General features: G+C 38.3%; 2 non-coding genes across 2 annotated transcripts; both read right to left on the reverse strand.

Moving 5' to 3' along the window:
* Positions 1–34,475: 34,475 nt before the first annotated feature.
* On the reverse strand, positions 34,476–34,579 carry LOC138813091 (U6 spliceosomal RNA). Its single transcript, XR_011367722.1, has one exon. It is a non-coding gene; the product is annotated as a U6 spliceosomal RNA (small nuclear RNA).
* Positions 34,580–43,672: 9,093 nt separating this feature from the next.
* On the reverse strand, positions 43,673–43,778 carry LOC138813090 (U6 spliceosomal RNA). Its single transcript, XR_011367721.1, has one exon. It is a non-coding gene; the product is annotated as a U6 spliceosomal RNA (small nuclear RNA).
* Between the last annotated feature and the right edge of the window lie 28,311 nt (positions 43,779–72,089).

Genomic DNA, 72,089 nt, shown 5'->3' on the forward strand with positions numbered 1-72,089 from the left:
ATAAATCATTTCAAATTAAATTTTCATGCATTCTACTACACAGCACTAATAAAATGTGTTTATTATTAAGGACATTTGTCTTTGCTGAAAAAACGCAGAACTATACAATAAAAACACATTTACATAGATGTATGGACACATTATCTTAGAATATCTACCCATTCTGATATATGATATTTCCCATTGATTTGAGACCATAATTAAAATTCCCTATATAATTTCTGAATAGCTAAATGTAACATTACATTAAAATTATGTTTTTTCTTCCAGCATTTTTTTTCAGGAAGACACTTGCCAAGTCACAATAAATAGTGTCAATTAGCAACATGTATAACAATTTATTTAGAAGCATACTTGCTTCATTTAATAGTTCTATTTTATTGTCTTGAGTTTTGGAACTTGTGTCGATGTCTTAAAACTTTAAATATATTTTAAGCTTCCATACACATTGTGATCATTAATTTTTACAATTAATTTTCCTTTAAATTTAATTTCTTACGTGTTTTTTCTTCCCTTCTCTGTTTTCTGCTTGGACAACTTTGCTCCTGTATCCTTAACTACTTTTACTAACATTTGACTACTGATGATTTCTCTGTTTTTCCTGATATGTCTATGTATTTTAGTTTTAAGGATGGTAATAGAAGGTTACAATTGTAGCCATTGTCTTTCCTCTGTTTTCATCCTGTCTAAAAAGTGCTTTGAGATATTATGGTCTTTATCCTTTGAAATAAATGTGCACCTCAAACTGACCATTTTAGGATGCCCTATTTGTCTTTGCAAATTAGTGATTAGATTATGAAGAACAAACTATAGCTTTAATATATTTTATTTTATGGTATTTGTAGTTAGTTTTTCCAGGTGAGACTTAACATCTCTGACCAAATTTGAAAATTTTTCAGATGTTTTCCCTGTGATTCTCACCTTTAATCACCCTCTCTGTTGTTTTTGTGCACATTCAATTGTTTGTGTTTTATAGCTTATCTTCATAATTCATTCGGCTCTTGTTGCATTGTTTTCCCATAATTTTTGCCTGAGTGTTACAATGTACTATTTTGTTGTGGATATATTGCTTCTGGAATATATAATCTCTTAGAAAATCTACCTGTTAGATTTATATTAAGTACTGGAGTTTTGTTTATTTATTTTTTGTTTATTTTTCTATGTTGAAGTGCTTGGGTTAAGACTGTACTGGAGACTGTTAATCAGCAGGAACACTGGATATAAGTGTAAGGACCCTGTACTACAGCATGGCAGTGTCATATATTAATTATTTCTATTTGTATTGCATGTGGGGGGAGTGTTATTTATATTGATATTTGAGCTCAATTCTTCTTAATGTCTTGGCTTATTTGTACAGTGTACTTTACCACTTAAATCACACTCCAACCTGGCTTTTTTGTTGGTCCTTTTGGTGACAGAGTATCATGGACTTTCCTCTCAAGACTTGTTTGAACTATGATTGTATGGAATTCAGACTCCTGAATAGCTTAAATTAGAAGCAAAGCCAAGAGAACCAGCTGTCAATGGTCAAACTGCAAAGAGCAGGTTTGAATACCAATAATCTTTATACTTTAATCAAATTCTCAATCTTTGTTTCTGAAGTTAATGCAGATCAGTCAATGTATGTGATGTACAAGTAAACATACAATGTGTAGAGCTACACTTTGAGTGAGTTGCTCTATGAAGAATATTCTCCAAACTTTTTTTTCTTTTGGTTGTGGGACTTGAACTCAGGACTGGGCACTGTCCCTGACCAATTTTGCTCAAGGCTACATCTCTATGACTTTAAGCCACAGCTCTGATTGTGGTGGTTAATTGGAATTATGAGTCTCCTGGACTTTTCTTGTGTGGTCTGGCTTTGAATTGAATCCTCATATCTCAGCCTCCTGAAGAGTTAGGATTACAGGAATGGGCCACCAGCACCTGGCTAGCTATATATTTTTTGGCTTTTTCTTGTTTGATACTGGGGATTGAACCAAGGACATTGCCCTTGCTAGGCAAACACTTTGCCACTGAACTACCTCCCAGCTCCATTCTTAACACGTTTCTTAATCATGTCCTAAATGATCTCCTTAATGAGATTGCTGTTAGATTTCTCTTAGATACTAATTTGACAAGCAAACTTAGTTTAGATGTTCTTTGAGCATATTCTATTTTAGATGGTGGAATATCTACAGTGTTAATGTTTAGAATGAAGAGAATAGATGATAACTTTTATTAATTTCTTCAAACCACAATATCCACACTCACCTGCAGAATCATGACAATTATATTACATTTAACTATTCATCTATGCTAGTAAAAGATATCAAAATAAATAAAATTTTAAAATATTAGATGATGTGTTTATTTAAAATATCGACTTTACATACATCCTCATATTCTAAAAAGTTCTCTTTCAATTTTTCCTTTGATTATTGTCTCCTTCATATATTTCAACCAGAAGCTTTGGTTCTCCACTGACAAACAGATTCTTTTAACATAAAGTCACTCAGTTACAGGATTTCTTCTTGCAAAATAAGAGATGAAAACTAGTATGTAAGGCACATCAATAATGTTGACTAGGATAAGTCATTTCTGAATAAACGTTTGCAATGATGTATTATGCTAACGAACAACTTAAGAAGATATAGTGTATTTTCTTGTAAAAATGAAAGAATTAAATAAATTGTTTAAAGTAATATTTCTTCACTTTGTAACTGTTTATTGTTTATAGAACATATGGTTAGCATTTGGTTTATAAAATGTTAAATTACACTGTAGATACTGCTGTTATTTTGAAAATAGATTTTTCTACAGACATATGATTTATGTGTATTTAATAAATATTGAGTACTATGGTGCAAATAAATGGATATTAGTCAGGTGCTGGGGTTGATCCCTATAATTATAGCTATTCAGAAGGCTGAGATCCGAGGAAATAGGTTCAAAGTCAGGCAAAATATGCATGGGTCTCTTAGTTATAATTAACTAAGGTGGAAGAGGAAGTGTGGCTTTGGTGGCTTTGAATGAAAGGTCATGTGAGAGCTTGAAGCCTAATACACTGTTGGGAAGAATGTAAATTAGCAAAACCACTTTGGAAAGCACTTTTGGAGATTCTTCAAAAAAAGAAAAAGAAAAAGAAAGAAACATAGGCTCCCCCTACAATCCAGCTATACTACTCTTGGTCATCTACCCAGAATATTACAAGCCAATACACAGCCAAGGTACATACAACCATATTCATTGCTCATTATTCACTATAGCCAAGTTATGCAAATAGCACAAATGTCTTTAAATGGATGAGTGGAAGCAAAAAACTGTGGTGCATAGTTTCAATGGAATTTTGTCAACTACTGGAAAGAAATGATTGAATCTGAAAAACATCATGTTAAGCAAAGTAAAACCAGCTCAGACAGCCAAGGACCGAATGCTTTTTCTCATGTGTTTATAAATTAAATTATAAACATATTCAAAAACACGTAGGAGTCATGTAACATAAACAAAAAATAAATTGTCTAAAGAAAAGAATCCTTGGGGAGGATTGTAGTGATGTAACTGCTTGGAAGACTAGCAAACAGTTTCACAAAATGAAAACCAGAAAGCCTAGGAACCAGTTTTGTAGGGTGTCAGGAGGAATTAGTCAAAGGCAGTGGCAGATAAATGGAAAGAGGAAGGGTCAATGGATATAGTCATTATATTCAATGCACATTATGAAAATGAAATCATATAATCTGAGGAGTGGGTAGATTTGGGAGAGATGGGAGTGGGAATGGTGGAAGGAGTGACATTAATCAAGATGTATTATACTCATAGACTGACATGTTGAGTTGAACTGCCTTTGTACAACTACTTACAGACAATAAAAAAAGCTTTATCTTTATTAGTTTGCCAGAAATATACAGGGTTCTCTTCACTAACTCAGTACCAATTGTTTATTCTAGCAAGGAGTTATACAGTTCATCCAAAAGTTCATTTCTAGATCTCAGCTTAAGTGAGCATTTGTGTTCCAGTTGAGCTATATAAAGTATTGCTTGCCTTTAGTTACATCATTCAAAAGTTAATTTAATAGGTCTTCTGAAACAAACGTGACTATAAACTGATGCCCACAGACTCACAATAGCATTTCTCTAATAGAATCTTCTAATGGACATTTCTTATAATGTTCCAATACTAAATTCCTCAACTATAAGTTAATAATTTGTACAAAATGCCAGATTCAATATAATTTCATAAAAGTAAAATTTCTGTGTCTTGTTTAAACAATATATCTTCTGCATCTGGTCTCTCATTTCTGGAAAATGAATTCTATCCAGGAAGTCTATCTACACCTACCAGTTGGTTTGTGATCCTCACATGATTCATCAGTTAGCAATTTCAGTGTGTAGCATAGCTTATTAAATCATAGTGCATGCAGTATTTCTGTCTCTTTACAATATGAAATTAGCAAAAGTTTTATGTCCTTAAATAATTTTTTCCTGGCTTTGAATTACTCACATTTTTCAGGTAAATATGTACTACATACTGGTTGAACTGAATTCAAGTAGGATATTGTCACTATGAATCCAATGAATGCAAACAATGAATGCAAAACCTTATTTCTATTTTAATGTTTTAAATTCCAAAGCCAGGTGTCAATGGCTCATGCTCTCTCTAAGCCTGGATACTGAGGAGGCTGAGATTTTGGGATCTTGGTTTGAAGCCAGTCTGAGTAGAAAAATCCAAGAAATATTCTTACCAAAGAGCTGAAAGTTTGTAGCTCGAGGTAGAGCACCTGCATGAGTGACAATATACAACATGAGTCCCTGAATTCAAGTCTCAATACTGGCAAACACCACAAAAAGCAAAACAACTAACTAGTCTCCTAGAAATATTCATTGAATCTAACAGAATTAGTCAACTGTATAACATATAAAAAGTACTAACTTTTTATGCCACTATCCCCTTTTGTTTATTTTTGCAGACAATAAATTCATTGTATATGAATCTGCTATGGTTTCCCAAGACACATCTGTGCTGTAACTTATGTGCTGTTGTTCTGGAATCCACAATATTTTTCTCAATGTCACATTTATCTGAGTATTTTATTATTATAAGACTTTTAAATCTTCATCTACCATTGAACCATTTCATTGTCATCCATACATTTTTGAAGTACATTCACTCAAGCTTTAAAAAATACAAAATCAACATTGTTATTTATAGAGTTATATATTTATTCATTACAGTCAATTACATATATTCCAATAATATGACTACACAGTTAAAATATGTTTAAATTACAAAAGTGACTAAGCAATGAATGGACCTCACAGCACGGAGTGAAATCCTCTGGTTACTCATTGAAAGTGCTGTACAGCCATTTTGATTATTAATGGGAGGAAAAGAGCATCCATGGAATTATTTCAAACTCAGTATCCAACTACATTAATGGAACCATAAAGTCCACTGAATAGTTTTGTGCTTTGAAATGCTAACAATGGGTCTCAAATCTGATGACTTTCTGGTCTGTCATTTATTTATACACTGATTTAATGGGAACTTAATTCTCTTTGGCAAGCATTACTTTTTAATGGGAATACTATTACTTATTAAAACAGTATATAGGATAACATTTGTGATCACATATACAAATATATTCAGCATGTAGTAGATTATATTAGATGATATTTTGTCGCTTTTTGGAGGATTTCTGTTTAGTTGCAATTAAATCACCACCCTGCAGATCTCAACCCCTAAGTAGCTATAATTACCCAGCCCTAATGAGCTTTTCAGAATGTATGTTTTGTATGTCATTATAATTTTGCCACATTATGTCAATTTAGGATAAAACAGTAATCCTTAGCCACACAATTCATAAATGAAATTATCCAATAGGAAACTAGTGCAAAACATTAGAGTATTGACACATGAGAATAAAAAAAATCTTATTCAAAAATCATAAGGCTCATAATTTGGGGTGAAGGATTGCAGTCATCAAATTCTTATTCAAGAGGAAATAAGGCTTATTGCATATTACTAGGGACATGATTGGAAATTTGGATATGCAAATAAAGCACTCCAAGTTCTGGTGAGATTTCTGGGATTTGGTGGGTTTAATTGCCCTGAAAGATTTTAAAAGGTTGAAAACACAGAAAATTTCTTTTCCAATCAATGCACAGACAACAAAATATCTTTAAAATGTTTATCAAAATTAATACACTAGGCTTTGGAGAGGTGGCTCAATTATTAAAGTTCCAGCCAATGACAGTCCTGATCTTGGACATAAAAATTAATAAACTAGTCTATACATTTATGTAAATAATGGTTGTTAGGTATGATAGTCATAAAAATTATTACTGGACTTGAACTCAGGATTCCAGTCTCACTTGTATTTTACCACTCACAACTTATGCTATACCACTTAACTCAGGAATCCACTCCTGAATTTTGTTTATTACTTGTAGACAAGAGTCACTTGGATTCGTCTGCCTGGCTGGCTTAGAACTTCTTTGTGAGCTCTCAATCTCTTGAGTATCCAGTGCCTAGAAGGATAAAAGTAACAAATTTCGAATAGGTTGCAAAGAAATTTTATGTTCTACTAAAGAACAATTGAATAGGAAATATCTATCAGACACATTATCTTTTCTTCTTATAGTATTTGAGTACAAGGTACAATAATTCAAGTCATAATCACATCATTTGTCAGCATACTAACCATTATTTCTAAATGAATTGTAGTTTGAATTATCTAGATTTTGTGATAACATGTTTATGTACTATCTAGGTATTATGAGAATGATCATTCACACATGTACCTATATGTTCATGCATGTGCATGCATAAATATAGCAAAATAAGGTTGTTGGATGACAATGAGCAAATATTTCTTGATTCAAGTATAGTTTCATATGAGCATTTGGGATTTCACAGTAGTTCTCAAAAATTCTAAAAATCATTAGGCATATAATTTGGGGAGATGGATTGCAACCATCAAATTCTTATTCAAGAGGAAGTAAGGCTTATTTGCATATTACTAGGCACATAATTGGAAATCTGGATATGCAAATAAAGTACTTCATATTTTGGTCTTGTTTCTGGGTTTTGGTGGGTTTAATTGCCCAAAATGATTTTAAAAAGTTCAAAACGTGGAAGATTTGTTTTACAATCAGCACACAGACAACAAAACTTGCAAGTACTGACAAGAGTCAATGGTTGTGACATTGATACATTATGCGAAACATTTGTATCCTTAGCCAGGAAAATTTTGTTTTCTCTTTCTTACATTTTTTCCTTTCTTACCCTCTACATTTTTACATTAATCACTGTATTTTTACAAAGTGACATCACACAGATAGCTATCAATTAAATTACAGTGGAATAAATACAAATTCAAGTATGTGAGATCCCATGAAAATTACTGTGAGAGTAAGTTTATGAATGCAAGTGATGGCATCCAAAGAACCTATATCTGTGCCTGGGCTGAAGTGTGCCCCTCCCCCAACTTTACTTTTTCAGCCGTTATCCCTCATACCCAGGAATATAATACTTAAAATATAGATTTTGCACCAAGAAAAAAGTTAAAATGAGGCCATTATTGGATAGCACAGTGAAAATGAACTATGATCCTTTATTGACAAGGAAATGTAATAGAGAAATAAGCCTAAAGAAGAACAGTATCAAGAAAACAAGTGCAAGGGCGGAGACAGTACCCCCATGGAACGGAGGGGAGGATGCTTCCAACACCAGCACCAGCTTGACTTCTAGCCTCTAAGTGTGAGAATAAATAAATAATTCTTTTATAGTTCACCTTGTGTGTGGTATTTCATTTGAAAGCCTTAGCAAAAGAATGTAAAACTTACAATGCTTTTTCTTAATTTTTTTATTGTGAAAATACTGTACAGAGGGGTTACAGTTACATGAGTAAGGTAATGAGTACATTTCTTATCAAGAATTGTTGCCTCCTCCTTTGTTCTCCCGTACCATCCCTTCCCTCCCACCCCATATCTACAGCAACCCACCCCAAGCCTACATTGTAAAGTTCGTTTTTCAACATAGTGTCTTCTATGTCTCATTCTTACAATGGGTCAACCTGTATCCCTATTTAAACATTTTGTTTTTCCCTTTCCTCTCGCCAAATTATACCAACATCAAATACCATGAAAACAGGGTTTATACCATGTGGGAGTTTATTTAGACAAAACATATTAGTTACTGGTAGAGGCAAGACAGAAATTTCATTAAATAGCATTTTATATTATTCCCAGTTTATTTCAACATTTAATGTCTTTATTAGAGCCTAAAATACCCATTACAAAAATCTTGACTATATAAAGACAACACTAAGAGCATGTTTTATATATAGGTTTATCTGTAACTGGGTTTCTAGTAATGTGAAGGCTAGTATTTCAAAAATCACTCCAACTAAAATTAATTTAAAATATAGGGAAAATATTGAAATAAAAATTCACAAAACGTTTAACTGCTAACAATAAATTAAAAATGTTGTAAAAATAACATGTAGGAAGGGAATTGAATGGAATGGATTTGTATAGGTTCAAATATGCAGAAGAAATAAAGAAAGCAAAAATAAAGGAATAATGGATGGTATGGTGTCAGTATTCGTTTATTAAGATAAAACATAACATGCATAATTTCTAACTTCTTGACATTACCTGTAATAAGATGAATACAGAAGTTTAGAATAATTTTCGTTTCTTTCATGCATGTGATTCTAACGCATTTATAAGATTATTTCTTTGTTGCTTTGTATGTCCCTCCCCCACAGTGTAACCCCCGCTTTCACTATATTTGATGTCAGTATAACATGTGGAGGAGATGGGGACAAACAAGTCGTTTAAGGATTCAGGTGGACCTGTTGCAACAATGAGAAGTACAAAATGTCATGTCAAAACCAGCTTTACAATGTCGGTGTGGGGGGGGGAGGGGGTATAATTGGGTGTGGGGAAGGGGGAGGCTGGGAAGGGAGGTGAAGGGTAAACAAAGGAGGAGGCTACAATGCTTGGTAAGAAATTTATGCATTATCCTGCCCATGTAATTGTAGCCCCTCTGTACAGTATGTTCTCAAATAAAATTAAATTAAATTAAAAAAAAAGAATAATAAGCCACCAACTTTTCAACAATAAAGGAACATATATAAGGTGCTAGACACATGCAACACCAGAGGGTATCACCTGTAATCCAAGTGGAGCAAGAGTCTGGAATCTAGAAGATCAGAGTTTGAAGCCAGCAAGGACACAAAAAATGCTGTAAGGAGTCTTCTCCAAGAAACCAACAAACGGCTTGTCTGGAGGCATGATTTAAGTAGGAGAGCAGCAGCCAGAGAAGCCAAGCATGTATAAGACCCTGAGATGAATGCTTGGCACAGGAAGAACTTTTTTCAATGACAATAAAGCAATATGTTTAAAGTACTTATCAACCATCAACCCAAATCTGGGTTTCTTTTTCTTATTAAACTGCCATACAAATACAAAGATTTAAAATATGTAAACAATGATCTATACAACTTCAGGGGGAAGGGTTGAGGTGGGATGTAGGAAAAAAATGAGGGAAGGGGTAACAAGTTGACAAGAAATATACTTATTTTCTTATTTACATAACTAACCTCTCTGTACACCACCTTGACAATGAAAAAGGAAGACAAAAAAGTAAAATATGTAAAGAATTAAAATTGAGAACATTTCACACCAAAATTCTCTCTCTGAAGGAATATGCTAACCCTATTCCTCACAAGAAAATAAAGTGACATGAGGCAAAAGATTGAGATAAGGAAAAAATTAACAAAATAAAAATAAATACGTATGTTCAAAATGTGAAAGTTGCCTTCTAATTACTTGGCATTTAGGGTTTGAGACAAACAAAAGTAAGTAGTAGTTTGCAAACTAAGAAAATGGTCAATAAAATATCTCTAATGCATCCAAATTTATGTATGCTAGAATTAAGTTATGAATGAGATATGTGTGACTAAATATTAGTAAGAATATTGGAAAGTTATGTAGATCTGATTTTAAAAACACTGAGAAAACAAATGTAGTACTAAATCAAAAAAAACTTTAATATTAAAATTTTGGAAGAAATAAATTATCCTAAATTGCCATAATTGTTATTATTAATACAGAAGTAAAAAGATATTAAAAAAATATAAAAGAGGGGCTGGGAAGGTGGCTCAGTGGTAGAGCGCTTACCTTGCATGCATGAGGCCCTGAGTTCGATCCTGCAGCACCATATAAATAGAAAAAAAACAGAAGTGGTGCTGTGGATCAAGTGGTAGAATACTAGCCTTGAGCTGAAAAGCTGCTGAAGGAGAGCGCCCAGGCCCAGAGTTCAGGCCCTACGACTGGGGCCCCCCCTCAAAAAAAAAAGAAAAAAGAAAAGAGAAGACATAAATATTTCAATACATAAAATTAGTGATTATGTATATCTACAAGTAATAACTATAGATTCACAAAAAAATTATTGAGTTTTTTTTTAAATTCACTTATTCTTTCTAAACTTCAAATGGTTGTACAAAGGGGTTACAATTTAAGCACTTAATATCTGATGTTTCTTGATCAGAAACTCCTTTCATCATTTTCCTCCATTCTACTACTATATTGAAATATTTGTGTTTGTGTATTCTTTTTGTTTCTTTTTTAAAATTTTTATTGTGTAGGTGATTTACACAGAGGTTACAGTTACATAAGTTAGGTACTGAGTATCTTTTTTGAACAGTGTCACCTCTTTCCTCATTTTCTGTTTTTCCCTCCCAACTTCCTTCCTCTATTATTTTTTTCTTTTACCAGCTATTGTGTTTACTTTTAAAATTATAGGCATATTCTAGTTACCACAAATGAGGAAAACTATGCAACCTGTATTTCTTTGGGTATGGCTGCTTACGTCAATTAATATAATTTCCCCAAGTGTTTCAATTTCCTTATGAATGGTGCAATATCATTTTTTCTGGTGAAAGCATAGAATTCCATTATATATACATACCACATTTTCTTGATCCATTCATCCACTGAGGGGCAACTTGTTTGATTCTATATATTGGCTATTGTAAAAAACAAAAACTGAAATGAACAAGCTTGTGCTGATAGCTTTAGTGGGGCCTAGTTAATGGTCAATTGGATAAATGTCCAGGAGTGGGATTGCTGGATCATAGGGGAGCTCTGTGTATATTCTTTTGAGAAACCTCCATACTACTTTACAGAGTGGTTGAGTAAGTTTACATTCCCACCAATGGTGTAGTAGCATTGCCTTTTGACCACATCCCAGACAGAGGATACACTAGGGCACTAGGGCATGGATGGAATAGGCACAGAAAAGATGGAATAAAAAGTGAAAAAATATGACAGTGGTACTCACTAGACACTATGTGGAAAATGAAATATACATCTGTGGATGAGAATAGGAAGGAAAAACTGGGAGTGGACAAACGAAAGGAGACATGGTTCAAAAAGAATCGTACTCATTACCTGATTCATGTAATTGTAAACCCCCCATATATCACTTCTGCAAAAATAGCAAATATATAAAAAGAAGCTTCCTAAGATCCAGAACCACAACAAATCAAAGAAAGCCTGGATAAATGGAATTGCATCAAACGATTTTCAGCATGGCAAAGGACATAGCTAACAAGATAAATAGAAAGCCCACAGCAAGGGAGTTGATCTAACTATGCATCCAACAAGGTTCTCTTATCTAAAATATACTTAGAGCTCAAAAAAGTAAACCTCCCAAAAACAAATTCTTACAGAAACAGCAATTAATAAGTGTAGTGAAGACTTAAAGATAGGCTTCTCCAAGAAGAAATAAGAATGGCCAGTAGACACATGAAGAACGGTGCAACATCTCTAGCCATAAAAGAAATGCAAATCAAGACAATATTGAGATTCCAAGTTACCCCAGTAAGAATTGCCATTATCAATATAACCAACAATAATAGATATGTTTGTTTATTCTTATTTCAGTTTTTAAAAACTGGTTGCATATATTTAGGCTGAAGGCATGGCTCAAGTGCCAGAGTACTTGCCTAGAAAGCTCAAGGACCTGAGATTCATTCTGCAGTACTCCCTCTCTCCCAACCTCCAAAAAACTTCTTCCCATAACAATTCTATCTCTTGCTTCTACTTGATAAATTTTTATCATGATATACATAGGTTAGTTTAAAGGTGTAGGTTTATAAATATTTTAAACATAGAATCACATTATTACTAGATCTATGGAGTTGATATGTGGGGTTACAATATATCTTGTTTTTCAAGTTATAGTGCAGCATCTATTAAGTTGGTTTACACTTATATACACACAGATGTGTATCCATATATATTAAATACTTTCCTTTTTAAATTAATTTTTTGTCAAAATACCGTACAGAGGTGTTAAAATTACCTGAGCAAGATAATGAGTACATTTCTTATTAAGCATTATAGCCTCCTTCTTTGTTTGTCCTTACCATCCCTGTCCTCCCATCTCCACAAATACACTCCCACCGAACCCCCCACCCATGCCCCCACCCCCACCAAAGTTGTAAAGTTCGGTTCTCGACATAGCATTTGGACATTACATTTTTACAATGGGTTCACCTGTTTAAACAATTTATTTTGTTTTCCCTTCCCCTCCCCAAATTATACCAACAACAAATACAATTAAAACAGGGATTATACCGTGGGAGAGGAGCATACAAAGCAACAAAAAAAATCACCTTATAAATATGTTAGAAACAATAGCAAGAAAGAAAAAACACTTGGGTCCTTATCTTGGGGTACATTTTGCCTAATATCAAGTTATCTGATAGTGTTTGTTTCAGAAATATACTAGTTATTGCAAATGAGGGAAACCATACGACCTAAGGTTCTTTGGGCCTGGCTTACTTCACTTAGGAAAGTAGTATGGGGCTTCCTCCAAACACTCCACATATAGCTCACCAATCACCCAGCAATCCCACTTTTGGGCATTTACCCAAATGTTCACAAACAAGACCACACTAACGCTACCAGCACGACTATGTTTATTGCAGCATTATTTACCATAACTAAGATATGGCACCAACCCAATTGCCCCTCAGTAGATGAATGGATCAAGAAAATGTGGTATATATACACAATGGAATTCTATGCTTCCATCAGAAAGAATGATATTGCCCCATTTGTTATGAAATGGAAAGACAAATACTAAAATAAGTTTGCAAACAAATTCTGAAAATATGGATTGAACGCTGTGTGTGTGTGTGTGTGTGTGTGTGTGTGTGTGTGTGTGTGTGTGTGTGTGTGTGTGTTTGTGTGTTGATCCTGGAGCTTAATTCAAGACTTGGACACAGTCACTGGGCTTCTTTTGCCCAAGGCTAGTGCTCTACCATTGAACTACATTTCCAGACTTTTTGCTAGTTACTTGAAGATAAGAATTTCAGGAACTTTGCTTCCCATGCTGGCTTTGAACTACTATTCTCAGCTCTCAGCCTCTTGAGTAACAAGGATTACAGGTGTGAGTCACTGGTGTCTGGCAAAACTGGTTATTTTTCAAAGGCATTTTCCTTATCTCCAAAGTTAAATTGACCATTTAACCTGATTTATATCATTAGTACAGTCTTCCATGATCTCTGACTATGTTGCATACATAGCCATATTTGTAGCAATGTGATTATTATATGTTTTGATTGCTCACTAATCCTTGAAGAATCACTAATCAGCTTAAAGTAGAAGCTGTTGTTTCAAATGAAAAGTGCACTAAAAATCAATGTGCTATCTAGTTACTGTTCCATGGTACAAAGTGTAGAAGAGGTAATTGTGGCATGCATTTCTTTCCTCATTTTAAGAAAAGAGAAAAAACCTAATGTAGTTTCCAGGCAGAGCTTACTGCCCTTTTCTAAAAGGAATCCATATAATAGATACATTTTATTCAATATAATATCTTTTTATATCACAGAAATACAATCTGAAATGCTTTACTGTTTTTTAATCTTTTAAAATTTAGTCTCAGATTGACTCTCTTCAACAGTAATGCTCTTCTTCAGTTAAAAGAACAAAAGTCCCCCTGGCACTAATTTGGTTTCCTTCTGATCTGTAAGTGCAAAGCCACTTACTGGTGCTTTTACACCTAAAATTTTATCCAGAAGTTTTTGGAAACTGAGTCATGCTTTTAAATTATATATATATATATATATATATATATATATATATATATATATATATATATATATATATATGTGTGTGTGTGTGTGTGTGTGTGTGTGTGTGTGTGTGTGTGTGTGTGTGTGTGTGTGTATACACACACACACACACATATATATATGCAAAGTATACAGAGGATACCTGTCAATCCTTTAACATGTTTGTTGCAATTAAACTTCTTCATTTTCAGTATAAACAACTCACTGAAATATTATATTAAGAAAGAATGAACTCTATTATATTTCCAGCTTACTGTGAGGTATGTGCTTCTTGTCTTCCATGGCTGAAATTCCCAGATAACTGTTGCAGAATACCTTGAGATACATCTTGGACTATGTAAATTTTCTATCAAGTAATGAAGTCAATCAATGAATGGAGAGTCAAAATATCAAATAGTCATAATACAAACAGCATGTACGTGAAGTATGCAAGAGTTCTCAAGCATAAATAGACTATTTCAACTTTGTTGATTTCCTTTTCACTTTTCCACAGCAAAATGTTTCCTATTATTAACTTGCTTTAAGGAAAAATAAATGTGGAGGATAATATTCCTTTCAATGAGTCATTTTTTCAAAGGTGAAGAGAACAGGGTGAAAACCTTTGATTTTGTATGTACCTCCATGAAATTGCAACCACAAAGTCTATGAAACCCGTAGCATGGTTTAGGTTCAACCAAGTCAGAGCCCAGATGAATGATATCTGTACATGTCACTCTGAAACTCCCTTGTTCAAAACAAGCAATTGATGCAAATAAAAATATGAGGGAAGAAAAGGTTAGTGAAACTTAGAGAAAGTGTCATGGATTTGGGGAGTGCATTTGTTGAAGAAAACTTATGATTTAAACCATAATAAAATAAGAGAAGAAGGAGAAAAAGGAAAGAATAAAGAGGAGGAGGAAGAGAAGAAGGAGGAAGAGGAAGGGAAGGAAAGAAGAGGAAGAGGAGGAGAAGGAGGAGGAGGAAGAGGAGGAGGAGGAGGAAGAGGAGAAGAAAGGTATATACTGGTTTCTAGTTTTGGTCTCATATATTCCTGTATCTTCTTATTGGTCAATAGCCACATGTTCTAAATCAGAAAACACTTAAATGAATCAAAAGTTATTATATATGCTATTCTAGAAAAAAAATTCAAAGAACATTATTATGCTGAGGAGTTAGTTATAAGGAATGCAACATACTTAGCCAGGAAAATGAAAACAATAGAAATAAAATGTGAAGACAGTTCACTTGGCTAAGATGATTTCTATATGTGCCCAGTATTGTTAGATGGAAGCTGGGAGAAAAGGCAAGAACTCAGGGAAAGAAAGGAAATATAAGGGAAGAGCACGTCATGATTTGGTGATACCTTAGGGAGAAGGGTAGGCTAGAGTGAAGACAATTATAATCCCTAATCGTAGACGAAAATAGCTTTCTATCTGAGCTCTGGTTGCTCACACCAGTAATACTAGCTACTCAAGAGATTGAGATCTGAGTTTTGTAGTATAAAGCCAGCAGGAAACTCCACAAAACTCTAATCTCCAATTAACCAGCAAAAAGCTGGAAGTAGATCTGTGGCATAAGTGATAATATTAAAAAAATAAAGCTCAGAGACAGCACCCAGGTCCTGAGTTCATGTCCCCAAGACAGGCCTACGTATGCACGTGCTTGCACAAACACACACACACACACACACACACACACACACGCAAGCACACACACGCACACACACACACACACACAACTAGATAAACAAAGACAAGCTAGTCTTCAGTACGTAACAACTAACTTTTTGATTTAGACCATGAGAATGGTTTTCTCGTAGGTCTTTACAGATGAATAGAGCACAGTTTCCCTGATAATCCAGTATGAGTATAGCCTTTCCAAAAGTTAAAATGCTCTATAATAGGTTCAAATTTTCTCCTAAATGAAAATATATCAAAAATAAAAAAAGAACGCCATATAATTTGAAAGCTAGATATTCGCTTTTTGATCAACAAAAAGAAAATACTTAAAAATAATTATATAAGCCCCATGTAGTCAAATATGACACTACAAAATGTATATAATATATATGGGAACACATAAACATTTGAATATGTATATATATATAATTTTTCTGAATGATTGAGTATTGGTTTTATTTATTTATATATTATTTTCTGAAGCATGCTTTTCATTTTTTTTCAATTCAATATGTCAGTTTATGAGTCCATTGATATTGATCAATGTCACCGTTTCCACTCTTAAATCCTTCTGAAAAATTTATATACATATAAAATATGACATTTATAATATTTTGATCTAATTTTTATGGTACTTATTGCTAAATCTATTATTAATTATTTTGTATTGCTGTACAATTAAGTTGTGGACTTTGTCTAATTTCCTTTATAATAATAATAGTTGTTATTATTATTATTATTATTATTATTATTATTATTATTATTATTGTCATCTGAGGGGCTTAAACTCTGGGCCTGGACGTTGTCCCTAAGCTATTCAGCTCAATGTGAGTGCTCTATTGCTTGAACCACAGCATCACTTCTGGTTTTCTAGTGGTTTATTGAACACAAGAGTCTCACGGACTTTCCCGCACACACTGTCACACACACATCCCACATTCCACACTGTTGCCTGGGGAATTCCCATATCTGTTAATACTCAGTACCCATGATGGCCTGATTCACCTGTATTTCTTTTGTAACATTAATCATTTCTGTCTAGGAAATGGACGACCTATTCATTTATGTTTTGTTTAAGAAAACTGACACACACACTTACAAATATACTAAAAATATATTAGATACATAGATCTCTTCTTTTCCCACGGAGAATTCAAGGTCTATAAAACCTGGAGGAAACAATCTGTTAAGGCACAGGAAGAAATTTGGCTTGGGAAGTTTAAAAGTTTATAGTTTGGAGAACTTTACAGCCAATAATATCAATAGGCATGATATCAATACGATAAAGATTAAATGAATTTTTGACTAATAGTTACCCTGGAAGTGGCTAATAGCACTAAGGAAACAACTCAGAGAATATTTGAAAAGTAAATCATTTAAATGATACAAGAAGTTGTTCTAGCATTTATTAGTTCAAATTGAGATTGTGGTTAAAGATTATAATTGTTCAGGATATTATTATACTCACTGAATACAATCACATATTTATTGAAAAATATTCCCTTGGTGTAGGTGTGCGCATCTGTATATTGCATATACATTTTATCTTCCTTGTTCTCTACCTGTGTTAACAAAATTGTCAGGCTTCAAAAGTGGACACTACTGTTTAATGTTATGACAATTTTCCAAGCTTTATTTTCAACAAATATTTTGGAATTGTTTACTGAAAGACAGAGAGGGAGGAGAAAGAGAGGGGAAGAAATACAGGGGTTCTAAATCTAAGATTGCAACAGCCATATACCAGAACAAGGCTGCAGAACAAGGCATAAATAGATGCAGTGTTGGGCCTTCAGTCCGCTAACTGTAAGAAAGTCCCCATTTGGCCACAGGTGTGGATTGTAGGAAAAAAGATAATTCAGTAAAAACAAATTCAAATAGTCTGAGACACTTAAACAAGTTCTGGACATCACTTTCTCTTGGGCTGCTGCTTTACAGACCCAATATTTGATCTAAAGCGAAACATGGAAATACAAAAGTTAAAACCCAAAGTCTAGTAATCTCTTAAAGGCCTGTTAACTCCTTAGTCCTTATACCTCATACTGTTACTTAGTGAGAAAGGCAGGGGGGAGATTTACAGTTATTGCAGACTTCTTTTTTTAGTGAACAATGAGCTACCATCTTCAGTCATGTGGTTCCAGCACAGACTTGGCTAAGGTCTGTGAACCTGAATATAGAAGTTTGAATCTCCATAGTGTGAATTGGAAATTTGTCGTCCTACTAAGATAGGTTTGGGGTACCTTGGGTAGCTGTGGTCAAGTCTCTTTTTAATAGCCTCTCCTTTGTGCACATTTGGTTTGAATGCAAGGATACACATCTAACTAGTCGCAGTGGTCACCCCAGAGTAGAGGAAGAGAGTCACAGTAGAGGGACAGAGATCAAACTCATGCCATTTTCCATTTTATTTTATTTTTTATTTTTATTTTTTTTGTTCCAGTCGTGGGGCCTGAACTCTGGGCCTGGCTGCTGTCCCTCAGCTCGTCAGCTCAAGGCTAGCACTCTATCACTTGAGCCACAACACCACTTCCAGCTTTTTTCTTTTTGCTTATGTGGTGCTGAGGAATAGAACCCAGGGTCTCATACATGCAAGGCAAGCACTCTACCACTGAGCCACCTTCCCAGCCCCTATCTGCCATTTTATGATTCTTGAATTGATATGTTCTTCGTGTATTTTAGTAATTCAAGGATAAAAACTAGTATTGAATATAGATTTTTAATCGCCTCTTTACTTCTGACAAAAAATGAAAAGTAAAAATGAATTTAAATGGAAAGTCAGTATGGTAAGAGCAGGGAAAAAGAATGAGCAATGATCATGGGTAGCCCCTGAATTCCAATCTGGAGACTTTATTTACCAACACTGGTGAATAAAATGAAACTATGTAACAAGACAGGCCTGCCTGCTTTTTCTCAGCAACAAGGCAGTCCTGACTGCCTTCCTTAGCAACAGGACATCCCTGCCTGTCTTTCCTCATTTATGCCATAGCCATAAGGCTCAGGAGAGTATAACTAAGGGAGGAAGTTAGAAGTGTCTTTGTAAGGTGAAAAAAAATGCTGGATATGTCTGGAAAACTAGAAAGCCTCTGGAGCCTTAAACTCTTAGGTCTTTAGACTTCCACAGAAACTAAACATTCAAAAAGAAAGCTAAGATGTGCTCTGATTCCCTTATTCAAAGAACACAAAGACCTCCCAATTACACAATCCTCCTTGCCAACAACAGCCCTTCCTAGTGAGGCTCAGGCAATAGAAGACACATTAAACTTTTCTACTTGCCAGAAACCAGCCCACACCCTAAAGGCATCAGGACAGCAGGGAGGGAGAACTCAGCCCTGTCACAAACCTAGGATGAAGCTCAGAGGATCACACTTAATCTCAAAATGTACTGAGACCCCTTAAAGGTCCAACACCATCCAGAAGGTATCCATAGTCCTCCAAAAAGATCAAGCTGTGATGCCCAGCTCTAAAGCTCAAACTCCGCACCCAGGGTTAGCCCTATTGAATGACATACAAGCCAAGTAGTGCTCTCTGATAAATTTCCTAAAACCATTGGACTTCATGCCAGCATCCAGTCATTTGTCTTCTGGTGGCAAATCCTTGAGGACATTCAAGGCAAAAGCAGCCATGACCTCAACTACACCAACCATGGGCAGTTCAGCAAGCCTTACTCTTTTGCTTGATCAACAGTTGGTTTAATTTTGAGATAATCTCACCAATACAGTCCCCTAATATCACTGCCTCCAAGGGGAGACCCCCCCAACTCAACCAAACAGTCAAACAAACTGGAGGTGTTCTCTTTGAGCAGGATAGACCAGCCTTTCCATGAGTCCACTTCCAGGGGCATCCCTTTCCCAAGATGCCTTGGAAGGGACATCTGTTTCCCCCAGCAGGAGGCCTGCCGCTCCTCCACACTGGCCCTGACCACATCAGCCTCAAGAAAGCTAGACACTGAATGTCTAAGTTGGAAGAACTGCTGTCTCCAAGTTCTACAGTTGAGGAGATCCTAGGCAGGTTATTGTGCTGGTAGGTGGGCCAGGTTGAGGACTCTGCAAAGCCATCCAGCAAGGTTTCACCTACCAGCCTGCCCAGTGCCCAGCTGGCAAAGCCTGGTGTCTTCTTGGGCTCTGGCTTCCCTGGATCTGCAGTGTTAGGGAACCTTCAGATCCCTCCTGCCAGAGCCAGCATTGAATTGCCTACAGAGAACACCAAGTGCCCCTGGTCCATCTACTGCAGTCTTTAGCAGTTTTCCCCCACCACCATGGGACTCTCTGGTGCAACCATTCTTAGAGGGATATTTCTGTGTAGCAAGCAAGTCTAGCTTTTCATTTGGAAGCCAGCAGACTACTAATATTGGCTCATCATCTGACCCCTGCCAACCTGGACAGCCTTGCCCCTCCCAGCTCCATTGCCCAACCTGTGTTTAGGGGTCCCCTGAACTCATCTGCTCTTGAACCTGCCCATATATTCTGAAAAGAGCCCAAAAAATCCTTGGCATCTGTTGTACCCCAGATGTGAGGCCAAAGTGGGGCTTCTGCAGCCCCCAGCCATGCTCCAAGCATAGCTTCCAACAGGGGAACACCCCCAGGCTCCACCGTAGACCTCTGATGGGTAAAAATAGAGGCTGTGCTTGTGCCTCCTGCAGTCACCAATCTGCAATCCTGGCACACGCACATCTGCTAAGGTCACCCCAGTAGCTGCTGGGGCTCTGACACCAAGACAGAGGCAGGCAGGTACACTCATGCAGGCTGACTTTGGAGCAGCTCCTCCTCCAGGTGCAGACCTGTTGGCCTTTGAAGCAGCACATGACATTGCAAAAGATCACACCACACACTAGAAGAACCCGATACATAATGGTGCTGTGCTCAGAGACCTGACAGAGGCAGGAAATTAGAGAGATATGGAGGCGAGGGGCTAGCTGTGCTTTTTATGTGTTTCAATATCCTTGCCAAGAAATGCATATTTTTATCAAGAAATAAATAGGAAAACTTCTAACTCTTTGATGGAGTAGCTACGATCAATCTAACCTTCCTACCATAAACAACCACAAAAGTGGAAGCTATGTGAAAATAAATATATATATATATATATATAAAGACATATATAATACAAATATGTAGGTATATATATGTATATTCACATATACAATTTGAATATGTATGTATAATATATATATATATATATATATGTATAATGTACCGAGGGAAAAAAAGAAATACATAGTATTTGAAAGAATAATAACCAATAGCTTCCCAGTTTTGATTAAAGCATGAACCCTTCTATGCAGGTGTCTACAAGGTCAAAAAATTAACATAATTACCTAAGTCCACACTAAGACAAATTCGAATTAAACAAAGACAGAAATCCTCCCAAAACGCAGAGATACAATTCATCACAACCAAGTGATCTTCAATGATATTATGAGTAATTTCTCATCATAAACTAAATTATCTATTAGACAGCAAGGGCAAGAAATTTAAAGTGCTAAAAGGACATATTGAAACCTACCTTTCTAACAAATATACTGTCTCCAAATGTAAGAGATGAGCTAAATACCTACCAATGGCTCAGAACTATAATCCTAACTACTCAGGAAGGTGAATTGTGAGGATTGTGGCTCAAAGCCAGCTTGTACCCTCAAGAGGAAGTTGTAGGACTTAACTGTCCTTGAGAAGGTGGGAGGCCTTTGTGCAATGCCATTGTTGGAACCAGACAATAAGTTGACAATCAAGAATGGAGGCTATTAGGTAGAGAAGCAATTTATAAGATGCAGTGGTCCTCTAGAAAAACAGAGGATATTGAGCACTGTCCTAGTGGTTTCAAAAATGCCATGATAATGACCAGAGCAACCTCAAGCCCACCTGGAGTCCTTAGCAGCAGTCGTTGAGGCCTCTGAGTTAGAATGTCAATACTGGCAGGCTGTGATTGGTCCACTTTTTCTTTGACTTCACTGGCCCAGACTCTGATTGGTCCATTTCCTCCATGAGATTACAATGCCTGGTTGTGATTGCTCCATTGTGTGAGTCCATGCAGGATATATAGGAAGACACTGTGCTCCAACCTCTGTCAGTTAACAGAGCTGGGAGCTCTTGCTTGATGACCCGCTGGACTGATTCAAGGCTAAATGAATTTTTGGTTGTGGGGACTGGTTGTCGTTTGGATTTTGGTATTTCTTTTACTATTTCTGGTTTGCCATTATTTTATTAAGTTTATTTTAGGTAGACTTGCTACCTGCCATCATAGTGGGAGGATGGAAGGACACAAAGAATCATCCTCAAACTTCTTGAAGGAGGAGATCATCAAACAATACCAGATGAATGAGCTCATCGACAAAGGTACCTATGGACAAGTGAAGGTGGCCCATCCCCATGTCACAGAAAAGGACGTGGCATTTAAAATAGCCTGGAAGTGAGAGTCATCATCATTAGATAAAGAATGAGGTGGACATTTTTAAGACGGTATGGCACAAACACATCATCAGGTTGTACCAGGTGTTGGAGAAGGAAGAGTATGTACGTATCATCGTGGAACTGGCCACTAGGGGATACCTCCTGGGGTGGATCTGAATATCGTGCCGCCTGTATGAGGATGAAACCAGGAGGCTCATCACACAAATTCTAAGTGCTGCTCACTACCTACACCAAAACAGAATCACACACGAAGACCTTAAGTCCAACAACATCCTGTTGGACACCAAAGGCAATATCAAGGTCAGTGGTTTTGGTCTGAGCATCTGGCTCAACCTGGGGCAGTTGCTAACAAATGTATGTGGTGCTGTGCTATTCCACCCCCTGAAATGTTCCTGGAATTAGGCAATGATGTCCGGGAAGTGGCGCTGTAGCTCAAGTGGTAGAGCGCTCGCCTTGAGCTGAAGAGCTGAGGGACAGCGCCCAGGTCCAGAGTTCAAGCCCCACGACCGACAAAAAAAAAAAAAAAAAAGAAAGAAATGATGTCCCGGTGCAGGTGGCTCACGCCTGTTATCCCAGCTATTCAGGAGACTTAGTTCTGAGGATCATGGTTCAAAGCCATCCCAGGCTGGCTCTACCCTCTGAGCAGACTCATACTGACACCAAAGACTAATTTGAGGAGGAGATGGCAGAGAATATATTTGGCTATCAAAATAGCTACTACTCTTCTTAGAACAAGCTGCTGAATGTGGGCCCTGGAACAAAGCTGTTCTAGACAAAGGTGTGGAGAGCTCTAAGAGATATGAAAGATAACCTCACTTGAAAGCCAGAAGGCTGTTATTGGGATGAGAGAGATTTGTAGGGGGTCTACTAAAAAAAGTTGTAAGTGGGATCCAGGAATGGATTGCTGTTTGCCCAGCAAGGCCCTCAGTCCAGCCCAGAAGACAGGTGCACCAACTGCCTTAGGTTTCCTCAGGAGGGATTCCAGCCAAGGGACACCTAGTACTGCACTGATAAACTGGCATTGTAGTTATTAAAGCATGTAATTTTTGTGCATTGTATCAATTCCTAGCACATGCAAAATGACTTGAGCTCTATGATTTCTCTCACTTGAAATTATTAACATTAGCCTGTTACTCCTGAAAGTGGATCATTATAGCTCAGGAGGTGTGAATGTATATGTGACCATACAAAATGATGCTAACTGAAATGAAGACATAGAAACAACAGGTCTTCTTTTGTTTAGTTGTCAAGCTTGATGTAGCCAATATACTGTAGCTAGTTCTTTCTTCTTACTTTATATCATTTTTCTTTTCCTATTGGTTTTATTCATTGCAATTCCTGTCTTTGATTCTGGTACTCTGCATCCTGTATATGCATTTATCTGATTGGGGGAAGGGAAGGGAAATAACAAAATACTGAAAGAAGTACAAAAGGTGACCCATTGCAACAATGATACTCACAGGACACTATGGCAGAAATTAACTTTACAATGTAATGTGTGTGGGAGAAATGGAGGGAAGAGTTAGGGGGAGAAAAAAAAACTGCAGTACGTAACAATGTTCAATGAGGACTGTAACTTAATCGTGTAAATGTAACCGCTCTGTACAGCATCTTTATAATGAAATAGATATTTAAAAATATAAAAATTGGATGGATGAGCAAGATGGCAAGGGGCAGTAGGGAAATGCCACAGCTCTCCCCAACCAAAAAGAGAGTCGTGTTCCAACGCTTAATCTCCCCAAGAAACCGACAAGAACAAAAAGATGAACACTGAGAGAAAAACAGAAGGCAGGAAAAAAAAAGAGAGAAAAAGAATTTCAGAAGAGAAGCACGAAGACCCCTTCCCCAACCTCTACTGGCCATGCAGCAATGCACCAAACCACACCCAGCCAGCCCGACAAGGGCTGCCAGACTCCCAGAGACACAGGGGTTTGTCTGCAGATCACCTGCTCATAAGCAGCCTGAGGTACCGGTGTCAGACCCGCTGATCGCGACGAACTGAAGAAACCGCCAAGCCCAGAGCTTGCACAAAGATCCCAACCCCACCCCTCACTCTCTATCCGAGCAGAGAGGCTCCATCCTGCCAAAGCGACTCGGCCCCATGGCAAGAATTACAGAGCTACACAGAGCCACAGAACACCAGAGCAGAATCCTGCAAGGAAATGGTGGTGATCCAGAGAACGCAATTGGAGACAAACCGCAGTGCTCAGTACCTGCAGATCACCTGTGCAGAAGTCGTCTGAAATACCGGTGTCAGACCCGCCAACCGCAATGAACAGAGAAACCTCTGAGCCGGGAACTCAGCCTCTCGGCGGGAGTGCCAGACCTACATGGGATGCCCACAGAAAACAAGGCAGAAGACCTGCAAAGAACTGATGCTGATCCAGAGAGTACAAACAGAGACATACCCCAGCGCTCAGAACCTGCATGGAGGCCCTTCCCCCATCCCTCGGGTGGAGGACAGAGGCCCATCCTGCAGCTTGGACCCTAACAGCATCAATTGAGGCAGAGACAAAAGAGAAACTCACAGAGCCACCACCACCCAGCCCAGCCCACAACCACCTTAATTGAATTCTTGATTTCAACGGCAACCAATGATGTACATCACACAAAAAGAACAATTAGCACCTGGGTGAGTATCCCACAGTAGACAGTGTATGCCTTAAGAGAGAACAGAGCTGGTGGGAATCCCGCGACCCTGACTCAGACACCCTATCCCAACACCTGGACCAGAGGACCCACTAAAACTGGGAAATGTTCTAGAGCTCTACCAGACTGTGAAGCACACTCAGCTCGCCAGGCTAGAGCAAGCACACCCCTGGTAGGGAGCTTAAATGCCCAAGCCAGGAACAGCACCTCTGGGTCCAGATACCCAACAGTGGAAGAAATTTGAGTACCCCAGGCTGCATAAACTAGGCAGGATACACAGCAGCATAGGTCCAACCGGCATGTCCCAGGCCAGGCACTGGCACCAGGTCTGGGGATCCGGTAACTGGGCAACACAACCAACTCCTCCCAACTGAAGTAAGAAGCTGCATGTGCCTCAGCAGAGGGGAGAAAAACAGGGAACTGCATCCCCTGGGAAACACATCTGTGACAGCAAAGACCTGGGGGCTCAGGAAAGGAGAAGCCTAAACCCTACCAGAACCCAACCCATATATTCTAGGCTGGAAATTGAACAACACAAGCCACCAGCACCTGATAATAGTCAGGAGCTCTGCTGGTAAGGTTGCTCAGCAGTAGAGTACTTGTCTTGGGTGCATGTGGCCCTGGATCTGATTCCTCAGCACCACATAAGCAGAAAGAGACAGAAGAGCGTTGGCTTAAATGGTAGGGTATCAGTCTTGAGCTGAAGAGCTGAGGGACAGTGCCCAAACCCAGAGTTCAAGCCCACAACCCACCAAAAAATATCAGGAGCCCATAGCAAACTCCAGCATCTGGGACAGTGCATCCAGCACATCCAAACTCGCCAAGAGCACCTGTAGGAGTAATCTGGGCTGCTCAACTCTTCCAAAGACAGGAATTGCCAGTGATCTAAAACAGAGAACTGAGAACCCTATATGTGTCAGACCAGCAGCTGGAGGCCGGCCCTCAACAGAACCGAGATCAGGTACAGATTCTCTCTACCAGCACAGAAACAGCAACCAAGAAAAGACAGACACCTATTGACCAAAACAAATTTTCAGATTAGTCTCCAATAATCCCTGAATCCCCATGCGAAAATCAGAAAAATTACAAGGGTTATCAAGACCCAGGATAGCAAGCTATCCCCAAAAGCCAGCAGCCACCCAGGGGAGAGCCCTAGTGGGAGCAAAGCAGGAATGGAAGACAAAAGCTACATCCAAAATATGCTGGAGGCAATGACTGAGGAAATAAAGTGAGAAATAGACCAGAAAATTAAAGATCACAGGGATGAACTATCAAAAGAGATGCAGGATCTAAAACAGGAGGTACGCGCAAAAATAGAGGCAGCACACACCTCACTGAGAAGTGATATCAGTGCAAAAATAGAGGCAGTATACACTTCATTAAAAGGTGAGATCAGTACTTTGAGAGCGAACATCAAATCCATAAATGAGTCCATTTCTTCCATGCAAACCACAATGGAAGCCACAGTTAACAGAGTGAACGAAATGGAACGTAGAGTGTCAGATACAGAAGACAGGATACACCAACTGGACCAAAACATTACAGATGTGGAAAAATCACTTAAATTATGCCAAAGGGAAATTCAAGAGCAAGCAGATAGGGTCAAGAAATTTAACCTTGGTATAATTGGAATGGACGAAGGTGAGGAATATCAAAGCAAGGAAATGTTACAAATATTCAACAAAATAATCAGTGAAAATTTTCCCCATCTCAAAAAATAACATCTTACCTACATAACAGTAGCCTATAGAACACCTAGCAAGCAGGATCCCAGGAGAAACACTTCTAGACAAATTATAGTAAAAATGGTAGATCTGAATAATAAGGAAACAAACTTGCATGCAACAAAAATGAAAAAGGGGCTATACTACAATGGGAAAAAAATTAGGATCACTGCAGATTTCTCCACAGAAACACTGAATGCAAGAAAGGCCTGGGAAAGTAACATACGATCCCTGACAGCCAATAACTGTCAACCCAGACTGATATACACAGCAAAGCTAGAATTCACATTTGATGGAGAACTGAAAAATTTTAATAGCAAAGAAAAACTAAATGAATACATAAACATTAAGCCAGCATTACAAAGAATTCTAAGAGGGGGGACACAACCTGAAGAAAGCAACCAGAAACAGGGACCTAGACCCAGACAGACATCAATAAAAGTGTAACTGAGGAAGCACAGGAGGAAAGGAAAGAAGAAAACCTTAGGAAAATAGGGAATCACAGGGACCACAATGCATCTCTCTATACTATCTCTTAATAATAACGGGCTTACTTCACCAATCAAAAGAAAAAGAACTGCAGATTGGCTCAGAAAACATGACCCATCAATCTGTTGACTTCACCTCTCAGCCAAACATACAAACTGTTACCTTCAGGAGACCCACCTCTCAGCCAAACATACAAACAAATTCAGAGTGAACGGCTGGAAACTGATCTACCAGTCAAATTGACCCAGGAAGAAAGCAGGTGTAGCAATCCTGATATCTAACAAAATAAATTTTTCATTATAATCAATACAAAAAGACAACGACAGACTTTACATATTAATACAGTGAACAATCAAAGAGGTGGATATTACTACCATCAACTTACATTAGTGCACCCAGATATGTTAAGCAAGTACTCTCAAACTTACAGAATAAAATAGATCCCAATACGATAATACTAGTACACATTAACACCCCACTTTCTCCAAAGGACAGGTCTGCCAACCAGAGGATTACTAAAGAAGCTACTGAATTAAATGAGGCCATACTTCAAGCGCAACTAACTGATATCTACTGAGTATTTCAACCTAAAAAACACAGTACACATTTTTCTCAGCAGCTCAACGAACTTTCTCCAAAATAGACCATATCATACTTCATGCAAGGAATTTAAGCAAATACAATGGGATTGACATAATCCCCTGTATCCTATCTAACCACAGTGGAATGAAGCTAGTTCTCAATAACAAAGTATATTGCAGAAAGTACTCAAAAACATGGAAATTGAACAATACACTTCTAAACAATGCCTGGGTAATGGAAGAGATTAAAGAAGAAATTAAAAAATTCCTACAACTCAATGAAAATGAAAACACCCCTAAAAGAAACTTTTGGGACACAGCAAAAGCAATCCTGAGGGGCAAATTTATTGCCCTCAGTGCCCACATCAAGAAAATAGAGACAGACCACGTAAATAATCTCATGTTGCAATTAAAACAGCTAGAAAACATGAAAAAATAGAACCTAAAGTTAGTACATGGAGCCAGATAACCAAACTAAGAGCAGAGATTAATGAATTAGAGAATCAGAGAATCATAGCCAAAATTAACCAAATAAGCTGGTTCTTTGAAAAAAATAAATAAAATTGATGGACCATTGGCAAGGTTAATTAAAAAAAGAAGACAAGAAACCCATATTAACAGGATTAAGGATGCCATGGGAAAAATCACAACATGTACCCAACACATCAACAGAGCCAAGGTCAAGAATCACATGATTATCTCCACAGATTCAGAAAAGGCCTTTTGATAAAATTCAACATTCATTCATGCTAAAAGTTCCAGAGAAAATAGGAATAGAAGGAACATTTCTTTAAATAATAAAATCCATTTACGACAGACCAATAGCCAATATTATATTTAATGGGGAAAAGCTACAACCAATTCTCTTAAAATCCAGAAAAAGTCAAGGATTCCCACTGTCTCCACTCCTCTTCAACATAGTTCTGGAATCTTTAGCCAGGGCAACAAGGCAAGAAAAAGACATTAACGGGATCCGCATAGGGAAAGAAGAAGTTAAACTATCCCTTTTTGCAGATGACATGATACTATACCTTCAATATCCCAAAACTCCATCCCCAAACTCTTAGAAATCATATATCACTTCGGCAAAGAAGCAGGATACAAAATCAACCCACAAAATCAGTTGCCTTCCTGTCCACTTACAATGTACAAGCAGAAAAGGAAATAAAGGAAGCCACCCCATTCACAATAACCTCCCGAAAAATTAAATATTTAGGAATTAACCTAACCAAAGATGTAAAAGAACTATTTAATGAAAAGTATGAAAAGTTAAAGAAAAAAATTACAGAAGACACTAGGAAATGGAAAAACTTCCTATGCTCTTGGATAGACAGACTTAATATAGTGAAAATGGCAATACTGCAAAAATTTATATACAAATTCAATGCAATTCCTATTAAAATACCAAAGATGTACATCTGTGAAATACAGAAAACAGTCTCAAATTTCATATGGAATAACAAAAGAACTAGAATAGCCAAAACAGTTCTAGGAAATAAAGACAACATGGGAGAGATATCCATGCCGAACTTCAAACACTACTATAGAATTATAATAACAAAGACTGCATGTTACTGGCACAAAAAACCCGAAGACAAGTAGAATAGAATAGAAGATCCAGAAATAAATACACATGCCTACAGTCAGCTGATATTTGACAAAGGAACAAAAGACATACAATGGAAGAAACACAGCCTCTTCAACCACTTGTGCTGGGAAAAATGGGCGGCCACATGCAGAAGAATAAAATTGGGCCCCAGCCTATCACCATGCACCAACATCAACTCAAAATGTATTAAAGACCTTAACATCAAACCTGAGTCTGTGAAACTACTGCAGGACAGAGTAAAAGGGACACTTGAACTTATAGGCACAGGAAGGAACTTCCTGCACAGAGTCCCAGGGTCACAACAAATTGGAGAGAGACTCTTCAAATGGGACTACCTTAAAATAAAAAGTTTCTGAACAGCTAAAGCTATCACAACTGTGCTAGAAAGACAACCAACTAATTGAGATAAAATATTTACCAGCAATATAACAGACAATGGGTTAATATCCAGGATATACAGGGAATTCAAGAAACTGATCTCTCCCAAGACTAACAAATAAATTACTAAATGGGCAAGGGAACTAAAGAGACTTCTCAGATGAGGAGATAAAAATGACAAAGAAACACATGAGGAAATGTTCAGCATCCCTGGTTGTGAAGGAAATGCAAATAAAGACAACCCTGAGATACTACCTTACCCCAGTCAGAATGGCCCACAAGTCAGCCAACGACAAATGCTGGAGGAGATACAGAGAAAGAGGAACCCTATTACACTGCTGGTGGGAATGTACACATATACAACCTCTTTGGAAAGCAGTCTGGAGGTTCCTCAAAAAGCTAATTATTGACCTCCTATAGGACCCAGTCATACCACTTCTAGGCATCTATCCTGAACAACAGGAACCAGTATACAAGGACACATGCACCTCCATGTTTATTGCAGCATTGTTCACAATAGCCAGGATATGGAAAAAACCCAGATGTCCCATCATAGATGAATGGATCCAAAAATTGTGGTATCTATACACAATGGAATATTATGCAGACATTAGAAAGGACAAAATAATAATGGCATTTGCATGGAAATGGATGGAGTTAGAAGAAATCATGTTGAGCGAGGTAAGCCAAGATCAAAGAGACAAATGGTACATGGTCTCCCTGATAAGTGGATGTTAAATCCACAATGTTAAGTGATACGACAAAATTAACAGGACTTAAGAAACAGAGAGCTTCCACTCATCTGGTTGAATCACAAGTAAATAACTCCATGCTGCTGATCACATGTATGGTATATATATGTACACTGGAGGGGATCCAGGAAGACAACACAGAACTAGAGGGAATCAGGGAAAAACATACAACAAGGGGACCAATTAGCTGCACAGGACATTGACCAAAATGAACTAAGCAACTTAATGGCAGCAATGGGAGGGAGGGAACAAATGAGAAAGAGGGAACATCTGATGCTATGCAAAACAAAAGAAATGTACATACCACCCAATGTGGAAGAAATAACTGTATTGCAAAGCTCATAGAACTCATAAATGTTATAGACCATGATAGACAATTTGGTCCAGGAAAGATAGAATGTGTTTGTGAGTTTAACTGAGCATCACGATCCCACAATAGTTTGAAATTTGGGAAATTATGTAATCACTTAATCACAATAAAAAAAAACCAAAACTAAGGCTGAGCATCAGTTGTTCATGCCTATAATCTTAGCTACTCAGAAGCCTGAGATCTGAGGCTCATAGTTTGAAGCCAGCTGGGGCAGGAAAGTTCAGGAAACATATTTCTGGTTAACCACCAGAAAGCATAAGTGGAGGTGTAACTCCAGTGTTAGAATTATAGTCTTGAGTGAAGAAGCAAAGGGAGAATGCCCTGGTCCTTGGTTCAAGTCCCATTTTAAAAAGTAAGAAAATAAAAGCATGCTAAACTTCTCAGGCATTTGGAAATATCATTCATTCTCTAATGATGAGGTGGGGGCTGGATGACTTATGTCGAACTTGCCTAGGCCAAGGACAAAAATAGACTTGGTAATTATAAAAGGCTATTCATAACCTAGTTGTTAAGATTCTTAAAAAGAATTGAATCTGAAAACTCTTGTAACTAAATAAAAAAGAATATTTCTAGTTTAAAAAGCAGTGACATTAATCAAGATGTGTTGTATTCATAAACTGCTTTGAACAACTACTTAAAGATAATAATAATAATAATTAGTAGTAATAATAATAGTAAAAGGCCTAGGGGGAGACAGGCTTCCTGCAGCCTAAGAGGGTAAATTTTCTGGAACTACTGCCAGACACTTTTCCGTCTGTTTGTTCAAAATTGCAATGTGTGTTTTCTGAACATAATATACATATGATCATGAAGCCTGAAAAAAAATTAACATGGCAAAAACTGCAATACTGACCGCCAAAAATTGAAAATGCAATACTCATCAAAATCCCAACAATATTCTTCAATTCAGTAGAGAAAACAATTCAACTTTAGTATGGAACTACTAAATTACAGATGAAACAGAAGACTTAGAAATGAACTCATGGGCCTATATTCATCTTACAAACACACACACACACACACACACACACACACACACACACACACACACACACACACACACACATAATGGAATTCTATTCACTCATCTGAAAAGATGACTTTTCACTAGTCTTAAGGAAAATGAAAGGTTGGGGAAAATGATACTAAGAGAAAAGAGAAAGGAATGCAGACTCCGAGCAATATAGGTTTCATGGATTCATTCATAGTAGCTAGAAGGTGCCCACAAATCTACAAGTAAACAAGACAGATTATTCCTCGTCCCAGTTAGAATGGCGTTTATCAAGAAACTAACAATAGTAAATTCTGGCATGGATGTAGCCAATTGGGAACTCTATTACACTGTTGGTGGGAAATTAAACTTGTTCAACCACTGTGGAATGCAGTACTGAGTTTCCTGAAAAGACTAAACATAGATCTCTTTTAAGACTCAGTAATTCCCCTCATGGGCAGTAATCCAACAAGCTCACATGAAAGCTACCAGCATAACCGTGTTCAGGGCCCAGGCCCAGAGTTTAAGTACTGGAAAAAATGTTACCATAGTTGTTTTTTTTTCCCCCCAAATATGAACCATTTGCCATAAGATACCAAAACATGCCGGGTGCTGGTGACTCAGGCCAGTAATCAGAGCTACTCAGGGGACTAAGATCTGAGAATCACTGTTCAAAGCCAGCGTTGGCAGGAATGTCTGTGAGCCTCAAATAAACTTCTAGAAAACCGGACGTGGCACTGTGGCTCAAGCAGGAGAACACTCGCCTTGTCTTGTAGATGACAACGACAGAGCCCAAGCCCAGAGTTCAAGTCGCATGATGGACAGAAAAAAAAAAAAGATACCAAATCATTCTATTAGCAGTAGCTAGGTTAGGACTTAAATTTAGTGGGTGATAAAATGGCTTCTTTGTTGAATGATAGGAAAAGATGTAGGCAATCCAAGAAAAGGGAGATTTTTTTGTTGTTGTTGGTCGAGGGGTTTGAAGTTTGGGCTTGGACACTGTCCCTGAGCTCTTCAACTCAAGGTGAGTGCTCTACTTCTTGAGCCACAATGCCACTTCTGGTTTTCTGGTGGTTAACTGGACATAAGAGTCTCACAGACTTTCCTGCCCAGGCTGGCTTTGAATAGCAGTCCTCAGATCTCAGCTTCCTGAGTAGCTAGGATTACAGATGTAAGCCACTGGCACCAGGCTAAAAATGGGGATTTTTTAGAAAAGAAAATCCACTTCTTCACCTGTGTCAAAACCTCAGATATCACTATTAGAACATTTCATCCTCAAGTCATTTCTTCAGATATCTGTTAATTTTCTCTTTTCCTTCATGTGGGAATACTGCGGTCAATATCATTTCAGCTGTGGTACTGGATCAATTGTATGGTAATTGCTCGCATCTAAATCAAGAACTGTTACAGGAAAAGAAATGAAACCCTCATTTGGAATAATTGTTTTCTCTTTTTATTACAAATCAGTGATTGATTACTTCCTAGTGTGATATTGGACGTCCAAACAGAGTGATGGCATTTTATTTCTCTTCAGCCTTCTCTCACATGTGGTCAAATATTTAAGAATACAAATATTTCCATTGATAATTCAATAGCTGACCTCTAAGAAAATGTGCATTTCTGGACTTTGCTCTCTTGTCCTTACATGTGCAGGGTTTCAATGATTTGTATGTTCTACAAGGAATTCTATTTTCCAATCTTTGTGTGACCAATTTTAGTCTCTCTGATCAGTCTTTCTGACTCTTTCTCTGGAGTCTCATTTCAGTCTGCCTCATAATATTAGTTATTAGCTAAATAATGTACAGAGGAGTCACATTTGCGTGAGCAAGGTAATGAGCAAGGTAAAAAAAATTGTTACCACCTCCTTTATTTTTCCCCTACCATCCTTTCCCTCCCAGCTCCATAAGTACACAACCCTCCTCCCTTACCCCACCTAAATTGTAAAGTTCATTTTTCAACATAGTGTCTTGTGTATCTCATGGTTACAATGTGTCAACCTGTACCCCTATTTAAGCATTTTGTTTTCTTTCTTTCCCCTCCAAAAATTAGAGGAGCGTATATAGAAGATGTAGGCGCACCAACTTCAAATACAGTGAAAACAGGAGTTATAGCAGGAGAGAGGAACATATAAAGAAACAAAAATTCACATCGCACATTATACAATAAACAATAAACCATAAACAATAGCAAGAAAGAAAAAACCACTTGTGTCCCTATCTTGGGGTTCATGTCCCTTAACATCATCCTATCTGGTCATATGCAGATAGCTTTTGACCTTTTCTTCTTAACCCAGACAAATATTAGTTATTGAAAATTAGGGAAACCATGGGACCAATGTTAATTTGGACGTGGCTTACTTCACTTAATATAAGTTTTTCCAAGACTTTCCAGTTACTAACAAATGGGGCAACGTTATTCTTTCTGATGGAGGCATAGAATTCCATTGTGTATATATACCACATTTTCTTGATCCATTCATCTGCTAAGGTATTGGGGTTGGTTCCATATATTAGCTATCTTAAAGAATGCAGCAATAAACATAGTTTTGCTGGTAGCTTTAGTATGGTCTTGTTTGTGATCATTTGGGTAAATGTCCCAAAGTGGGATTGCTGGGTCATAGGAGAGCTCTATGTGGAGTTTTTTGAGGAACCTCCATACTACTTTCCAAAGTGGTTGAACAAGTTTTGTACTCCCACCAAGAATGCAGTACGGTTCCCTGGTGGCCACATCCCCTCCAGCATCTGTTGTAAAAGTATGGAATGCTTCAGAAATTTGTCTGTCATCCTTGTACATGAGCCATGCTAATCTTCTCTGAAATGTTCCAATGTTTCTGCTATGCATTTCATTTTGTACTCCTGAACTTGGCGAGTGATTTTAGGTGTGTCTACAACAGTAGAATCAGCATAAATCAAGCCAGCATTTCTTCATTGAAGATACAAGGAAAGGACACAGGTTGCCACATTGTAACAATGAAATATACAAGACACTCTATGGGGGGGGTGGAGCGACATGTTGGGGAGGTATGAAGGGGCGGAATGGTAGGGGAAAGACAAAGGAGAGGGTAACAATGCTCAATAAGAAATGGACTAATTACCTTACTTACGTAACTGTAACCCCTCTGCACAGGAACTTTACAATAAAAATATAAATTGAAAAGATACAAGGAAAACTTCTGTACTTATAGGAAGTTGTATTTGTCACACAATATCAGCAAGGTATTGGTTTTAGGACCACAAGCATATTAAAATTTTGGATGCTCAAATTCTCTACATAAACACAGTATATTATTTCCATTAGAATCTGCCCACAACCTAGTGCAGGGTAATTGCTAAGAAAATTTTTACTACATTCTATGTTTGTAATGAAAAATAAAATTATATGCACTATTGACTGATACAATTTTTTTCAGATAATTTATTTATTGTGAAAATATCGTACAGAGGGGATTTTATTACATGGGCAAGGTAATGAATATATATACATATATGTATATTCATATATATACATATATACATATACATATATATATATAATGTTTTAAAATCAAAATATTTTACATCCTTTTAAAAAAAAATTTTATCATGAAAATACCATACAGAGTTGTTACAATTACAGAGGAAATGTAATGAGTACATTTTTATCAAGCATTATTGCTTCCTCCTTGGTTTCCCCTTCCCTTCATATCTTCCACCACCCCCCACCGCCTCCCCGACCTGCCCGAAGTTGTAAAGTTCGAATTTCAGCATAACGACTTGTACATCTCATTGCTGCAATGGGTCCACTGGTATCCCTATTTGCTTTTGCCCTTCCCATCCACAAACTATATCAATATCAAATACAATGAAAGCCGGGGTTATACCGTGGGGGAGGGACATAGAACACAAAAAAGCAATCATCTTATGAATATGTTTGAAACAAATGCAAGAAGGAAAAAAATACGAATATCTATATTGGGGTTCATTTCACGTAAAATCAACTTATCTGACCTTTTCTGCTTGTTTCAGACATACACTAGTTATTGCAAATAAGGGAAACCATGGGACCTATGTTTCTTTGGGCCTGGCTTTCTTCACTTAATATACTTTTTTCCAAGTATTTCCAGTTCTTAACAAATGGGTCAATGTCATCCTTTCTGATGGAGGCATAGAATTAATTCCATTGTGTATATATACCACATTTTCTTAATCCATTCATCTGCGGAGGGGCATCTGGATTGGTTCCACATCATAGCTCTCTTAAAGAATGCTGCAATAAACAGTTATGTTGGTAGCTTTAGTATGGTCTTGTTTGTTACCATTTGGGTAAATGCCAAAAATTGGGATTGCTGGGTCATGGGGGAGCTCAATGTGAAGTCATTAGAGGAACCTCCATACTTCAATAGATACAATCTATTCAACATCAAACAACTATGTACTAATGGGTTAAGAACAGAAAAGAAGAATTTTGCAAACGAGAAGTTATTAGATTTAGAGAGAAATGTGGGGAAAAGTAGGATTAGAGGGATGTGGTAGGTAAAAAGAGAGTGTATTTGAACAAGTCCTAATTTCAGAGAGGGAAATAGCTTGGGCAGAATTATTTGAGAGACTTAAAAAAACAAGAGAAAATGGAAAAACAAAAATTTAAATATAAAAAGTGAAACACAAAAATTATGAAAGGGTAAAGAAGTGATATTGAGAGAAGAAAAGCTAAAAAATAAAAGTTCTTAAAATTATATAGGTAGAAGGAGATAATACTACTTTTAAAGAATTTAAGCCTAAGAGGTTTTGAATTGAGTAATAAATTTCTGGGTTAAATATGTACACAGGGGAGATAAAGTCTAATAATCGATGACAGGTATGTATCTGAGGATGAGCAAAACAGAAATTCAGTCACCCAAAAAGAAGAAAGGGACGAAAAAAATGAAAAAGAAAAAAAAGAAGAGAAAAAGAAAAAAGAAAAAAATGACCAAAAACTCAGTAGAGATTAAAACACACACAGACACACACAGACACACAGACACACACAGACACACAGACACACACACACACACACACACACACACACACACACACACACACACACACACACACCCCTAAAATAAAAATTATGCGAGGACAAAAAGATTAATAGAAAACAATTTTTAAAATATAATTTTAAAATTTTTAAAAATTAAAAATTAAAAAAGGTATAAAAAAGAGTTCTTTGATTGGGGAGGGGGGGGCTGCGTGCATGGGAAGATCTTTTATCTCCCTTGTGTCCTAACGAATCTCTTTGTGGAGTCTCAGGTCTGCTTGTGGTTACTGTCTGGTCTGTCTTGATTGGTTACTTAAGTCAGTTTGTTTGAGCAGGCAGAAAAATGCTCTGCTTTACCCAGGATTGTGTGATCCTCCTCCTTGCTAGTTCAGTGGGAGAGAGATTGATTATCACAAAAGAAGGAGATGGCAAAGAAGGAGATGGCTGTTTCTTCTAGTTTGGAGATGGTGTGATGAGGCTAGGTTCTGGGTAGAGTTGAGGCCTTTCACCAAACAGTAGCTTTTCCCTGAGGGGATAGCTTCTGATATACTCACAAAGCCCAGCCTACAGCCATTCTCAGGGTTTATGTATACTGAATTTCAATTGTTTTTCTAGGCTGCTGTAGGGAGGGGCAGCCTCTGGCTCTGTTTACCCAGAAGAAAGCCACACCTGTAGGGGCGGAGGATTCTCTGCTTGGGCTTTGTGACTTTCCCTTGGGTGGAGCTACGCCTGGAATGTCAGGTCAGGTTCCTGTGACCTGCTAAATGACTCCAGCTTTCTTCCAAGGCCTGAGTTGTTGCTAGCTCCTCAGCCAGGCCTCTGTCAGTATCAAAAATGGAGATCTCTGCTGCTGGGGGTGGGGAGAGGTGGACTTCCCTCCTCTACTTCCTGAGAAGGAGTGAGGATGTCAGGGTTCTACTCACGCTGGAGTGTTGGTTCCGTGGTCATCTTTAGTCTGTGATCTGCAGGATGAAGATATTTGCTCCTTGTCACTTCTTGCTGGTGTTGAGTAGAATCCACTAGCTCTCTGGGTCTGGTGCCTTTGTCCCGGATTCTCTGTGTTTAGGTAGTGTGGCTATGGCCGCCACCACCACCGCCTTGGCACAGCTGCAAGCAAGTGCTCAGGTCTGTCTCATTGACTCAATTTTTACTCTCTGGTCAAACTCTCTGTACAGTGATAGCACACTTGGTGTGATTCTCTAGGCTAAGACTGTTCACTGGAACACTAAACTGCTATCTATACGAAAAATTGACAACCTCCAGCTTCATTTCCACAGTCTTCATTCAACATTCATGAGTATATTTCTTATCAAGCATTGTTGCCTGCTCCTTTGTTTCCCCTTCGAATCCCTTCAAATCACCCTCCTTCCTAATCCACCTCCCAGCCAAAGTTGTAAAGTTTTTTTTTGATGTAACATCTTGTACACCTTATTGTTGCAATGGGTCCAGCTGTATCCCTATTTAAACATTTTGTTTTTGCCTTAGCCCTCCACAAATTATATCAACCTCAAATACAATGAAAGCAGGGGTTTTACCGTGGGGGAAGGACATACAAAGCAACAAAGAAATCATCTCATAAGTATGTTAGAAACAATTGCAAGAAAGAAAAACCATTTGATTCCTTATCTTGGAGTTTATTTCGCCTACCATCAACTTATCTGACCTTTTCTGCTTGTGTCAGGCATACTAGTTTATGCAAATAAAGGAAACCATGGTACCTATGTTTGTTTGGGCACAGCTTACTTCACTTAATATAATTTTTCCAAGTCTTTCCATTTCTTAATAAATGGGCAATGCCATTCTTTCTGATGAAGGCATAGAATTCCATTGTGTATATATACCACATTTTCTTGGTCCATTCATCTATGGTGGGACATCTGGGTTGGTTCCAAATCTTAGAGCTATGGTAAACAATGCTGCAATAAACATAGCTTTGCTGGTACCATTAGTGTGCTCTTGTTTGTGATCATTTGGGTAAATGCCCAAAAGTGGGATTGGTGGGTCAGAGGGGAGCACTATGTGGAGTCTTTTGAGGACCCTCCATACTACTATCCAAAGTGGCTGAACAAGTTTACACTCCCACCAACAATGCAGTAGGGTTCCCTTCTGTCCACATCCCCTCTAGCATCTGTTGTTATTAGAGTTCTTCATTATAGCCATTCTAATTGGAGTGAGGTGGTATCACAATGTTGTTTGGCATTTCTCTTATGGTTAGGGAAGTTGAGCATTTCTTCATGTGTCTATTGGCTATCCTTCTTTCTTCTTCAGCAAAGTTCTTCTGTTAGTCTATAGCCCACTTATTTATTGGGCAGTTGTTTCTTTGACGATTTATTGTTAGGGCATTTAATTTTCTTAGTTCCAGGTATATTGTAGATATGAGACCCTTGTCCGTTGTATGTTTAGTGAAGATCTTCTCCCAATCTGTGGGCTTTCTGGTGATCTTGCTAGCTATGTCCTTTGCCATGCAGAAGCTCTGCAATTCTATGCAATCCCATTTGTCCAAACTTTCTTTAATTTGTTGTGTTTCTGTGTCTCTTTTAAGAAAATTTTGGCCTGTGCCAAGGAGACCTAGGGTTTCACTTATTTCATCCTTTGAATTTTTTAGAGTGTCAGCTTTGACTCCGAGGTCTTTGATTGTGGAGCATATGGGCAGTAAAGATGGCGCTGAGGGGGAGTTGTGTGGGAAGAGCCCAATTTGCTTTGCATTCCATGACTAACCATCCTGTGGAAGCTTAGGTGCATGATAAGGTTCCTCTTCCTCCCCTCCCATGCACACCTGGTCTTTTTTGCTTTAAAAAAGAGCTTGCTCTGAGTTAATAAATGAATTTCCTGCTTCACTTGACTAACTGCTGTGTCTGTTTGTCTCCCTGGCTAAGTGAGGCCGCGGAACAGGGGAGCAGCCGCACTTACCTTTCATTTGGACCCCATCCGTCTTTTGTGGGATGGACGAAGACCCAACATCTGTCACCCAACGTGGGGCTTGAAAGGAAAAGATACCGGCAGAGGCTAAGCAGTCTCACAGGGTAAGTGAAACCCTTAGTATGGGTAATGCTATTTCACAGAAGTAAGAGGAAGAGGCAGCATTAGGCCTAGCAGGAATATAGGAGGACTTGAGAAGTGAGAAGGAAAAGGAATGGGTAAAATTCATCCAAGAATGCACTGAAACATGCACAGTGGAAATCAAAATGAGGGTGAAAGTTACCCCCTCTGACTCAGGTTCCCCGGATGGTCCTAGGTCCCCACCCTATTTCCCCGATTGAGGGAGAGGTACAGCGTCCTACGCAACCTGTGAGAAGGAACTGCAAGACCCGGACCCCTACCAACCTTCCATGGAGGGGTTGAGGGGTGGGGAAGTAACCTAATTGGAGGCCTACCCTGGAAAGGAAGGGCCACCCAGGACCCCGGACCCTGGGCCACAGGATTTGCTTCCCCAAGTGTATCTGGTAAATCTGGCCCTTGGAATGGTATCCATGGGAAGCTAAAGATCTAAAAGAGCTCCACAAGGCAGTGGTGGAGGATGGTCCAAACTCTCCTTGGGCCCAGACTTTATTACAGGACATTGCTTATCACCCATGTGTCCCCAAGGACTGGCTGGATGTGGCCAAAGCCTTCCTCACTTGTTCTCAGTTTATTAAATGGTGAGCTTTCTTTAAGGAGGAATGCAGAGTGCGAGTGGAGAATAACTGGCAGGCTCAATCTGTGATACCTATTACTTATACCATGTTAAAAGGGATGGGGAATGGTACTCCACTGGCATCCAACATGCCGCAATACCTGGCCCATACCGTGACCAGGTGATGCAGGCAGGACTTGCCACATGGTTCAAACTGGATGATGGGCCCACTGAGTCCCTCATAGCAGGAGTTACACAAAAACCTGGTGAGCCTCTAGTTGAGTTTGTAGATGGAGTTGAACAGAGTATTAACCACAAGCTGCCAGCAGGGAACCTCCAAGATCAGTTTGTAAAGCTGCTGGTCTGGGAAGAGATGAATGCAGACCACCACATGGCCTGCATGGGATTGAGAGAGTGTTTTCTGAGAAGATGGCTGGTGGCCTCACAGGATGTGGGAATGCAACAGCACCAGTCCCAATCATAAGCTTTAGCTTTACATGCTCAGACATCTGCAATAACTGTGGCTATTACTCAGGCACTGGCAGCCCAGGGCCAAGGAACCCCAAGACCATCGGGGAGAGGGACTTGTTTTAAATGTGGGCAGGAGAGGCACTTTAAGAGGGACTATTCACAACAATCCTCTGCCAACTGGCCCGAGGGGTCCTAACCTCCCCCTACATCCTGACCCAGGGGCACTAAGGGATACCATTGGAAAAAGAATTGTGGATCCAAGTTTGATTTAGATAGGAAGCCCTACCTGGGTGGAGTGGTGGCCATTGATAAAACCTAAACTTGTAGCCCTCCACCTTCTGGTGGAGATAAACCTTGGGTACATATGCCCTTCTATGAGTCCTTGGAACACACCCATATTTGTTATTCAAAAGGCCTCTGGGGCTAGGTGTATGCTCCAAGATCTATGAAAGGTAAATGAATGGATGGAGCTAGTAGGCATCCCTAAGAGGTATGCCCTGGACTCCTGCTATACCTTCAGAATATACCTCGGTGTGATTGATATTAAAGATTGTTTTTTTCAATCCTCCTGCATCCGGATGACTGCAAAAAGTTTGCTTTCTCCATCCCTTCTCTTAAGTTTTCCCTGCCTGATTGGAGGTTTGAATGGACGGTGCTGCCAGAGGGAATGGCAAATAACCTGGCCTTTTGCCAACAATACTTGGCCACACTTCTAGGGACTGTGTTGGGTTCAGATACCTCCCTTGTGTTTGCCTACCCGGATGATATAATCGTGGGGCACCAAGACCTAGGACACCTGGAGGGCCTTCTGGCCCAGGTTCGCACCATATTAAGAAAGGGGGGCTTCACCATAGCACTCAATATGATTCAAAAGTTACCTCCTTTTAAGGTGCTCTGGTTCCACCTTACCTTGACTCAGGACAGTCTCCTTAAGCCTTTGCTGGATATTCCAACCTCTCTGACCTTAACCCAACTTCATAGCCTTTTAGGGGAAATCAATTGGCTGTTGCCATGGGTGCCTGTCCCTAAAGATAGTGTGTGCCTTATTTGCCCTACTAAAAGGCAGGATGCACCAAGAAGTTATTACAATTACAGACAGCCATTGGGCAATATTTTTGCAGTTCTAAAAAGGCCTGGATGAAGTTTTCCTGAAGAGGAATTCTATTTTTGAGCCCATTTCCCTTTGGTGGTTTGGAGGTGTTACATTGATTTCTGCAGTTTTAATTCAAAGGGGGGAGCCATTAGAGTGGGTTCACACTCCCCTGGGGGCACACCTCAGGTATAATCTCAGGCAGATCAACTTGCAGATGCTATCGTCAAGGGAAGGACCCAAGCCCAAAGGCATTATGGCCTTGAGCTTCACTCCAATGTTTTTCTTTTGGGGATGGCAGACATTGAGCAGCTCACTTAAGCCAATGCCTCATCTTGCTCTCTCCTTAGAGGGTTTCTAGGCCAAATTGACTCCCACCACCACTGGTTCCTTTGATTTTTTTAAAATAAGAGTTGTAATAGTTATGAAGGAGTATCATAGTAATTTTGAATTGCATTTCTCTAATGACTTCTGTTACCAAAGCTTAAGCCAGCATAGAAGTAGCATTAAACACAACTTTGTAAACCCACTGGCGATTTTCATGGATTTTGGAATACATGTCTATTCAGAATTTGTGCCCAGTTTTAAGCAAGTTTCTTGTTAATCTCATCTTTAATCTCTCTATACAAAATCAATAATTAATTCAATGTAGTAGAAAGGAAAAAATTAAGTATCTCCTAAAAAATTTCATTTTTCAATTACATGACATTGCTTAAATCATTTTCTGTCTACACTTGAGATTATATAATTAATTAATTTAGACCTTTTAGAAGGTTATACGTATTTTATTTATTTTACATTGATTGATCTTTCCAAAGCCTGTGTGTTTAATTTTCCTTGGTGTATTTCAGTATCATGTAGCTCATATTTCAGAGTGAAGAATAAATGGAAGGAAGCAAACAAAAAAATACAATTCCTCTCATCTGATGAAGCCTCTACAAGAATGAGGAAAGAGTTCATCCTTCTAAGGAGCTACGATAGCATATCAAAAAGTTAATTCATTCTAATAGGTCTTCATTATCTTTACAATGTAGCGTAAATGATTTAAAACGCAATATACTGCTCAGATACTTATAGGTTTTATCAGGTTTGTATATTTTCATATGGATTTCACCTCAGTTGTAATTCCTTCATTATTCTGTCCCTGATATTTTTACACTATCAAGACATAAGATCACCAGTTTGATTTAGAGCATGAGAAATTATCCATCTGGCTTCCTTGGAAGCAGTGCATAGTCAATTGATAACATTATTTCTGGTTGCTCATTACATGTAATGGTTTCTGTAATACATATCACATTCTAAGTAGTATTTAAAAATCTGCTTTGTTAACAATATTATATGGATAAAATTGGGGGAATAAACTCTTCCATCTCAGAACACTTTTATATGTTTTTAGTTGTAAAAGTACTGTACAGAGGGGTCACAGTTACACACACACACACACACACACACACACACACACACACACACACACACACACACACACATTTTCTTGATCCATTCATGTACTGAGGGGCATCAGGTTGGTTCCATATCTTACCTATGGTAAATAATGCTGCAATAAACATAGTTGTGCTTGTAGTTTTAGTATGGTCTTGTTTCTGATCATTTGGGTGAATGCCCAAAAGAAGGATTGCTGCGTCATAGAGGATCTCTATGTGGAATCTTTTGAAGAACCTCCATTCTGCTTTTCAAAGGGGTTGACAAGTTTACACTCTCACCAAGAATTCAGTAGTGTTTACTTCTGGCCACATTCCCTCCAGCGTCTGTCATTGTAAAAATATTGAACGCTTCAGGAATTTGTGTGTCATCCTTCGAAGGAGCTATGCTCATCATCTCTGTATCATTCCAGGTTTAGGGTATGTGCTGCCAAATTGAGCACAGAACTTTTTTTATATCTAAAGTATAATTGAGTTTCTTAAACTAGACACTTCAACAAAAAGTAAATGCAAAAGAATGGTCATGAAATATTTATTTCTTACATAAGCACATATTTAAGAAGAAACTCAAAATTGATATGTCAAAAACAAAGTAATTCCAAATATTTGTGGTTCAAGAGATGTGTAGAAGGAGGAGTTCAATTATTCTCTACAAGACACCTGTCATAATGAACATTGCAGCAAGGGTTAAGGTTGTTAAAGTTTTAATGCTTTAAATGGGTTTAATTTTGGGAATTTGCTTAAATATGCCAAAATAGGGACTGTTTGGCAGGTCATAAAAATTTTCCAAGAAGTAGTTAAGATTTATGGTAGCAGACATATATTACTAAGTATTTATATTTCAGAATTTATAGAAACTTTACTAATGAGAAGTTGCAAAGTCTTTGTTTAAAGAAGCAGAGTAAAGAGTTAAGAATTTGTTAACTACAATTTAGAGCTTCCTTACTTTATATGTTAGCGAGCAACAAGTGATGATATAAGCCATATACAAATGACGAGATGAGCCATAAATAGTAATCTTAGTGGGTAACTTTAAAGACTACTCATAGCCTATAAAACTCTTGTTGAACATCATAGCCTTAGCCAGTTTTAAATGTACAGGAATATGAGAATATAGTAAAATCTAATATGTAGTACACTTCAAATACTGGAAACATGTAACTGGTTTATTTTTCATTTTATTAATCATGAATATTTAATTGTTGTTTTTATTTATTTGTAGCATTGTTTTCTGCAGCGCGTGCCTTCTCGACCAGCGAGAAAGAACGACCACCACACCAGGAGGCTTCTCAGATCACGCTTTATTGGAGAGCCTTTTAGTTGATGGGAGAGCTTGAGCGCGAGAGAGCGTGCACCCGAAACATGGCCGCTTATATAGGGAATAGGAACACGGGTCGCTCTATCATTGGTCGTCTGCTTTTTACCATCACCAGGTGCCACGGGATTGGCTGGGGACTCTACGTGGCTCGCGCATGCGCAAAGCCCAGGACCCACCATCCCGCCAAGCACCGCCTGAAATGGAGTGGTTACCTCAAAGCTGCAAGGGAGTGGGCGCCATCTTGTAATGGCGTTTACCCTGGCTCCCTACAGTTCCCACTTTTTTGTTTTTTGGCAACAGGTAAGACTAGAGGCTGGGCCTCTGTCTAAAACATTAGGACCTTGCACTGGCCTTTGCCTGAGGGACGCCTTCCCCAGTGATGACCAGGCCCGTCCGATGCCTTTTTTGCAGAGGTGGGATCTTGGGCATCAACCCACTTGCAACCCAGCATGCTCTTCTTGAGGAGATGGTACCCTCAAGTGCAGTGCACTTGCCTAGCACCCTGTCCCAAATTGCAAGTTGCATACCTGTCCCGGTGCAATGGGATCCCCTGATCCCTCGGGGTGCTAAGGCTATGCAGGATGGTAAGGCTTAATTGCCTCTCAGGGCCGACAGCCCGATCTGGGGTGAGGATCAACTCTCCAAAGCGGCTAATGCTTGCAAGATAACAACCTTGTCCCTTCTGGTTTGGGCTCGAAGGCGACAGACCAACCATAGGCAGACCACGCATCCTCCCAGGCAGCAGGCTAAAAACATTCCGACTCCCACCCACTCTTTGAAAAAGGACTCCGCAGAGGCAATCCAGTCTTCCATCCTACAATCTGTGGAAAATAAGGTGGGGAGAAAAAGGGAGTCTGCATGCAGGGGCATAGGAACTGGCCAGGCCCTGGTGACAGCCCACAGCCATTGGTTTAGCTATCACAGGGGTTGCTATTAGCACTGTTGCTAACAGCAGGAAGATCAGCTGCATCAGGAGACGAGTGGATGGCATCTTCAAGAGGGGGTTCTGCTGCAGTCTCCACCAGCCTGGTCAGTGTCGTTGGCACCCAGTGAGGTACTTCTTGACTCTGTGGAAAAACACAAACAGCTCCCCTGTATCTCGTTATTACCGGATCCGGTCCATACCATTTATTATTAATAACATCCTTCCACATAACCATGTCTTTAGTATCCATGGGGTCTCTTGTCATATGCCGATCTGCGGCAGACTGGTCGTTGTCATTTAGAATTAAAAAATTAAGGGTAAAGAGCACAAGAGAAAGTCTTTCCCTGGGGGACGCTGACTCAGCAATTCCCCCTTTTTGTTTTTGAAGCATTTCTTTTATGCTTCTATTAGCTCTTTCCACTATACCTTGTCATTGAGGATTGTAGGGCAGTCCGGTGGTGTGGGCAACCTGCATTTGTGCGCAAAAGGCGCGAAAACCATGGGAAGTATAAGCAGGGCCATTATCCGTCTTGAGTCTAAGGGGCTTTCCCCAAGCTGCCCAAGCTTCTAAGCAGTGTATTTTGACGTGAGACACCTTTTCTCCTGCCAGAGGTGTGGCATGAATGACACCGGAAAAGGTGTCCACAGACACATGTAAATATTTCAACTTACCAAATTCTGTCAGATGAGTAACATCCATTTGCCATAGGGCGTTTGGTCTCAACCCCCTGGGGTTTACCCCCACATGGGGAGGATGAAGAAAGGTAACACAGGATTTACAGGCTTTAACAATATCTCTTGCCACATGCCTGGACAAATTATATCTTTTCCTAAGGGTATTAGCAGGTACATGATACAATCTATGAAAGTCTTTTGCCAATTCTACAGGATCAGCAGCGACCAGAGCCACAGCCCGAGTTGCCTGGTCCACCAAATCATTACACCTTGCCATCGGGCCCGGCAACATAGAGTGGGCGCGAATATGTCCAATATAAAAAGAGTGTTTTCTGTTTAAGATAAGGGATTGAATCTGTAACAAAACATTAGAAATTGTACTGGCCTGCTTAATTGAAGCAGCAACTTTAAGAGAAGCGACGGCATTTACAACATATAATGAATCAGAAAATAAATTAAAAGGTTGATTAAATCTTTTAAAAACTTCAAGCACAATTAAACATTCAACAGCCTGTGGGACTTTTGGCTGAAAATTAAAGACTACCGGCTGTTTGTGTCCTTGAACAAAAAAGGCACCTTGTCCAGATTTTGATCCATCCGTAAAGATGGTCAGAGCATTATCCAAGGGCTCCTTTGAAGTGACAACAGGAAAATACACTAAAGTTTTGTTAACTATGGCAAGCAGAGGATGCTTAGGATAATGGTTATCAATTACATTTGGAAATGAGCAAACAAGAATTGCCCACATATCCACTGTGGCTGCTAAAATTTCAACTTGCTTACGGGTGTATGGAATAATTAATTTATCTGGAATTTTTGCAAAGTGCATCAAACAATACTTTATACCCAAAATTGCCTTTTTTTTTTCAGACCAAAATTGCCTGTTTAGCCACTAATTCAGGAAAATATTGAACAGTTTTTGCTCCCACAGAATCATAGCATTAATAGTTAGCCTTCGAAGCAAGGCAGTGGTATAATTGGCCGTCACCCCATAAGTCCTGACTGCCTCAACTAAATCTTTTAACTGGGAGTAGGAAACCGGCTCAAAATTTCTTTCATTAGTAATTGGATTTTCAAAAACTGGAAAAGTGGCCACCAGCCGCGACCAGGTGCTTCCTTTTATAAAGTGACTCCGCCCCGTCGGCCCCCTGGGCGTGCCCGCCGGCACGCTGGTGAGGGCCAGCTCTGTTTCCTCTTCCTGGCTGCTGCGGTACTCCCACCCCTAGGGGGCGCCAACCCCCATATCTGTCTGCCTCATACTCCGCCGCAGCCTCTTCTAAGTCTTCACTATCAGCTGGATCGAGCTGCTCTCCCTCCTCCTCTAACATTTCTTCCTCTGAGTCACTCACAAGATCACTGCATTCTTGGTCCCGCCCTTCCACATGTAGGGCTGAGAACCGGTTTGCTTTTAAAGAAGGGCATAGGGGTGTCCTTGAGACCCCCTCCTCCCTAAGACCCTTCTCCTTGTGTGAGGGCTGCAGTCCCTCCTGCTTTAATTCTTTAGGATCCTTTTGTCTTTTTTCCCTTTTTCTTTTAGGCCTATTTTCCTCCCCTTTACTGGATGCTGACTCTGATAGACTATCCTGATGCCGTGTTAGTACTTTGCATCCTTCCTGGATTAAATCAAACCCCTCCTCGAGGCAAGTGCGCACCATCAAAAAGACAAGCCACAAAGGAAGAAGCAATGCAAGCAACCAATAAATATCTAAATCTACAGTGAACAGCATACCGGGGGATACTTACCGACGTCCCCTCTCCGCGTGTTGAGTTCTGGCTCCGGTTCGGCCTCTCGCGCGGGTCCCGGGTTTCAGCACCACTTTGCGGCGCGCACTTTCTCGACCAGCGAGAAAGAACGACCACCACACCAGGAGGCTTCTCAGATCACGCTTTATTGGAGAGCCTTTTAGTTGATGGGAGAGCTTGAGCGCGAGAGAGCGTGCACCCGAAACATGGCCGCTTATATAGGGAATAGGAACACAGGTCGCTCTATCATTGGTCGTCTGCCTTTTACCATCACCAGGTGCCACGGGATTGGCTGGGGACTCTATGTGGCTCGCGCATGCGCAAAGCCCAGGACCTACCGTCCCGCCAAGCACCGCCTGAAATGGAGTGGTTACCTCAAAGCTGCAAGGGAGTGGGCGCCATCTTGTAATGGCGTTTACCCTGGCTCCCTACAGTTTTCCTTGTAGTAATATAATACAAAGTTTTGTAAATTGTCTTTTGGAGGTACTTTGAGAAAGTTACTGGGATGGTCAACCATTTTTATAGGTGCATGTTGGTGGGAGTGCATATACTTTTATTTTCTATTACAAACATAGAATGTAGCAAAGTTTTTCATAGCAATTACACTGCACTAGGTGCTGGGCATATTCTAATGTAAATAAAATACTGTGTTTATGCAGAGATTTTGAGCATCCAAAATTTTAATATGCCTCTGGTCCTAATACCATTACCTTACTGATATTGAGTGACAAATACAACTTCTTATAAGTACAGAAGTTTTCCTTGTATCTTTTTAATATATATGTTTTTACTGTGAAGATACTATACAGAGGGGTTACAGTTACGTAAGTTAATGAGTACATTTCTTATTGAGCACTGTTACCCCCCTCCTTTGTTTTTCCCCTATCAACCCTTCCCCTCACACCTCCCCACCACCTCCCTCCACCCTTCCTCTGATAGAGTGTTTTGTACATCTCATTGTTACAATGGGTCAACCTGTATCCTTTTCTTGTACCTTAAATGAAAAAAACGATGGCTTGTTTCATGCTGATTCTACTTGTGTAGACACACCTAAAGTCACCCACCAAGCCCAAAAGCACATAAATGAAAGGAATATCATCTTTTGTCAGTTGGTATAATTGTGTTCTACACATTTATTGACAGGTTGCAAATTATTTTCAAACTTTAATGCATTAAAATGTTTTCTGCCGCGGAACGGCTCTTTCAGGACGACGGAGGACACCTTGTGGAGGTAACTGGAATAGGTGGGGAGATGGCAAACAGACAACTCACACACAACAGGAGTGAATTCTGAGTGTGATTTATTGCAGAGGATAACATGCTTTTATAGAAAAAGTCTCCATGAGAAAGGGTAAAAGGTTACACAAAGCTGCAAGGCTTTGTTCTGGGGTGGTCACCAGCTGGTCACCTGATCTTGTTTTTTGGATGACGAGCTATGATGATAGGCACTTGTTTTCGGCTTTACCTCTATTTTTAAGAAATACAATTGGTTTTGATATTTATCACCTATTAACCATTAACCAGAGCATATGGGCAAGGTGCTGAACAGAAAGGCATGAACTCTAGTACTTCATAGTTACTTTTGTTTAGTTTTGTACTTTATGCGTTTCAAATCTTTTCTAAGCAATTGTGCTTCTTTGCCATTCTTTAGAGGGTCCCCAATTTGTGGCCCAAAATCATGATAGTCAGTATACTTAGTTAAATCTGGCCATATATCAAATTCAAGCTCATAGTGTCTTTTCTGTAACCCTTTCACATAATCCTTTACTCTTCTCCATAGAGGCCTTAACTGTCTCATAAGATCTTTCTTGTTCCTTCTTTGATAGTAAGCAAAAAGGAGGCCTAGATCTAGCAAGTCTCTCAGTAAATGAAAGATAGTAATAGGAAGTTCTTTCTCCTAAGTTGTTTTCCCAATGTTTGCCATCCTTATCGTACACACCTGTAAAAGGCTATGGATCTGGGGGAAGTCTTTGGGGTCCTCTAGATAATGGAGGATCCCACCATTTTCTTCTGATAAGCTATTGCCACCTTCCATCTACCAACTTTTAAGAATCTTATTTAGCTTTTGGTCTATATATCCCTCTACATCTTTTTTATCCACACGATATCTATATGAGTCTACTTGCGGCGAACGCCTTCTCGGCCAGCGAGAAAAAACGACCACCACACCAGGAGTCTTTTCAGATCACGCTTTATTGGAGAGCCTTTCAATTGATGGGAGAGCTTGAGCGCGAGAGAACGTGCACCCAAAACATGGCCGCTTATATAGGGAATAGGAACACGGGTCTTTCTATCATTGGTCATCTGCCTTTCACCGTCACCAGGTGCCACGGGATTGGCTGGGGACTCTACGTGGCTCGCGCACACGCAAAGCCCAGGACCCACCGTCCCGCCAAGCACTGTCTAATATGGCCCTCAAAGCTGCAAGGGAGTGGGTGGCGCCTTGTAATGGCATTCGCCCCGGCTCCCTGCATCTATTGTATATGCTTTAGGATTAAAGGGAAGTCTCCAATAGCCATACACTCTTTCTGCTCTAGCCGTGCCTACAGCTTCTTGTAAATCTCTTACAAACAATTCCTTCTGCTGAAATGACGTCATGAAACACCCAATATGTTTATATTTCCATATGACTTGTCTAATAGCATCCATAAGAGGGTCTTTTAGGGTAGCACTTAACTCTGGTGAGTTAGTCATGTTCTCAGGACACTCATCAGATGTTGGAGTCGTCAACCCTTCCATGAAAGAGCCTTGAATAAGGGAACGTTGAGCATGAGTAAGTAGAACAAGCAGCAGGAACAGTAAAATATTAATAGGCACTCCTATACAGCAAAGAAAAGAAAAACAGGAACACATCTTTCCCAGGGGCTTGCCAGCCTTTTCAGGAGTTAGGCCTCTTTGAAGCCCAATTCTCAGATCTGAAAGCAGGTTTCCCATGCTAAGCAGACTCCACCGGAGTACGTGTGGCAGTTTTCTTTCTTATTTTCTTGACCAATAAATCAGCAAGACCTCAGTCAGCATTTCTCACATAGGACTTTTCAAATGGGTTGGTTAAATATTGACATGAGCTCCAGTCTTCTGAGGATTCACTCATCTGCTTAGGAATTGATGCTAGCTGTTGGAAAATAGCTCAAAGAAGGATGCCATTTAAAGCCTTATAACGTTATTCTTTACCAGAGTATTCTCCAGCTACTTGGTTGTTGAGAATGTCTACAAGAGCAAGCATTCTGTGGGAAACAGGGAGACACCTTATCACCATTACTTAATGAGATTTCCAAGTGGCTTGCTATCACTTGTACTGCACAAGTCGAATCTGTCAAAACCTATCAGTTTTAAGAGATAAGAGGAGTGGTAAAAATACTTCTAGAGAAAAATGCATCTTCAACATATTTGGTTCCAAGCATTCCGTCTAAGACATATTCATCAAGTAGTGAATTTTTTGTTGGCTGTAACTATGTGTCTTTCTCCAGGTATACATGTGTGTATGTATGTGTGTATTCATGTGTATAGGAGCATACATGTGTACATATATAAGGGCATATACACACATATATGCAAATATAAAAATATACATACATAACATATGTGCGTATATATCAGCTGTTCAGTGACTTAATCTATAGTTCCTGCACATTGTCATTCACACAAAGTGTACATGATAAACTGCTCTGAGGATCTTTGCTCTATGATGGTTATCCTTTGTACTCACTTCTGCCACTACTTTGTTTTTCATCCCTGTGAACAGGGATGAAAATCTATCCATCGGATAGCTTTATTTTCATTACATGTATTTATACATGGGTTATTTATAAAAGAAAAAATATCTTTTAGGTAAAAGGATAAAGTATCTTATCCATCCCCATGATTCCTATGAGATAAAATTTATAATAATAGTAAAAGTGAAAAGGAATTTTTAGATCTGTTGTTTTGCCATTTAGCATTGCAAAGAATAATATCACATCACTGCTATAACTCTTAAAGAATGCCATTGTAACTGATGGTCCCTATCATGTTCTCCCAAAACCAGTGGATCCTGAAAGATAATAGTACACCAGCAGAAATGCTAAGTAGCAGACATGGAGCATGAACGAGAAAGCAAGTGAATGAGATAGAGTGAAAGATAGAGAGAAATATCATAATACTGAAAGTGCATAACAGATAAATAAGAGCTGTATGAGAATATTCATACAGCTATTTTTAGATTCTACATATACATTTGAAGGTATTTAATGTACAATAACCCACCAACATAAAATATAAAGTGCTTTTGATAAAAAACTAAAAATTACTCAAGAAATTATCACTGCAAAAACAATTTTCACAGATGCAATCTCTCAGAGATATTTCATGACTTTGAGAATAATAAAGTGGCTGAAGTTAATATAAATTAAGTAGTATGATAATTCACAAAAATATAAAAAGATATTCTTATATTTCAATATATAACCCAAAGATTAAAAAAATGTTCTTTAGATGATTTTTTAAAACACAGTTTCTCAGGAACTGGGAAAGTGGCTCAATGGTATAGTGCTTGCCTTGCATGCATGAGGCCCTGAGTTTGATTCCTCTGTACCACATATCAGAAAAAGATGGAAGTGGTGCTGTGACAAAAGTGGTAACGCTAGCCTTGAGCTGAGTAGCTGAGGGACAGCACACATGCTCTAGATTTCAAACCTCATGACCAACAAAAACAGAAACAAAACAAAATACAGTCTCTCATTTTTGTAGCCTCAACTCTGTAATACATCTGCTTCACCCTAGGGCTAAGATTTTAGGTGTGGACATTTATCAACACTCCTGATTCAGATTCTAGTTGATAAAATTTTTAATCAATATTTTGTTCCCTTCTGTCTACATGGAAATGGAAAAACTTGGAAAGAATTATATTAAGTGAAGTAAGCCAGGTCCAAAGAAACATAGGTCCCATGGTTTCCCTTATTTGCAATAACTTGTATGTGTTTGAGATAAGCAGAAACAGTCAGATAAGTTGATGTTAGGCAAAATGAACCACAAGATAAAGATTCAAATGTTTTTTCTTTCTTGCAATCATTTCTAATATATTTATAAGATGATATATTTGTTGCTTTGTATGTCCCTCCCCATGGTATAACCCATTTTCACTGTATTTGATGTTGGTATAATTTGTGGAGGTGAAGGGAAAAACAAATAGTTTAAATAGGGATAGAGGTGAACCCATTGCAACAATGAGATGTACAAGTCATTATGACGAAAAATGAACTTTACAAATTTGGTGGGGGTAGGAGAGGGTGTGGGGGAGAGATGGATAGGGATGGGAAGGGGAAACAAAGGAGGAGACAACAATACTTGATAAGAAATATACTCAGTACCTTGCCCATGTAATTGTAACCCCTCTGTATGGTATTTTCACAATTAAAAATTTAACAAAATAAAATAATACTTTAAAAAATTATATGCACTATCAACATATACAAATTTTTTCAGATAATTTTTGTCTTCATTTTGTGGATGGAATTGGGAGAGTAATTTTGAAAAGCACAAATTTCATCACCAAGATCTGTCTGCAAAATACAACAGGGATCTAATACAACATTATTGAAAGGTATGGAACTCTGGGGAGAAATACTTGAATTGAGATATTATCAGAAAGTATAAGCACGCAAGGACTTTTTAGAAATGCTGCTAGATTTCTCATGGAGAGCTTTCATAACACTTTGTGAAACACAAGTCAGAACCTCACTGAAGTGTAGACAGTTTCCCTCACCTTTATGTCAGGCTCAGTCATTATAAATCAATATATAGCTAATCTGGAATAATCCTCTAATAAGAAAACGATGATGGAAAAGCTGGGAAGACTATCTTTTTCCAATTAAGACTGAAAGATTGACCCCCATCCTATTGTCCCAGGCCCATACAGACTCCAGGCAAAATCCCAAGTATGTGTGAACTCCATTGAAGTACAGGCAGGACAATCCACCTAAGTCCAACTGTAAATATTCCATTATGGGCCCACGTGAAATTCCCCCACCTTCCTTGACCCAGGAGCTTTTCATTAAACTCTACCTTCTTGTTCAGACCTCCTATAAAAAACCAGATCCTGTCCCAGCTCCTCACACAACCTCAATCCTGCAGGAAGGGCTGTGCCCCTCGCTGTCTGTCAATGAACAGTTCTCGCCTGTTGAGTCTGATCGAGTCTGGCCTATTCCTTTTCCATTCTACTCCATTTTTCTAACATATGGTTCCTACATCCAGGAATGGAAAAGTGCGAGGAATAAACTGGATGCCCTCTACGGAGGGGCAACCCACCTCTTTGTCACCTCTCATGGAGCTTCTCTGCTATTTTCCTCCTCCTTCCAAGGCCTTTCTGCATCGGGAGTTCAGAGCCCTATGAGCTTACTTTGGGCTAAACAGCCTCATGAAAGACCTCTTGGCCTTGGCCTTTGTAATTGGTGCAAGCAGGGGAGGGCCATTCTGCTGTGGCTTGCAGTATTATTGACCCCTGCATAAACCCCCTATTCTCTCTCCTTTACCCTGTCACTGGACTCTGATCTCTAGGCAGGAGGCTTTTTGCCACTTGACCAACTTCACCCACCACCTGAAAGCCTTCAGGAAAAGGTAACCAGCCTAGTCTGTGGAACAGGGGCCCCGACAAGGACTGCAGGACTCCAGGAATCCCTCCCTTCCTTCCTGTCTGTGGGGATCTCTTCCTGTCTGTGGAGACTCCAGGAGTCTCCACTTTCCTGACTCCCTGACTGACCACCATTAATTAGGACCTTTGGGCATGCACTCTATTAATTATTGGGTTCCATCCGTCTGCCTTCTCAAAACACCAAGGATGCCTGGAGAAATGGGACAGGCTCCAAAATCCTACCAAATTTTCCAAATTGTCTCCCAGAGACACCTCATTAGCATGCCTGCAGTTTAATCTTAAGACTCCGGGCTGACTAATTTACAGTAAAAAAATGCTTCATATATCCCTCCCCCATGGTATAACCACTGTTTTCACTGCATTTGATGTTGGTGTAATTTGGGCAGGGGAAGGGAAATAATTTTAATAAGAATACATGTGTACCCATTGCACAATGACATGTACAAAATGCTATGTCAAAAAATGAACTTTACAACTTTGCGGAGGGGGGGGAGAAACATGGATTTGGGAGGGCAGGGATTGTAGGGGGAAAAAAGGAAGAGGCAACTATGCTAGGTAAGAAATATAATCATTACCTTTCTCATTTAATTTTAACCCCTCTGTATGTTAATTTCACAATAAAAATTATTTTTTTTAATGACTTGTTTTTCTACCAAAATCTGGTCTTCTTACCATGGCCACCACTGGCCTAAATTTGTAACTTTAGGTTTTAATTTTAATGATTTAAACAATTCTCCAACGAAATGATGAGGAATCCAAGGTACCTTAAACATAAGCCCTCCTCTACCTCTGCTCCAGAAAACTTGCCCTCTGCTTGTTCTGTTCTGTCCACCAAGTCCTTCTCTGACCTCTACTCCAGAGGTCCCCCTCCCTGCTCTCCTGCCTTACTAACCCAGCACTTCTCTGCCAATGGCCTCGCAATCATCTCCTCTAAAAATGTAACTCCTTATCTTGTCGCAGCTCAGTCTGTCTCTCACCCACTTCTCTCACCCCCTCCCTTTCTCTCTATCTCTTTTCTTTGATGACCTCCAGCACCAAAGATCCTTATCTCCTTCCCTGCTCTTCTAACTACACTCTTGCTATTTGCAGTTGGTCCAGATTTTCTAGGCTAAAACTATCTGTTTCAAGCAAACTCCTTCTGCTAATCCCTGTCCCTTTGCTCGCCTGTCTGCCTGCCTGTGTAGCTGACACAAGGTAGGGGTGGACTTAGGCCTCCAAAGGTAAAACAACAAGCTAACAGCCCTGTTAAATATCACTGTAAACAAACTACTCCATATGTATACATTTCTCAACCCTTTTCTATATCTAATACACCTTTTTCCCTTCCAGACCCTAATTAAATGGATCCTCTACTCTGGACCTTTCGCTAATTGTCACTGACAGTGGATAGCTGGCAAACACACTGAGGACACTCCTCTCTCCATTTACCACCCTGAAATCCCATAATCGGAACAAACCAGTCCTTGTACTTTTGGGGACTTAAACAATAATCCAATCCTTTTCTCTTTCCTGAGACAACTCAGTTCAAAGTCTAGATTCTTGATTTCTCCTCAAGGAGACTTCAGAAGAGAAATCCCACCCTCTCACTTCTTCCAATAACTCTCTCTATTCAATTACTCAAACACACATTTCAATACCTTCATGATGAAGCCACATATTCCTTTAAATGTCTTCAGGTTAAAATTTCTACCTATTCTCCTTACAAACCTGTTCAGTCACGCCCTCCCCCAATTCTGTCTACAAGCCCTGGAAGCTGACACCTAGGAAGAGACAAAGGCCAAATGATGGGTTTTTCTATAACCCCCACTCTTCCATCAACCTTACTGCTCTCTCCTCTTCACTCTTCTAGGGGTTAATATATTCAATTCATATATTAATCTGCCTCATCACCAAAATTGATTTAAAGATTTTCTGCTTTGTTCAATGTTTATTTAAGGGTGGAAATTATTTGTCAAAATTTGCCCTGCATTTTTTGGTGTTGCCTACTTTTCTGACATTGACCACGAGGTTTTATCATATTGGGCAAAACAATATCACTTTGCCACTGGAATTCCATAAAACTTATGGCCGATTTTTTTAAACAAAAACATTGGTTTAAGTGTGTGTGTGTGTGTGTGTGTGTGTGTGTGTGTGTGTGTGTGTGTGTGTGTGTGTGTGTGTGAGCATGTTCAATATAATCTCATAGTACATAAAAACTGTGTAAAAAGTAATCTTCTTCTATTTCTTAGTACTGATATTTCCTATCAAATGTGCCATTTGTTAAAAGAAAACATTTTTATCGAGGTAGTAGTAAAATGAATGAAACCCAGCTCAGCTCCTAGCCAGCTGTGAGGAAAAAACACCAGTAAAGAGTTAAGAATTGTCTTAAAATATTTGTTCCACATATTTGTTTCTGTCTTCAGAAAGTTCGAGTATGAAGCAGATGGTATGAGTATGCCTTAAAAGACAGCTTTTACTCCTCTGTACAGTATGTTCACAAATAAAATAAAATTAAATTATAAAAAAAGACAGCTTTTAAGTCATTATGTAATAGTTGGCTGTGATTTACATTAAAACTAGCATGTAATTCTATATGTTCATCTAAATTTAAGTGTCTTTAACAAGTCTGTGTATAAATTTGTAAGCAACTAAACAGGAGATTTGACAATTAATCCGAGGAATCTAGTCTAGCCCTGATCCTGCCTGGGACCATCCTACCTCCATCATGGTACACTGGACTCCTGTTTGACTCCATCACACACAGATGATTCTTGGTAAAAGACTTCTTCAGATTTACAAAAACAAAGACTCTTGCAGGACGCTCTCTGTCAACCTTACCCAGCTAGATCTGAAAAAGTCAGCTATGTTGTTATGCTATTGAAGCATGTGTAGGCCAGGAGTGCTCCTGTAAATTTTGGTTATCAGGTTTTCCAGGCAGCCAAGCTGTGCTCAAACTCTCGTCCCATCTATTGAGTTTTGTCATCAGTTCTAGAATGTATTTTTGATCAATTCTTGATAGTGTGAATGTAAGCTCTACTTGATCCCATAGATTTCCTTGTTGATTTAATTGGATGTAATAAAGGGTTTTTGTGGCAAAGATTGCAGTTCAAAGCCAGGCAGGGAAGAAAAATCGCTCTGAGACTCTATCTCCCAACTAACCACCACCAAAGAGCCAGGCTGGAAGTTGGCTCAAAAATTAACCAGCCAAATGCTAAAAGTCACCCCATGATTCAAAATGGTAGGGCACTAGCCTCGAGCAGAAGTGCTCAGGGAAAGTGCTCAGGCCTTGAGTTCAAAGCCCATATGCCATGCACAAGCACCTAGACCCCCAGGAAAAGGTGGAAAAGAGTAAGAGGAGATGATGTCACATCAGCTACTCTTTGCCTGCCGTTTCAAATTTAACCAGAGCCAGGAGGTCAATAGAAATAAGTTGAGAAGCTTGTCCATCTAATATCGATATCTGTCTAACTTCTAACTGGACAGTATTTATATTCTTGCCTTTGTTACCTGCTATTATAGGAAATGATCAAGGTCTCTCACCAAGCCCTTAACTATTTCAATCTAGCCCTAGCTTCTGACTAGTTATGGGCTCATGACCTAATTGGAAATGTTCTGGATTGTGCTCAGGTTGTGTTTTCCTGTGTCACTGACATCAGCAACTCCTGCCACCTTGCAGTCTTTTGCCTGATCTCAGCATTTACAAGTTTCTCTCTAACAGGATAAAAGCCCTCAATCAGGACCTGTGACCAAGCCAAGGCCATCCTATTACTACAGGCAACCAGAGGGTTTGCATACACTGCCCTGGACCCAGCACAGACCAGGAACTGGACAAGCCCCATTGACTTCTCCACATCCCAATGCCAGCAGGAAGTAACCAGAAAAGACCACGAGGCCCCTCCTACTTTATACTCCTTCAGGGTTCTAAATGATGGGAATCTGCTTTGTTCTCATAACACCATGCTACTTCCATCTCAGCCCAATTATTTTTATGTACCCAAAGATCCTATAAGAAGAACTTCCCTCTCCCTTTTTGGCCCTCTCATTTCATGTATCTAAGGGTGGAGTATGAAGGGTTGACCCCCACTCTGTTGTCCCAGGCCCATACAGACTGCAGGCAAAATCCCAGGTATGTGTAAACTCTTTTGAAGTGCAGTCAGGGCAATCCACCTAAGCCCAGCTGTAAACATCCCATTTGGGGCCCAACTGAAAGGCCCCCCACCTTCCTTGACCTAGGGGCTTTTCATTAACCTCTACCTCCTTGTTCATACTTCCTAAAAAACCCAGATCCTGTCCCAGCTCCCTTGCACAAGCTCCAAACCCACTGGAAGGGTTCTGCCCCTCGCTGTTCCTCAATACACAGTCCTCACCTGTTGATGATCCACTCCAGCCTATTCCTTTTCCATTCTCCTCCCTTTTCCTAACAAGGACAATCTGTATTCCATGATCCAGAAGAGAGAAAATTAGGTAAACATCCATTTACAGCCTTCTGAATAATTCTGATTCTGCTAACATCAGTTATCTAGCCATACCTGTGTCCCATTAAAAGGATTTTAAAATTTAAACTTAAATTTAGAATGAAATTAGTTCCAATGAATTACATTAAGATATTTAGAAACAACTGAGAAACCTAAAGGTTTATAATATTTTTATTGGAATTGATGTGCTTGATAGTTGAATATGGTTCTGTATATTTTAAGCAATTTGCAAAAAGAATGTACAAAATAAAATTACACTTGCAGCAGACTTGACACATTAAATTTTGTATATTGAAAGGAACAAAATCCTCAAAAATGTGTCAATGCTGTCCTCTTATTTATCTGTAAAGGTTTGTGCTTCTGGTCTCTTACTATTTAAACTTCAAAAAATGTAGTGTTTAGATAGTTGTGCAAAGGGGTTTCACTTCATCACGTCAGTGTTGAATAGAGTGTATGTACATTTCAAACTACGATACATCTGGATCATTGTCCAACTTTCCATTTTGCTTCCTTCTTATCCCTTCAAGTTTCCTATTTATACTCTGGCATATATACTTTGAGTGTTATGACTGTATTAATCTACCATCTCCCTCTCTATTCTTCTGTCCTACTCCCCTTAAGCCCAGACCTCCCTTTTAAGATTTGTTTCAAGTTCATGGTATTTTGTTCAATATCTCTGCCTTTGGCACTTGGCTTTGGTATTGCCACATTTTCTCTTCTATGTTTGACCTACATTAATGAGGATATTTCTCCACATTTCTAATCTCTAAGTGGCTGAGATAGGTATTCTTACTATTCACCTTCTGTCCTAAATTCAGAATTGGACCTTCAGGACCATCCACTACAGCTTTTTTCTTCTCTACACACTGAAGATGGAAGGAAAATCTTTTCCATGCTCTCACCATGATGCTATCCTTCATGAATTTCCATCACTTACTATTTCAGCAGTCTGAATTTAAAGTCATGTTTTCTGCATCATATTCACACAGTTTAAGTGAATATCAAGGGTAATTTATCTAGTATTGGAATTTTAGGAATGGTCTTAATTTCAGATGATAGAATCAGGATTCAGTTTAATTATGCAGATTCCATTATATAGTAAGCTTTGTAGTCTTCTAAATTTTAAATAAATTTTGTTACTTTTTATTAATAATTTAAAAAGTTTTATTTCAGTATTTGAAATGCTGCCCCAATTATTTTAAAATTTTCATGTTTAGCTAGACTGAATTTTCCCCCTCTTTCCCCCACTAGTTCAGGTTATGTCTCCTTTGGATTTATGGTTTGAGAGTCCAAGGGAAGAGGGTAAACAGAGACATGATCATTACTCAGATATCTCCTTCCTCTTCTGTTTCTCCTATTCTGTTGAGAGGAAGACTGGAGCAGGGAACAAGAGTGATGCTTGACTTCATCATACAAGGGAGCATTCCTGGCATGTCAATTATTGTTTCTTAGAATCATATAAACTGATTACTCTTGTCTTCCTTGTAACAGTAATCTAACTGTGGTGCCCTGGGTGCAGGAGGAAACACACTAATAGGTTATTACTTGGAAATTGGTATTTTATATCTCAACTTACTACTACAAAAAATATAAAGCTTTGGCTACATAAATGCAAAGGCACTGACTGTCCAACAATACCTTAGTGAGGAATAGGCAATTCCATTCAGCTCGCCCCACCTTTCTTCTCCTCCTTTTCCCTCCCCGCATAGATCCTCCCATACCTCCTTCTTTTTTTGTGTCTCTCTCTTCAGTATTCATCTGTAACTTCTCTCTTTTTATCTTTCAGTAGCAAGTGATTTGGATTATCAGACGATACATGAATAATTGAACAATTTATTCTCTTTTTTTGAGTTTATTCTTAAGAAGTGAGTTCTAGAAGAGCACCAATGACTTACACCTAGCTACTAGTTAGGTTCAGATTTGACAACTGCAATTCGAAGCTATTTGAAGTAGATAAACCTAAGAGATTCTTTTCTACACTTGTAGTAAAAAGGAAGAAGTGAAGGTGTGGCTCTGGTGGTATAGTGCAAACATTGAGAATTAAAGCCTAGATAGAATTCAAGGCCTGGAGTCAAAACCCCAATACGAGCCCAATAAAAAAAATGAGTCGTTCATCTTTGAATAGGGAGATTTCTCCAAAAAGTCATTCCCAGGACAATTTTCAAGGTTCAAGACTATTTCAAAGGCTATTTTTTACACTTTAATCCATTTCTCTGCTTGATTAACCTTATGGAAAATAGGAGTCACACTTCACATTATAAAGTATGAGCATTGCTAAACAGTTCTTACCATTTTTCAATGTAAAGGAAACATGGGAGAGGAATTCACCTCACTTGGGTGAGCTAGGTTTGACTCACTGACAGACTTTTGCAAGTAAATGAGGGTTTGTTGACATGTAAAGAAGTCTTTTCAAATGGAAGAGAACAAGCTAGCTTGAATCAGAGTAAGTTTATTCCTATGATATGATAAAGAGAAGCTCATCTCAGAGAATACTCTGCAAAACGTATTTTCAAAAGGATTAAAAACCCATGCCTATGTTGTGAACAACCAAGTTTTCACAAACAAAAACACTTTCCTGAGCCATGAAAATATAAGTTCGAGCAAAAGGAACTATATTAAATTTATATCTGAGTTACTATCTAAGTTATATCTAAGTTAATATCTGAGTGACAGATGTAAAAGAGTCCTGTAATCAAAACTAAACTATAAATTGTTCATCATGTCCCTAACAAGAATCTCAAAGAGAGGCCTTGCTAAATCTGTCACCGAAGACTGGGTTCCTGCAATTGTCAGTTATGCTTAGGGTTCACTCTCTTCTACACTTGCTTAGTTTGCAAACCTCTCATACTACATAAAGTGTCTTGAAAAAGGTGCTGTCTTACTAGGCACCTAAGAGATTTTTGTGCCACTGTGAATATTCATCATTTGTCTTCTTGTAATTATACCTGCCAATATGAAGTCCTTTCGTGATAAGAATAATAGTTTCTGTACCCTTTGTTCCACTGACAAATCTTACATATAAATATAGCCAGGTGCTGGTGGCTCATGCCTGTAATCCCAGCAACTCAGAAGGCTGAGATCTGAGGATCACGGTTCAGTGCCAGCCCTGGCTGGAAAGTCCATGAGATTCTTATCTACAATACACCATCAGAAAACCAGAAGTGGGGCTATGTCTCAAGCGGTAGAGCCCTCACCTTGAGCTGAAGAGCACAGGGACAGCACCAAAGCTCAGAGTTTAAGGTCCAAGACTGACAAAAAAAAAAACAAAACAAAACAAGAAAACAATATGTGTGTATGTGTGTGTGTGTGTATATATATATGTATATGTATATGACGAGAGGAATTACATTTAAATATAAATAGATATATGTGATTCACCTTCAAAATATAACAAAATATAAAATATATTTACATTATGTACATATATTTTCATATATAATATGTTCACATTGTATCTGTATGTTTCGAAATATATTTGTAATTTATATCCAAAGAGTACATCTGAAGATTTTGGGGAAAAATGTAGAGTTTCTAAAGACTTACCACTGACCCATCATACTCTCAATAATTTTTTACACTTATTACATTGTCTTGAGTACTAAGACTAAATGATTATGAAACAGAGTAGTTGTTTTCTTCCTTAAAATTTTGGATTAGAAACATCTACTTACTTGGTATGAAACCTACCAAAATGTCATCTTGAAATCACACTCCACGAACAGGACATGTACATCAATATAGCAATGTATAGGTCTGAAACTATTATTTGAATCCTGTATCTCACATATACTCAGTTTTCTTAGAGTCAGCTACATATACAAACATGCATACATAGTCATGCTCACATCATTTCCATACTCACATGACATAATAAATGTAACATTGTAATAAAAATATTATAGATACTGAAACAGAACACCTTTGCAAATGTAATTTATATTTTAAATATAATGTATTATTGAAATACTGATGAAAGAGCAGCTGAGAGGAAATACTAACGTGCCCTCCTAAAGAGCATGTTTCTCTTTCCAAGCATCATTATTTACATCCTTCTTTCTCCCCATAAAAATTTAAATAACTACAGAATTCACCTACATGTTCCTTAATCACTGACTGAATAAATTGTAATATATATATATATGTATATATATATATATATATATATATATATATAAATACATATATACACAATGAGGTATCATTTAGCCACACATAATAATGAAATCATACCATATTCAACAAAAGAAAAGGAACTGGAAAACTTCACATTAAAGCAATAAGCTATACCCTGAAAATCAAATACTAGATTTCTCATGTGCAGACACTAGACCCAGAAAATAAAATGCCTGAGCCAGGTGTAAAAGATGGAACTATTTAAGTTTGGGAAATGAGTGAGGACATGAAGAGAAATAGTGTGCAGTAAATATATTCAAATACTGTATAAGTTAGTATGATGACATAATAAAACATATAAAAACAGGATAATCAAATTAATGAAAAGAATAAAATTTAGCAAGCTATATTATGTAGACATATGTGTATAACACAATAAAAATACTTTGGGAAATTAATATTTGCTAATAAAAAGACAAAAATTCATTCTAGTTGTTATAAGTTCATTTGTTCAGATATTTCCGTGATGAATTAAAAGGAGAAACTGGTTTTGCTAATTTAGAAAGACAATCTTGTCCAAGTAGCATTAAAGTATTCTAGTTAAATACTGTCAATATTTAATTGTTCAATCAAATTAATTATTATATTAGAATATTTCCATTGTAATCTTAAAAATATTATCTCTATAGGCATATACGTTTTGATATTTATTGAATATATTTTCTTTACTTAATTTCTATATTCCATTTTCTGAATGTACTTTGGTGTATGCAATTAGGATATATTATACCTGACCAGGAAATCGATTACACAAAATTTTTTATCAAAAATGCCTATAACAAAATAAAGAGGTAATTCCAAATTATGTATATTTGAAGACAATGCTTTTTGAGTCCTCTTCTCACATTCCCCATTCCCTTCTTGAGAATAATACATATAGAAAGGAAATGCTGAAAATGTTTTGGAGAAATAGGTTGACTTTAAACCAATGCATTTTTGTGTATATCCAGAAAAGCTAAATTTTTACCTTATCATTTTCCTTAGGCTTTATACTCAGGTTTAATATCTGATGGTGACAGACATACCTACATATATATATATATATATATATATATATATATATATATATATATATATCCATATATATAGATAAATAGATATAAACAAATCTAACAGTGGCTAAATTTAGGCTGAGGAATCTAGGTACAACAATACTCATGCGGATAGATCTCATCAGTCATGAGACCATGATATCACAAAGTTAACCCATGCTTACTGGTATCATGCTTATGAGATTTTGTGTGTTATAAACATTGGTTATTAGCATTTGTTTTGTAATCAACATCATTTCATGGGTTAGGAACTAAAGTGATACATTATATTCAGAACAAAATTTAAGGAGCCATCTAAAATTACAAAGGTATACATCATTTAATACAATGTTTTTAAAATGCAAACTAATGGAAATAATTTATGAAAAAATCAACATTGAAAATAAATACAGAATCTGTATGACTGATTTTTCTTTTACCCCAGTTGCACTATGGCTTGCATGATGAGTTTTCTGATTATACGTTTAGTTAGATCTTGATATTTAGTTGGAGAAATTATGTTCTTTCATATATTCATTTGTCAGATCAAAGAGGAAATGAATTCCATGCCAGACTAAATATCCATAATATTGTTACAGTTGTATCCTGCTACTTTGCCAAAGTTTCAAATCAGCTCATGTAACTTGGGTCTTTTTTGTATCTAACTAAAAGGTATGCAATATTGTCAGTACTAGAAAGATTTTGACCACCATTTCTTAAAATATTATTTTATAGAAAGTACTTCTCTCCTTTCATGAAATTTTAATTTCATTTATATAATGTGCTGATGTTTTCCTTTACATAATCCACATCCAGTCTTCCACAATCATGTAATTTGGAGTAGTTTAAATTATGTACAGTCATGTACACTGCTCAAATTCTATTATTTGGATATTTTGTTCTTCTTAAATCAGTAGTATTTAGTTCTCAATATGGATACTATTGGACTTATTCATTGAATTTCTGAATTTTTAAGTATGTCATGATTTTTGTGATTTGATGTTGTCACATTTTATTCTTCTAAATGTGTGCAGATCATAATTCACATAATTACATTTGTTTTAAACAATTCGATCCATTCAAGGGATTTGATATATTAGGTTCATCTAGATGAATTTAATTTCAAATTAACACAACCTTATTTCTGAGACAAAGTTATATTTATGGCTCTACTCAAATTAACATGTATTTTAGGTTTTAGTATTTACAAAAAAGGGGGGCACAACATATGTTTGTTCCTGCTGGAGTTCTACTTTGTTGGTTGTTTTTTCAGCTGTGGTGACTTCAACACATGTGTGCATTTTATTTTAATTGTTTTGTGTCTTTATTTTTTTTCATATAACATAAAGCATAAAAAGCATCAGTGATTCAGATCTTTTCCAAATAGAATTCTAAGATATTTGAAGTTTTGTGACAACTGGGAATGAGCAGGTCTTCTTAATGGAGGGAGTAGCAGAATAACAGAGACAATGTTTGACATGATTTGAATTCTTCTTCCTCTTGCCTCACTGTTTCCAATGGTATTACTTCAAACTCTTTAGTGGAAAGAAAATAATTTTGTCTGTGTGAACTCAGAATTTTTGGTTCAATTGAGACACACTACACATTCATATTTGATTTTAACTCTAAATTCTTCTTTCCTCAGTTTTAAAACACAGATGTGAATTTATAATGCTAAAATTAAATAAAATAAAATCTACACATTTATATGAAATGGGCCAAACTATTTTCACTTCACACTATATGTAATATACAGTGTAATAATGATAGTGTGTAAAATAATATGTAATAATTGACTTTTTGGAAAGTCAATTACAGTGTATTTTGTGAGAAAATGAGAAATAGTAAAAATTATATTAAAAAAAAGAAATTTAAACCTAAAAATAACTCATAGCTATAAATTAATGCTGAAAATAACATTGTTTATTGGATAAAAAGGCTGAAATTTCAATAAACTTGCTTTTTTAAAATGGACGTGGTTCTGGGCTTGGATCTAGCTACTCAGGAATCTGAGATCTGAGGATAGGGATTCAAAGCCAGCCTGGGCAGAAAAGGACACCAGACTCATCTCCCATAAAACATCTGAAAACCAGAATTGGCATTGTGGCTGAGTGATACAGTGGTAGTCTTTAGCAGAAGAACTGAGAGACAGTGCCCAGGCCAACAGTTCAAGCCCCACGACTGACAAAAAAAAATTACATGGATTTTAACTTTATTGTTTCATGATTATTTATGAGTGGTTGTTCAGTGAAAAATGTCATTGGTGTTTATATTTTGTGTTAGCATAAAATGAGCCTACTATTGTCTTAATTTAATTTTAAAAAATTCTCTCTGATTCTAGGACAGCATAAATTTTGTGTGTAGTGGTTAAGACCAGATTGTCTTTCTGAAAAAACAAATTTATATCACCTCCAAAAAGGAGGGACAAAAGGAAAATAAATGACAGGAAACTTACTATATAATAGTCTTAATGGACTATTAGTCTTTCAGTTTAACTTTTAAGAAAAAATAAAAAAATTATTGATAATATTTTATTAACCATCTAAATTTCTTCATTCTTTTCATTTAAAATTCACTTTAAAAAGAAATTCAACAGGTCCATCTCATTGTTGCAATGGATCCACCTGTATCCCTATTTAAACGATTTGTTTTTCCCTTCCCCTCCACAAATTATATTAACATCAAATACAGTGAAAGCAGGGGTTATACTGTGGGGGAGGGACATACAAAGCAACAAAGAAATCATCTGATAAATATGTTAGAAACATTGCATAAAAGCAAAAATATTTGAATATTTACATGTCGAAAAATGAACTTTACAACTTTGGCAGAGGGGAGGGGAGAGAGGAAGAGGGTGGGGGAGGGGGGAGAGAGATGGGAAGAGATGGGAATGGGAAACAAAGGAGGAGGCAACAATGCTTGATAAGAAGATATGGAACCAACCCAGATGCCCCTCAGTAGATGAATGGATCAAGAAAATGTGGTATATATACACAATGGAATTCTATGCCTCCATCAGAAAGAATGACATTGCCCCATTTGTTCGGGAATGGAAAAGTTTGGAAAAAACTATATTAAGTGAAGTAAGCCAGGTCCAAAGAAACATAAGTCCCATGGTTTCCCTTATTTGCAATATCTAGTATATGTCTGAGTCAAGCAGAAAAGGTCAGATAAGGTGATGTTAGGGAAATGAACCTTAAGATGTGTATTCAAATGTTTTTTCTTTCATATGATTGTTTCTAACACATTTATGAGTATTTCTTTGTTGCTTTGTATGTCCCTCCCCCACAGTATAACCCCTGCTTTCACTGTATTTGATGTCGGTGTAATTTCTGGAGGGGAAGGGGAAAAAGAAATCGTTTAAATAGGGATATAGGTGCATCCATTGCAACAATGAGATGTACAAGTCTTTATGTCGAAAACGAACTTTACAACTTTTGTGCGGGGGGAGATATATGTTGGGGGGCGAGGGGAGGATGGGCAGGGATGGGAAGGGGAAACAAAGGAGGAGGCTACAGTGCTTGATAAGAAATGTACTCATTATCTTGCCCATGTAATTGTAAACCCTCTGTATGGTATTTTCCCAATAAAAACATTAAATTAAATTAAATTTAAAAAAAGAAATTCAACAGGTGACAGTAATTTTCCTTTTTTTTAAAGAAATGATCATTTCATTATTATATTGTATCGCACAATATACCCAGAAAACATTTGATAAGGAAAAACTTTATTCCCATTCTTTGCCTTGTTTCAGTCTGTATTTAAAGCTGCATCCAACATCTTAGCCACTCTATTGTCTGTATTCTCATTTCAAACATTTCAAAAAGTTTTCTTTCCCAGCAAAGTTTTACAAACGGCATGCTTTCATACATTGTGCTTTCCAAAATATATCTCACAAATGCCAATAACGAAGCCCAACCTGAAACATCTGTGGATTTTTCCACTTACGATGCAATGTATTTCCTTTCCATACTCCTTAGAACTAGCTTTTCACAGGCATTAATTGTTCTGTCAGTTCCATGATTTAGAACTGCAGCGTTTGACAATGGCATACGTGTAAATTTTGTTTACCACATTTGGATTGTTTTCAGCAAGGACTGTCTTCATAGAAGATGGTAATAGATGAGTTTTGCAATTATGTAGCTCAAAAGGGTTTTGAGTAGTGCATATAGAATATGCATTTAAGTGACTAAATATTTAAATGAAATCCCATAATATATTCCTTCAATTTTCTGGCTAACGTGTTCTACAATCTAGCTATTTTTAAAACAAATATTGTACGTTGTTTCTTTGTTGACAATGTAATTGGAAGACTTAAATTTTTCATATAGCATGGATGTTTTAAATGAGGTGGATGTACCAGAACTTTTGGGACAGCATTAATGTTTGAATGTTGGATGGGAATTTTTTGGGAATTGTGGCAGGTTTTCATGATATGAGAAGAAAAACAAAAGGCCATACTAATACTTTTATCTCTACGTTGTTATATTAGTTTATTCAAACACAAATTTACACACAAACACACAGATATGCAATCATGTAGAAAGAAGACCCAGTCAGTGTGCAAGGAAAATATTTTAATAGAAATTCCATAAAATATTTAGTCTGCTGAGATCTGATTAGAATTTATAGAAATATCTATTTGCGTCCACCCCTGGACAAGTCATTATCATTGGAGAAGATGTTGCCATTTGATTTAGAATGCCCCAGAAAGAGCTATGTGTAAAAGAAAAATGACTTTCGATTTCCTCCCAGACTGAAGAGAATACCTGAATAGTTCTTCTGGAGATTAAGTTCTTCAGAGTGAAACCCATGAGAACATAGACTCTCATCTTCTTCCTTATTTTATCTTTTAATCATTCTAGGTCAAAATCATTTCTCTTTGACACACCCCACACATCCACATTGTCTTGTCGTAGGCCCCCAAAGCAACATAAGCAACTGAATGAACATACACTGAAACCTTCAAACTTGTAAATCTGAAAAAGCCTTTCTGCTTCATAAATGGACAATATCACTTAGTATGGTAGGTTATAACTCTAACTCAGAAGTCTAGTCTTTCTAACAATGTAGAGTGAAGAATTAGAAAAATTAGGGCTGCATCCATTTTACAATTTACTAACTGCTGACTCTGCTTCTGTAAACTTGCTTGCTTGAGGTAACACCAACCTCCCCCCCCCCCTGGAAATAAGGAATTGGGTAAAGTCTCAAAGCCCAGATGTCTGCCCCAGGACAAGGTCAGTGGTCGTAGATAAAGAACAGACAGTACGTGTTCCTCAGTTCGCATTTAGAAATTCCCCAGACAGGACCTTGAGATAACGACCACCTGGCAAGACCACAAGCTAAGCCAAGTGTCAACCAATCATAGGCCTGTAACCATGTAAACCCCCCCTTAAATCAACCATGCGCCAGTCATTTTACAAAGAGTGTTACAAAATTTCCCACGTGGCAAAGTGATTGTTGGTGTATATGGTGACCTTTAAATGGACCAATCATGGGATGCTTTGTGTTATGCATTAATCTTGTGGTTTTTGCCTTTAAAAGAAGGCTTGTAACCGCTGCTCGGGGCTCCCTGTCTGCTCGGGACAGAGAGTCCGTTTGCGCAAACGTCAAATAAACTCCTCTTGTTTATTGCATCTCCCGGCCTGGAGTCTGAGTTTTCTGGGGTGCCCTCCTGTTGACGAAAGTATCCTAGGGGACTAGGGCCTTCATAGAGTATACTAAAATGTGCTTCCTTATAAAATATCTAATTCCATGTTGTTTTTTGTGTTTTTTTCTGTTGATCATAGAGCTTAATCTCAGGGCCTGGTTGGTGCTTTTGTGGCCAAGCCCAGTGCTTTACATACAATTTGAAGTGGTAGTTAATTGAAGATAAGAATCTAATGAACTTTCTTACTCAGGCTGGCTTTGAACTGTGATCTTCAGATCTCAATCTCTTTTTTTCCCGTTTCTCTCATTTTTTAAATTGTCAATATACATTCAGAGGGGTTACAATTACATGGGGAAGGTAATGAGTACATTTCTTATCAAGCATTGTTGCCTCCTCCTTTGTTTCCCCTTCCCATCCCTTCCCATCATCCCGCTCTTCCAAGCCCCCACCTCCCGCCATAATTGTGAAGTTTGTTTTTCGACATAACCTCTTGTACATCTCATTGTTGCAATGAGTCCACCTGTATCCCTATTTAAACAATTTGTTTTTTCCCTTCCCCTCCTCAAATTATACCAACATCAAATACAGCGAAAACAAGGCTTAGGAGTTCCGGGAAGACAGCGGAGGAGAAGCTGGAATCTGAACAAGCTCTCGCAAAGAAAGCAGTTTTAGAGTTCCAGTGAGCAGTCCTAAGCCAGAGAATCACACCAAGTGTGCCATCACAGGACAGAGAGTTAGACAAGAGAGGGGAAGCCAAGGCAAGGAGACACATCTGAAGGCTGGCCAGCAGCTGAGACCGCAGCCATACCTGAGCCACAGAATCCAGGACGAAGGAGCCAGATGCAGCGGGCGAGCGGATTCTACTCAACACCAGCAAGAACCGACAAGGAGCAGACATCTTCATCCTACAGTTTGCAGACAAGAGACGACCCAGGATCCAAGACTCGGCATGAGTAGAAGACTGATGTCTTCACTCCTTCCCAGGGAAGGTGACCCCTCCCCCCCAGCACTGCTGAACTCCATCTTGGATACCGACAAAGCTCGGAGGAGCTGCCAGCTCCAACTCAGGCCTTGGAATAAAATGAGTCATTTAGCAGGTCACAAGAACTTAACGGTGAAGTGACGTGCCAGATTCAGCTCCATCCAGGGAAAAGTCACCCAGCTCAGGCGCCAGCCATTGGAGTGGCTTTCCTCACAGGGTAACCAGAGCCAGAGGCTGCCCCTCCTTCTAGCAGCCTCCACAATCAATTGAAAAACAGAAACCCTGAGAATGGCTCGAGGCTGGGCTCTGTGAGTGTTTCACAAAATAGCCCCAGGGAAAAGCTACTGTTTGCTGAAAGGCTTCAACTCTACCCAGAACCTAGCCTCATCACTGCATCTCCCTCTTTTGTGATTCTCAAAGCAGATCACCCTCCCATTAAACTAACCTGGTAGGGGGATCTCAAAATCTTGGGTAAAGAAGAGCATTTTTCTGCCTGTGCGAACAAACCTACTTAAGAAACCAATCAAGCCACAGGATGTCAAGCTGACCAGAAACTCCACCAAGAGGCTGGTTACAGACAAAAGGGAGATACAGGATTCTTCCAACCCCTCCCAAAAAAATCAAAAAAAAAATCAAAGAACTTTTTTTTTCTTTTTTCTTCTCCTTTTTTTCTTTTTTTTTTTTTTTTGGTACCATATATATATATATATATATATATATATATATATATATATATAATTTTTTTTCCTTTTCGAAAACTTTTATTAATCTTTAATTTTTGCCTTTTTTGAAAAAAAAACTGTTTTCCAGTAACTATTTTTTTCTCTCATAATTTTTATTTGAGGAATACGTGAATGTGCATTTTCCTTTTTTTTCTTGTCTTCTCTCTTTCTTTATTTCTTTTTTTTTTTTTTTTTTTTTTTGGTCGGTAGTGGGACTTGAACTCTGGGCCTGGGCGCTGTCCCTCAGCTCTTCAGCTCAAGGCGAGCGCTCTACCACTTGAACTACAGCGCCACTTCCGGTTTTCTGGTGGTTTATTGGAGATAGGAGTCTCACGGTCTCTCCTGCCCGGGCTGGCTTTGAACCGCGATCCTCAGATCTCAGCCTCCTGAGTAGCTAGGATTACAGGCGTGAGCCACCAGCACCCGGCTCTTTCTTTATTTCTTAATTATCTTTTT

Source organism: Dipodomys merriami, unplaced genomic scaffold, assembly GCF_024711535.1.
Source record: "Dipodomys merriami isolate MVZ:Mamm:240054 unplaced genomic scaffold, mDipMer1.0.p SCAF_583, whole genome shotgun sequence".
Classification (NCBI taxonomy): domain Eukaryota; kingdom Metazoa; phylum Chordata; class Mammalia; order Rodentia; family Heteromyidae; genus Dipodomys; species Dipodomys merriami.